Source organism: Puccinia triticina, chromosome 15A (genome assembly GCF_026914185.1).
Source record: "Puccinia triticina chromosome 15A, complete sequence".
Lineage (NCBI taxonomy): Eukaryota > Fungi > Basidiomycota > Pucciniomycetes > Pucciniales > Pucciniaceae > Puccinia > Puccinia triticina.
In genome coordinates this window covers 2,675,348-2,746,984 of record NC_070572.1, presented here as the reverse complement: position 1 = coordinate 2,746,984, position 71,637 = coordinate 2,675,348, and the positions used below count along the sequence as shown (strand labels likewise).

At 46.3% G+C, this 71,637-nt stretch overlaps 5 protein-coding genes across 5 annotated transcripts; 4 read left to right on the top strand and 1 right to left on the bottom strand.

Moving 5' to 3' along the window:
* Window positions 1–16,942: 16,942 nt before the first annotated feature.
* PtA15_15A267 (uncharacterized protein) lies at window positions 16,943–18,187 on the bottom strand (the record flags this gene model as incomplete). The annotated part of the gene is made up of 3 exons (XM_053163456.1): window positions 16,943–16,954; window positions 17,091–17,532; window positions 17,841–18,187. 3 exons carry the CDS (start codon window positions 18,185–18,187, stop codon window positions 16,943–16,945), a joined length of 801 nt encoding a protein of 266 aa, XP_053027430.1.
* Window positions 18,188–20,095: 1,908 nt separating this feature from the next.
* Window positions 20,096–20,383, top strand: PtA15_15A266 (uncharacterized protein; the record flags this gene model as incomplete). The annotated part of the gene is made up of 1 exon (XM_053163455.1): window positions 20,096–20,383. One exon carries the CDS (start codon window positions 20,096–20,098, stop codon window positions 20,381–20,383), a length of 288 nt encoding a protein of 95 aa, XP_053027429.1.
* A 1,647-nt stretch (window positions 20,384–22,030) lies between these two features.
* On the top strand, window positions 22,031–25,457 carry PtA15_15A265 (uncharacterized protein; the record flags this gene model as incomplete). Its single annotated transcript, XM_053163454.1, has 5 exons — window positions 22,031–22,309; window positions 22,409–22,421; window positions 22,646–22,713; window positions 22,813–22,933; window positions 23,095–25,457. The coding sequence occupies 5 exons, from the start codon at window positions 22,031–22,033 to the stop codon at window positions 25,455–25,457; spliced, it is 2,844 nt and encodes a 947-aa protein (XP_053027428.1).
* A 15,109-nt stretch (window positions 25,458–40,566) lies between these two features.
* PtA15_15A264 (uncharacterized protein) lies at window positions 40,567–42,770 on the top strand (the record flags this gene model as incomplete). The annotated part of the gene is made up of 12 exons (XM_053163453.1): window positions 40,567–40,725; window positions 40,831–40,961; window positions 41,047–41,063; window positions 41,124–41,140; window positions 41,227–41,271; window positions 41,348–41,554; window positions 41,628–41,861; window positions 41,937–41,960; window positions 42,052–42,128; window positions 42,228–42,407; window positions 42,483–42,568; window positions 42,694–42,770. 12 exons carry the CDS (start codon window positions 40,567–40,569, stop codon window positions 42,768–42,770), a joined length of 1,254 nt encoding a protein of 417 aa, XP_053027427.1.
* A 12,953-nt stretch (window positions 42,771–55,723) lies between these two features.
* PtA15_15A263 (uncharacterized protein) lies at window positions 55,724–60,303 on the top strand (the record flags this gene model as incomplete). Its single annotated transcript, XM_053163452.1, has 8 exons — window positions 55,724–56,011; window positions 56,084–57,321; window positions 57,392–57,473; window positions 57,623–58,150; window positions 58,231–58,342; window positions 58,416–59,134; window positions 59,213–59,282; window positions 59,366–60,303. The coding sequence occupies 8 exons, from the start codon at window positions 55,724–55,726 to the stop codon at window positions 60,301–60,303; spliced, it is 3,975 nt and encodes a 1,324-aa protein (XP_053027426.1).
* Window positions 60,304–71,637: the final 11,334 nt, after the last annotated feature.

The window sequence follows — 71,637 nt, the reverse complement described above, 5'->3', positions numbered from 1 at the left end:
GATGAGCAGGTCCAGCAAATCGACCAATTCTTACTGGGCAGTTTTCTGCTACTCCCGTGATGTCGCACCTGGCTCCGCCAACTCCTTTCATGGGTATGTCGACTTGTATCCTCTCTAGATCCAGATCGTCCGCTACTGATTGGGGCATGACATTTACCATAGACCCAGAATCAACCATAAAATTGACTTTAGCTCCCCCAACTTCGGCTGTTACATATCCCAAGGCGCAACTGTAGTAGCATGGATCCGATTGATCTTCTACTGGTGGAGTGGCCATTGCTGCTGCTACCTTTGTGGCTTCTGTTGCCATGTAAGTGGTGGTATTCTTCCCTGGCAGTTGTCCTTGTAGCTTTGCAATGACTCGCTCCGTATATGAAGGTGAGATTGCTGTGAGCTGCGCAAAAGTCGTTGGAATTTTGACGTGATCCAAGTCCTGTAGAAGGGTTTCTTCCGGTGAATCTTTTTTCAGGATAGTTGGTACTTGTTCTTGACTCCAAACTTTCCCAGGTGCTTTCCTTGGCGTTTCTTTTGGCAAGTTATTGTCTTCCTCTTCTTCATCAATATCCATGGTGTCTCTTTCTGGTTCTTGGATCCTAACTCCGCGTCTTCCTTTCTGAGCTTCTGCTCTAGTGACCGCGTGAGTTTTCATAAAATTTTCCAACCCTAAGGACGGGGGATTCCAATCCACGGTTTGTACTGAAGCCTTCATTACTGGAGTGTTACCGTTTCCGGTTTGACGGGATTTCGCCAGATTCCTGATTGATTCTTGCATCTCTGGTCTTGCAGATTCTGTGGCTATCACTGTTCGTATCGGTCTAGAAGGCACCCAGGGTATGTGCTGCCCATTTGGTAGGAACCAGTCCTTTCCTGCTCGTCTAACCATCCCTTGCTCTTCATCTTTCAAGTATTCCGGACATTTTGATGTGGAGTGGCCTTCCCGCTTGCAATAGTAGCAAACCATCGTCTCGTACAGTGGAGTGGAGGGTCGGGAGTTTCCTCTGGCAAATTCCTGTTTTTCAGACTGGCCTTGTCTGTTATAACTTGATGGTGGGTCACTCTTCATCTGTTGCTTGAGGGCTGCCAATTCTTGATGCAAATTGTTAAGTTTTTGTTCCACAGCTTTGTTGTTTGGGGCTTCTTTCAGCATTTGTTCTCGTTGTCTTCCGTCGCCTTTCTTGGTATCCAGATCTTTCTGCATTAGTCGGTTTGATTCGGAGAAATGCGAGAAACTATTATAGCCTTCATCTACCCTAACTTCAATTTCTGCAGCCTTAGTTAAGTCTTCCCATTTTGGTGCCTTGTTACTTCCGTCCTTGGCTCTTGGGAGTTGATTCTTGTTGACTAGGGTGCGCTTGATACTTCGTTGACTTTCCGCTGAGAATGCACTTAAAAATAGGATTCCGGCATCGCTTTCTTTACTGATGTGTTCATTTTTTACTAGATATTTGAGGATTGGGGTAAACTTCGCCAGGTACGCTTTGTATTCCCGGTGACTTGAAATTCCTTCTTTTGCTTGAATTTTTGCTACCTTGATTAGATCATCCACAGTATACATGACGGTGTTGTCCAAATCTCCCCAAGCTGTGACCATTTCTGCTCAAAGTTTTGCCCAGTCGTAATCATCGTATCCGTCCATTTCTTCAAGTTGGCATTTTAATTCCTCCGTCCGTATGAATCGTAAGATCTGGACTACTTTGTCATGATCTGAAGCTCCGTGTGTGTATGCTGTTCTTTCGAACCGGGTCAGGGATTTCATAAACTGGCTTCCTTCGTAATAGAGCCCTGGATCTTTTATGATGATTGGTTTGGAGGGGTGCGCCGGTTGGAATGTTGGAGTCGGGACCCGTGGTTGTGGCCTCATAGGCTCTTGTCGAGATTGAGACTGATGTTGTTTTTGTTGAAATTGAGGCTGATACATTGGTTCTCTGACATTTTCAGTGTTATGAATTCCATCCCCTGACGGCTTTTGTCGTGGTGTCGTTTGTCTGGGAGGGATATTCTGGTGTTGTGGAGTTTCATCGGAGTCGGACAGCCCTTCTTCAGCTTGATCTCTGAATTTATTTTCTGGTTCTTTCCCTTTTTCTTTTCGTGGAGGCGGCGGAGGGTTCTGGGATTCCGAAGTCCAAAACAATCCAGAGGGTCCTGCCAATGGTCTGTTCCTAAACGGGGTAGAGGGAGCGAATCCATCTTCCAAATCCGGTGTGCTGAATGGTAAATTCATGTTCATCTTGTTGATTCTTAGTTTTCTATTATGTTGATCCTTGGCTTCCTGATACTGTGCTCTGAAAACGAAACAATAATATCTGGTCTCTGGTCTCTTTACCAAGGCAAATTGGTGGTATTCTTTCAATATTTGATATAAATAACTTCACCGTGCTGGGAGTGTTCTTCAAACAGTATCCAATTATCCGAATCCTTAGGTACTACACACCGTCGTTCAGTATATAATTGGCTGCTTCCTTTGAGTGGGCTCCAGAGTTTTCTTCTAACAGTATCTAATTATCCAGATCCTTAGGTACGACAAACCGTCTTCCAGTATATGATCAGCTGCTTCCTTCGAAATACTTCTTTCAGGTCCGGTGGTTATACGTTCTCTTCAGGGGTTTGTAATTGGTTCCTTAGATGGTTCCTAATAGTTGACTAGTCTTTCAACAGAATAACTGAATATGCCGTTGAACGCTCTTGATTTGTTGATGAATTTGATTCCTTTCGTCGTTAGAAGCTAAGATCCCTTGACGAGTTCTTCTAGATATGTGGAATTTGGTTAAACCTATACGTTGTCGATCAAACAAGATTATCCTATCACGTTGGGGACTCCCTTGTAAGACTCAAAAGTGTTCCTGAGAACCTTTTTGCTGAATGGAGAAGGGGATGATGGAGGTGCAAACTCTGCCCTTCTATGCTATCAGTCAACAAGACCCACCAAGCTATGCTTGGCAAGTTTTATTCAAGTGATAGGGTAGGTTGGCTCAAGATGAGTTGTTTGATTGGCAAGGTATAGAGCTGATGATTTTATATAAGGGTTGGTTATAATTGGTAAGGGTGAATATTGGGGGTGACTGTGATTGGTGAGTGATGAACTGAGGACCTGACAACTGGGGAGGAGAGAGCTCCTTATATAGACAGAAGTGGAGCCCCAGAGGGCTTGCGGGTTAGGGTTTCAGCTGATCTGGACAACAGTGTGAGGGATTTTAGCTGGTGAGAGTAGATACAAATGATGTCATAATGTGTCAGGGGTACATAAATGATGTCATAAGCATGCAGTAGGGCTGCATAAAGGCTGCGTAAAGTGACACTAGGCTGCATTAGTTGACAGGTGGATGCAGGGGGTGCATAAATGACGTCTGAACTGCAGGATCAGTGCGGGATGACATCATAATATGGAAATAAAAGAGTACTTGATACTATGTGATGACTATAGTCTGATGGGGAGATGTATGCTTGTATCCTGTGATGTGTATAAGCATAATACTGTGATCCTTGACTTGAGGCTTGTGACAGGCTGGTGACTGGGTATGCTGAACGTGTGATGTCCAAGGGCGTGTAGGTTCCAATCCAGAGGGGCTCCAGTGACGCTTCCAGTTGTGACTAGGGGTAAAATTGGCCGTAGAATCCATTTCTGGGGTCCATTTGATGGTATCTTGAGTCCTAGTATGAGTAATTATGTGGCATAGAAAAAAAACTTTTTTATTTTTCCACTTTTCCGTCTACCACACCGCTGCAAAAGGTCTGGAGACAAGCAGTCGCGGACAACCTTTTGCAGCGCAATCATGGCCCCCGCTAACCTAACCCTCTTGGTGTCCAGCACATGCTGGACGCCGAGAGGGCATACACTCTTGATTAGCGCTGGAACTCGCGGGGTACCCGAGCCTTTTGCTCCATCCCGGGCCCCGCCTGGCGGGTATAATCAAATGCCGGGTACTCAAATCATGGCAACCGGACCCTACCGGTGGATATTTGGACAATCCCGCGGGTAACCGGCTGGCTATACGGTCCGCGGATATACCCGGCTGACTGAGGCTATACCCGACGGGACGGCGGGTATACCCGCCACCCGTTGAAAAATTCAGAGATCCGCCGCCGGTAACACAACATCCACCTCCCACCCAATATGATCTATCCCTCTACAAGTGCTGTGATCCTTTGACAAACCTCCAAGTTTCTATATTTGTCAATCCATTACATAGATTCTACTTTCTACCATAGTTACATCAAGAATTTGTTTGCAAATGATGGTGGTTGATGCTATAAATAGAGCCTTATTTTTCCAGGTTGTACCAAAATTCAAAGATTATAACCCACAACCTTCGGAAAGTCTAAGAATAAATTTCAAATCATAACCTCACAATCTATCTCCGCTGTTGTGTCTCTTAATCTTTACTTGGCTTAGTCTTAAATATTTATCATCATGAGTGAGATTGAAGTTATTGGCTCCGATGATGCTTCTCACACCCCCAGTACTGCCGCCGCATCCCCTTTGTCATCACCAACTGCGAACCTCCCAGTCCAGAGAAGCTGGGTTTGGACACACTTCAAGCTCTTGAATGACAAAGGCAAGGTTGAATGCCAGGTTCCTGAAAAGAAGAAAAATGGTGCACCGTGCAACCAACGACTAACTTGAGATGCAACCGCAAGTACCAAATCAATGAGTGAGCATTTGAAGCGCATGCATCACATCCTGCCACCGGGGCAAGAGAAGACAAACCAGTTGCTCCTGACCAATCTTTTAAAACGACAGAGGGTTGAACAGCGGGTCAGTTATCCATTTTTCCTTTTCTTTCTTTTGGAATCTTCTCTTAGCTGACTTTGTTTTTGACTGAAGCTGGTTCTGACAGCTAGTTTGCTCAAGCAGGCCATTGGTTATTTCATCGCCGAGGCCGACTTACCATACTCGATTGTGGAACGCAAATCCTTTGTTCACTTATTAGAATTGCTTAATCCCAGCACTGTCAACATGGAGTACGGCCGAAAGACCATGGCAGACGAGATCGAAAAACTGTATATTGCCCACCACAATCACATTGAGGGAATCCTCAAGGATATGAAGCATCTATCATTCACTCTTGATGCGTGGACTTCACCCAACCAGAAGGCCTTCATGGCGGTCACGGCACACGGGATTACATCGGATTGGAAGGTGTTGGATATTGTTATTGGTATGCCAACAGTCCAAGGTAAACCCATCACAACCATTTATTCAAATATGTACATGTGATTATTCTGATCAGCTTCTACAACTGAATCCACAGGTCAACATACGGGTGTAAACTTTGGAAACCTCTTCGTGGATTTGATTACTGATATGGAAATATCAGATTTCATTGTCAGCGTCACGGCCGACAATGCTTCGAATAACTCCACACTGGCTCGGCAGGTTGAGCATCGATTAGGCACTACAATTTTTGATGCTGATACACAACTCTTGGGCTGCATGGCCCATGTCATCAACCTCGCTGCCCACGATGGGCTCAAGACCTTTGGTGCCAATCTTTCTGCTGACGATATCGTTGAGAAAGAAGTATTGTTGAATCACATGGATCAGACCAATCTGCAATGCAATGAAACACGCAAAACACTTATCAATCTTCAGACAATTGTTAGTCGCATCCACGTGCTAGCAACCTTTGTTCGTGGCTCCCCTCAACGTCGAGAAGCCTTTTTTAAGGCTATGGATTTTGTTAATAGCCAGGGAGCAAATGAAGTTGCCTTCAACAGCAATAGCAAACGGAAAACCTTGATCCTCGATGTCCGCACACGATGGAACTCGACCTACTTGATGCTGAAGCGGGCGCTTGATCTCAAATTAGTCTGTACAACATTTTGTAGCTCTAATCTCTCCAAAGTCGATGCATCAAAATTTTCTCTTCTGGATGCCGAGTGGGCTAAGGTGGCTCAAATCACCACCTTCCTGGAACCACTTTACGATGTCACCAAAATCCTCTGCCGATCTAAATATCCCACTCTCAGCATGGCACTTCCAATCTATATTTCTCTCATCAGAACAATCTACCGAATTCGAGAAACATACGATGCTGACAAGCTCATCCCAGCAGCCACTGAAATGATTGAAAAACTCAAGAAATATCTCACGCTTGCTTTAGAAAAGACTGCTCCCATCTGTGCCATGATTCTTGACCCACGAATCAAGCTTAGTTACTTCGAAAAAGCTCATTCGTTCTTGGTTGAACATTCTATTTCAACTGTAAAACCGTCCGAGATATTGAAAAACTTCAAATATGAGGCCCGTTCTTTCGATCGAAGTCCCAGCAAGATGCGACAAGGTAAAGCCTCCACAAAGAAAAGCAAGGCTATCAAGAAGATGTCTATCATTGAGGCCGACATCTTTGGTCAAGGCCCTGTTACAGACGACTTGATGGGCGAGATCCAGCAATATCTATCGGAGCCAAACGAGAAACAAAACACCGATATACTCTACTTTTGGTCACGTCATCAGAATCTGTATCCATCTCTAGCAGCCATGGCGAAGTGTTACCTCGGAATTCCAGCCACAAGTGCACCATCCGAGCGTGTATTTTCTTGTTCAAAAACAATAATAGGCTCGCAGCGTCACAGCCTTGGCGCTTCTTCAATTGAACACCTCCTTTGCGTAAAGGAGTGGTACCAAAAATTCAATGAGATGATGGACTCGACCTCAGTTACACTCAAAAAAGCCAACATTGATCGCTCGGACAATGATGACTCTGATGATGATTAACCCGCTGTTCCTTCTCATCTGTTTCTATTAATATATCTATCTCTTGATTGCATCATGTATCGTCTCTTTCGAACTCTTTTTTTATATATGAATGTAAATACTTTGCTTGTTTTATAAAGCTGTTCCGGACCTTCTCACCCAAAACAGTCGGGTATCCGCAGGTACATGTGAGGTTGCCCGTGGCCCGTACCCGCTGTACCCGACCCCATAACCGAGACTCAGGAGCCATCCCGTGGCCTGTACCCGCCGGGTCGGGACCGGTTATACCCGCTGGGTCCGGGTACGAGTTCCAGCGCTACTCTTGATTTCCGGCACAGAGCGGACATTGGGAGGGTGTATGTATGCCCTCTTCTTGATGTCCTGTATGTGCTGGACACCAAGGGGGCATACATTCTTGATGTCTGGCACAGAGCGGACATTGGGAGAGTGTATGTATGCCCTCTCAATGTCCGGTATGTGCTGGACACCAAGAGGGCATCCACTCTTGATGTCCAGCCCAGAACGGACATTGAGAATTCACACGCAGACATACCCTCTTGATATCTGGCCCAGACCGGGCACCAAGAGGGTATATACACCCTTGATGACGGTCTATGCCGGCTTTGAGGGTGGTGTAAACTCTTGATGACCGGCTAAGACCGGACATTGGGAGGGTATGCACACACCCTCTCAATGTCCGGTCTGTGCCAGTCATTGAGACTGTATGCCCTTTCTGTGTCCAGCACAGACCGGACATCGAGAGGGTATACATACACCCTCTCAATACCCGGCCCAGGTCAGGCATTGAGAGGGTATATACACCCTTGATGACCCTCAAAGCCGGCATAGACCGGCTAGAGGGTTGAATCGTAGGCGGTACCCGTGATACCCGCCACGGGTACCGCCGGTACCCGCCTGGAAGGGTCCTGTGGACCCTCACTGAAGATGGCTAAGGAAGGGCGCGGAGACGGGGCGGAAAGCCTATGAACTTTCTAGTTCCAATCGTTGGGGCTTTATTTCTAGGGGTCTAGCCGGGAGAGAATGCAAAGCAGTTCTCTCTGTAAGTACAACACAAGATAGGATGAAAGGAAAGTAAGGGGGATATGACTTTGCTCACCTAGCCGAGAGAGAATGCGAAGCAGTTCTCTGCCGGACTAGGGAAGCTTGAGGCTGAGCATATGTACTTGACCGCGCCAGGGGTCCCGTGGTACCGTAAACCTTTGTGTGAAACCCCAATCCTGGGAGGGGCTTCACACCGCCCTACGGGTGCCGGCCCCCGGGTCCGAGTCCGGGTATCTAAGGAACACGGTTGAGGTGATATTAACTGAGGGGTTTGACCTTAAAAACCTCACCTTTCCGGTGAGCCTGCTCAAGAAGTATGTTGTGGATTATCACCAACCTTTGCCCCCTCCCCCGGTGGTGCCGGACTTGACGCCAGAGCACACCAATGACAAGGTGGTGTTCCGCATTCTGGACAAAAAAACTTACGCGTGTTCAGGGGCAGGACTCTTGCCTCTATCTGACTCGGTTCAAAGGTCTATCTGCTGACCATGATAAATGGCTACCAAAGGAGGCTATCCAGAAAGCTGAAGTTCTGTTGCGCAATTTTTGCACCTCTAAGCGCCACAACTCCTATCAGAGCCGTGCTTTTTTGGGGGGGCAAGTGTCAGCCATCTACTAATGCAGTCAGCACAGAGACTGACAAACTGCGGGCCACCACAGAAGATGGCAACCCTGCCACAGGCGGCTCTGTAGCTGCCGTTTAGCTTCCGGGGTTTAGGATCCGGCTGGGAACAGAAGCCGTGGAGGATGAGTCTCAGGAACATTGTACCTGAGCCAATGTCGCAAGTGAACATACCCACTGGGTAGGTTCTAAGGAACTTCTCACAAGGTTCTCTGAATGACAATCTGTCAGCCTTAGAGTCATCACAGCTGACCTAAAAGCTGCCTGTTCTACCTTTGTTACACATGAATTACTTTATATCTTTTTCATCTTAAGAGATAACCTTGTTTTGACTTCATATTCTGTTTCCTCATGCAATTTCAACCTTAGTTACAACTTATCAATTCCTTTTAACTATACTCCTTCCTTGAGTTATTGAGTTGTGGCGCGCATGCGCAGTTGTGAAGTGTCAGCGCTACCAGGCGCGCCAAACCACATGTACATATGTAAATTACATAAGCAAACTGTGAAAATTTTCGTAGTCAGGATCCCCCTTGCCTGAGGCGGATCTACAGACTTCAGCACACCAAAAAACACACCCCAGATAACCCCAGGATCACCACCAAAGAGTTTACAACACTCCCAGTATACCTACCGTCACAGGCGCCTAGGATATTGACAGTAAGTAACCTCTTTCACTGAACCTTGTTTATCTCAGAGGTACAACTCTGTGTCTTGCTTGATCTTCTCTTTTCTGCTGGCCTTTGCCTTCTTTTGATCACAGGGCTGTCCCTCCATATCTGCTGGCCTTTGCCTCATTCTTGATCACAGGGCTGTCCCTTCTTATCTGCTGGCCTTTGCCTCAAATCTAGGTTACAGGGCTGTCCCTCAGGCTTCCCTTTAAGAACCTTGACTATCCAGAAGGAAGCTAAAAAATTGTGGCTGGATTAAACTTATCTAATCCAGAGACCCTCCACATTTCTTTAGTGAGAGGAGGCTGTAGCACTTTCTAGCACAGCTTAGCAGCACTCTTCTGAAGAGTAGCATTGCCAGTGGACGTGCATTCCCACTAGAATAACCTAGTATATCTCTTTATCCTGATCCTGTCCTGTTTCTCTTTTCTCTTTCTCTATCTCTCTCTTATAGTTGTATTTTCTTTATCCAAAGAAATCCAACTATTTCCCCCCTTCTTTCTTGTGTCCTGTAGTCACTATAGAGACTCAGGCTCATAATTGGGGGCCTCATTGGGAAATTTACTCACCTTTTCATAATTCTGGACTGCTATAAAGCCAAAGGACTGATCATCCTGACTAAATCAAACAAAAAACTCTTAAAATTTGAAAAAATAACTTTAAAAATTTTTCTACATATCCTACTAACGCTAAAATTCTTCCAAAATTATCCGCAATTGCTTTTATATTGATAAATTTCCTAACTGAACCCTTGAAAAAAAAAAATTACGTCTTGTGTACTGGTGAAAGTGCAGAATTGCGACTCCTCCGCGCCGCTATTTATCCCTTCGTCGGACTTATCCTCCCCAGAACCCTCTATATCTTCGGATCAAGAAGAGATAGCGAAAAAAAGAGTGCGCTCAAAAGATTCTCCTGCTTCTTATCTACAATTACCGCAGTTGAACGTAAAAAAATTCTTGACGGCGCAGACTAGCGCAGACGTTCGAAGAAAACTACAACAACAAAATAGTAGCAAATCCGTGTAACGGCAATTTGATCAGTAGCACCGCGTGGACTCCTATTGATACCGCAAAAGCGCCAAAAACTCGTCGAAAAAGGACCGTAGCTCCTGTTAACATAGCCGAGTGGACTTCTAACTCCTCAGCAAAGCCAAGCGCAAAGGAAAACAAGAAAAAATCATCTTCTACTAGTAGGAAAAGCAAGAGGATTTCCGCTAAATCTAAATCCTCAGGTATTTAACTTTAAACAATCTTTAAATCTTTTTTCTCCTACTATATTCTCACATTTTCTTACGCGTAATTACAATGCCTCCCCACCTCAGAAATGGCAGAGACCTCTCAGCAGAACTGCGCCACCGCTACCGCCTTAGCCCAGCCGCCAAAGAACGGCTTCAAAGGGCTAGAAGCAGCCTTGCCACCTCTACAGGAGGACTTCCTCAAGCTCCCGGAAGAGGAGCCGCTCCCCCCAGATACCAGGATCCCTCCGGCTCGATACCAGCCAAGAGAGACGTCTATAGCTCTAGCGTCGAGCAGATCCACGCCGGTCCCACGGCCTATCAACAGGGAACAGATAGATTCAACGGTGAACCCTCCTCAGACGAGTCAACCGCCCTCCCAGCCTATCAACCCAGAGGGCATGAGACCCACGGCGCCGCCCAATCTAGCCCTCCTTCCGTACACTCAGAGCCCTCGACGGGAGGCGTCCTTGGGACCTATGGACCTTATCCCAGAAGAGGAGGAGCTATCCAGCCTCATCAGTATGTTCAACGAACAATTTGACCTGTTTGTCCGCGCCAGAGAAGCGCAGAACATATTAACTATGAGGCGTCTCCTCTCCCAAGCCTCAATGACCCAAGAAATGATCATAGATCTAGTTGGGAGGAACGACGGGATACGCCTGTGTCAGGATTGGATCCCCAGAGAGGAACTCAACAATCTAGAAGTCTATTTGACGCATCAGAACAACGGCAACGTGCCGCCGAACTCGACCGCGCTAAAAATCCGAACTCCTTCGCAGCTAGCAATGATACCGCACGCCAACCAACGGCCGTTGCTAGTCACGCCGACTCCAGAGCCTACGGGTTTTCAGCACAGAGCCTTGGCGCAGGAGTTCCAGGGTCCTACCCCTTCCAATCTTCCAGAATCTCGTCCACAGCCGCAACCTCAACTGGGCCCAGAGAATCAGAGCTACCAAGGAACTCCCTTGCTGCCGCCGCCACCGCCGCAGACGCTCCAAGTGAGGCCGCCACCAGCTTCTATACCGCGAGAGGTGGTTCAGTTATTCCGCCCCAGCCCGCATCATCAAACTGGCGGCTACAATCCACACCTTTATCCTCAAATGCCGCAAGAATTCGCAGGCCACAACCCCCCCCCCCCCCCCCATCCTCAAACAACTGGAGAGGATCAGGGAGGAACTGGAGACGCCCCCAGGACGACACTCAGAGAGTTCTAGAAATAAGAGAATACCTAATGAGAGCAACAAGAGGAGTGAGGAGAGGCTATGGACGCGGGAGAGCCAGGGGGAGAGGCCCTTATTAGATGAATATTTGCCTAAAAGTTCTTTAAGTAGTGATTCCTCACTAGGCCTTAGTTTAGATATTGACAATCTCTCTGATCCTTCAAATAGAGAATTTTTCCTCAATAATCTTAACACTGAAATGTCTAGAAATGGCCCTTTGTTTCTAGAAGAAAAATTACAAGTCCTGCTCTCTAAATTTCTCTCTGAATTATCTGGTACTGTTGAAACCATTCCTGGTACTCTCCTTGAATCTTGTGTCAGCAATTTTAAAGATGTCCTGAATCATTCTATTCTTGATCTGTTTAAAAATGAATTCATTCCCTTTTTGCTTGATCAAATCCTGAAAAACATAGGTGAAAGTGCCAGAGAGAAGTCCACAGTGAATAACAATGTGTTAGAACAACTGAAGAAACACATAGATTAGAAGTTTGAGACAGTTCAAGATTTAATTCTGGTAAATGAATCCCAATGTCATTCTAACATGGATACAATTGGTCAAAATCTGAAAGATTTTGAAGGGAAAGTGAGCAACAATCTTTCATCCATTGATAATCAGATCAATGACCTTCATGCCAATGAGCACAACAGATTTGAACAATCTAAGAGGAGATTCAGTGACATATCTTCTGTAGTAAACTCTGTGAGCTCAAAGCTGGATTCCTTGACAATACCAGATGACAGAGACCAACCCCCTCATCTCTTATACAATAATCCCTTTCAGAATGTCCACAATGAGCAACAACAGGAACACAGAGCCCCTCCTCCTGTTCCTACTCCTGCACCCCAGAGACCATCAAGAGATAACTTCCCCAAGCCTGCAAGCAATACTCCTGATGCAAATGCTCAAGAAGAATTCCCCTACATTGATCATGGAGCAGTAGACTTTGAAATGAGGAAGGAATTGTGGAAAGGTATCCCTAAGAATGGAGACTTGGAGAAATTCTCTGGAGAATTGCCTTACAATCATGAACTTTGGATTAAAAACACTGATATCCTGGTCAGAGACTACTTGATGCTGGATAACATGATAATCAGTAGATTAACAATCTTGTTGACTGACACTGCAAGGAATTGGTACCTAGGCATCAGAGACCAGTATGGAAACAAATCTTGGGCTTGGTGGAAGAATGCCATCAGAAACAAGTTTGGCACTGAGAACTGGAAATGGAAAATGCAACAAGAGTTTGAGAATGATCACTTTGCCTATGATGGGAGGAAAATCCATAAATGGTTTGGTAATCAGAGAGAAAGACTAAAAGCTTATCAACATGAACTCAGTCAGTATCTTATTTGTGAGAAAATCTTAAAGCAATGCCCTCCAAACCTTGAGCATGCTATCAAAAGCAGATACAAAAGAGATGCTACTGAAATGAGTTTTGAGGATATGGTTATAATTGCTGAAGAAGTCATAGACAGAGTCATGAAAAGGAACAAGCCTGTGACAAACAATTATAACACTCCTAACAGATCCCAATGGAGAAACAATCCTGCCTCTGAGAAAACTGATAAGCCAACTGACTCCTCTACCAAAAGGAATCCTGTCTCTGCCCCTGAGAAAGAAAAACTTGTATGTCATTTCTGCAAACAGACTGGCCACTTCTCCAGGGAATGCCCTAAGAAGAAGAACAGAATCAATAATGTAGGAATGGATGATGATGATGATCCCAAGAGTGACAATGGAGAAGATCAAGTTGAACCACATAAGTCTGAATCAGAACTGGATGAAGAGGAAGAGAATCATGGAACCAATCACATGATCCTTGCCATGGACAATGGAAATGGTGCCAACTATGATCCATCAGTTGATTTTGATTTTGGAGCACATGCAGTGGAGTGTGAGATAAACCAAGACTTCTCCATTGCTGAAATTCAAGCTGAAACTCATCAACCTCAGACCTGGGACAAATCCTGCCAGTCTTCCCACATAGAGGATGCTAGACTGATGAAATGTAAACCTGATAGAGGAAAAGCTCATCTTACTGGAAAAGCAAATCACACTACTGTCCTCATTGAATCCAGAGAAAACTCATGTCTTCTTGATAGTGGAGCTTCTTGCTCAATCATCAGCAACAAATTGCTGGATTCTATAATACCAGAATGGGAAAACAAGCTCATGCCAATCAACCATGCTAAATTTCACAGCTGTAGTGACCAATTACAGCCAATGGGCATAATAGAAATGGCTTTGATTTTTCCTCACACTAAAGGTTCCATTAGAATTCTAGCAGAATTTGTAGTTATGAAAAATGCAAGAATAAACTACCTTATCCTTGGAAATGATTACATGTCTCTTTATGGCTTTGATATCACAAACAGCAAAGAGAGATTCTTTACCATTGGAAATGAGAACAAGAGGAAGAAATTCAGTTTTAAGTCTCATCATCTTGAGAGAATAATTCCTTCCAATGAAATCTCTGCTGTAAAGAAGTCCCATCCTCAAATGCAGGAATTTATTGTAGAAGAACTCTGTGAAGCCAAGTTCAGTTATAAGTTAACTATTGAGCAAAAAGAGAAGCTGTTTGAAGTTGACAACTGAGAGACCCTATCCTCCTCTCCTCAGAAGACCTCCTTATCCTGCCAGCCCCAAAAGTAGAGAAGCTCTTGAGCAACATATTGAAGAGCTAGTAAACCTGAATGTTCTAAGGAAAGTCGGTCATAATGAAGTAGTTGAGATCACTACTCCTGTAATCATTGCCTGGCATAATGGAAAGTCCAGAATGGTAGGAGACTTCAGAGCTTTGAATTCCTACACTGCTTCAGACAGGTATCCCATTCCCAAGATCAGTGAGACCCTGAACAACCTGGCCAAAGCTAAGTATCTGACTAGTATGGATGTACTCAAAGGTTTTCACCAGAATGTCATTGCGGAAGATTCTAGACATCTACTCAGGATTATTATGCACAAAGGAATCTATGAATACCAGAGAATGCCCTTTGGGATCAAGAATGCCCCCTCTAATTTCCAGAGAATGATGGACATTGAGTTCAGAAAGGAAATTGATGAGAAGTGGGTCATTATCTACATTGATGATATCATCATTATGTCCAACACTTGGGAGGAACACCTCAATAGGATAGACAGGATCCTAAAAGTTGTCATTAACATGAACATGAAAATCTCCTTGAAGAATTGTAACTTTGGATTTGATCAGATCAAAGCTCTGGGCCATCTTGTCTCTGGCATTGCCATATGAATAGATCAGAATAAAGTAGCTGCTGTCCTCCAAAAGCCTGTGCCTAGTAGTAGGAAAGAAATGCAATCATTTCTTGGTTTTTCTGGTTACTACAGACAACACATTAAGAAGTTTGCAGAGATAGCAAAACCTCTAACTGAACTGACAAGGATTGATGTCATATATGAAACAATATTGCCAAGGAATTTATGGCGCGGGGAGTATCCATAATGGAAACATTTCTGGAATTTTGGGACTGTTTGGGTGTGTAACAAAAAAGCTATACAGTTAGCAGTAATATTCCTACTAAGCCTGCCGCGCACCCCTTATGTCTCATGTTATCATGACACAATATTGCCAAGGAGTTCATGGCGCGGGGAGTATCCACAATGAAAACATTTCTGAAATTTTGGGACTGTTTGGGTGTGTAACAAAAAAGCTATACAATTAGCAGTAATTTTCCTACTAAGCCTGCTGCGCACCCCCTTATATCTCTGGGAAAAATTCTGAAAATTATCAGATCAAGAATTTGCACATGTACCATGACACTGTGAAATTTTTGGGGCTACTGGGGCACAGGAAGCGATATTACAGGTCCCTGCCACATTAAAATATGATTATTTCATCTCAATTTTCTCTAGGCTCAAGGAGACCACCAAATGACTCAATTATTTGTTGGGGGGGTCATAAAAGGTTGTTCTATTGACTCATCAAAAAATATCTCCAGAAAAGTAAGCTGTTTTTTTGGGGGAATGCACAGTGTGCAAAGAGCCGTGGCGGAAGCGCGCACTGGGGGCGGGATGTTGAGACGACAACCCCCACAGTGCGCGAAGAGTTTTTCGCAGTGCGCGAAGTAAGTCTGTAGATAAATTCATTTAAATGGAAGGTTGAAGGAATGTTTAGTAGCTTTAGTAATAGGAGGGGAGTTTTACTACAGGCCATTGCTTCAAGGGAGAAAAGCAAAGGACTTAGACCTTGTGTTTGCAGCAGCGAAGCCGCCTTGGCCTCTAGTCATCAATGATCCGCTACGCTACACTGCACTATTTGAGTGTAGCGGCAATTAGTTTTGGCCAGTAGACCACAGCTGTAGCAGAATTTTATGGCACTAAAAATAAGCTGTATTGCAGCTTGTTGTTTCTGCGCTAACACTTCTGTAGCATTAGCGCAGAAAAACATTTGCTACGCTAACGGTTAACATAGCAGATTGGCTGCTAAATGATTTTTGCCCCTCTTTTTGCCCATGGCAGGAGGCATTAGCATAGACAAAAGCTATGCTAACAGTTAGTTGAGGTGTTCAAAGTTGACTTGCATAAAATCATAACACCATAAAATCATAAAATTTTAAGCAGAAAAAATATGTACCACCCAAACACTCAAAACAGAGCAATAGTTTGAAAATGGTACATAAAAAATTATCACCCAAAAGTTTTATGATTTTATGATTTTATGATTCAAAAATTTTATGATTTCAACTTTGAACACCTTAAGTGTAGCTTTATTCTATGCTAACCCTACCCATGAAAAAAGTTGGTGGCTGTAAAAAACAATTGCTAGAGCTTTCTTTGTGCTTTTTTTCTTTTTGAGCAGTGTTAGTTGGCAATTCTGGCCACAAAAATATTCACGTGGTAGCATAGAATACAAAAGCTAACATTATGCTATGCTAGCCCTCATGTTATTGTAGCTGGCCCATTGTTGATTTCATGTATTTCTGAGCAAAGGATGGCATGTCTATGTAATTCATTGAGAAATGATGTTAATTTAGATTCTAATTATGCAAGGAGATTCTTGATAAAATGCATGTAAACATCAAAGCTTGAAAAGGAATTCCTCCAATCCAATGGACATGTTTTCATCAAGTATTTTCCGATCAAAATGGCTGCCAATTGTAACAAGTCAAAGCTTTGAGGTGATGAGAAAAAATGGAGTAGAAGTCTTTGTGTTTCGTCAAAAGAGGGAGAATTTAGGTCCATGTCTTGAGGGTTATAGAACATTCCAATAAGAGGGACTTGTTTAGGAGTGCCATAAGTTGCACCATAGATGTGCATAAAGAATCCGTGAGCAGTAGAACGGAGTAAAGTAGGGTAAGGCTGTGCTAGATACTTTAAAATATTGAGGCTTGAGGAACTTAGTTGGGAGAAACACCATCTCAGTGTTTCTTTGGATTGCAACTGCCCTTCTCGCGTCAGGACGTGGTTAACTCCAATCAGGCATTTTCCTTGGAATGAATAGTGACATTCAAGCCAAAGGGGAAGAAAGTCGTATTTTTGTACATCTACTATTTTGGTTTGATACAGGGTTGGGAATGATTTCACAAGGCAATTGGTGAAGAATCGATCTGAATATCTGTAGACCTGAATACCTTCCAGCCCTAGAATTTTTTCAAGATTTTCCTCCGACTTATTGGTAGCCTTCAGCTCTTCGCTAGCCTCCGATATTTTCGCAGCCTTCAGCTTCATGGCAGGCCGCTTGAAATTTCGCCCAGTGGGCTTTAAAGTCTTCTCCATAGTCGCCTTTTTTGGAGTATGTGGTGTTGGTGCGCTAGGAGCAATTGTGGGATGCTCATTAAATGTTGGACTTGGTGTCTCAGTCTGAAAAGCAGGCTTGACTAGGGCATCTGGATCACCAGGGGCTAGTGTGGATGGGATCGATGAGTAGGTCGGAAGGATTGAAGGAGAGCTGAATCGGTCTGAGAAAATATGATTCCCGAAGGGTCCGGCATCCTCTGAGTTTGATTCATGTGGAAACTGAGTTGAGGCGGTGGGGTCGTGGTTTTCATCTAGCTGGACCGGAGACCTTGACTCAACCGGCTGAGGGATGGAGGATTGATGGTCATATTTATGGAGTCCTAGATTCTTAACAAATTCTTCTTCATTCCCATCCAAAAGCAATTTTGCATATTGAAATACATCACGAATAATACCCTCTCCTGGAGGATGATCTGAATTTTCAATCCAGATTTTAAAGGAGCAGCAAATGGGTTGGAATTAGTAAATATCAACAATACCATTAGCCATTTTTTTATGCAGAATAGAAATGGCGGGAAATGAAACGATCAAACAGAACCTTTGCGTGGATTGCAGTGTAGGAGCAAGTCTCAATACTTGCCTGATAGCGGATGGCGCAGCTCCATCTTCTTTTGCTGAGATAAATTCGGGGGCGCTTGTGTGGTTTCAATATGAATTGGGAGTACCTGTTCAGGTGCCGCTGAGCAAACCACAGTGCCCGACCGCGTTATTTGATTGGTGCTCAGAAGCAAGTTGACTAACAGTTTGAAAGAAGATACGAAGTGTAACTCACGGAGAGAACCAACCGCGCCACTCCTTTGCCTTGTCTGCCCACTTTGAGAAGTTTGGAAAGGAACATGATTAAAACGGAACTCTTCTTCCAAATGCCAATGATTCCAGTTTTCGGCTTGATCACCTGCAGCTAGGATGTTCAAATTTGACATCTCGGGGTGAGTCTGAGTAGTGGCTGGCCGCGGAGGGATGGAGAAAGTAATAGGAATGATGTTCCATATCAAGCTAGATAAAGCCACAATCCATGATTTTCTTGGAAGCATTTGGGATTATATACAGCAAGGGCCGTGAGAGCTGGCGAATATCGGTTCGTTCGTCTGAGCAGGGATGAAGTTGTGCCCTATTATTTTCAAGTTGTTTCTGCAAAATGAATCCGATTGAACAGTGTAGTGGGTTACATTAGGGAGTGTGTTTCATCCAGAAGCAATGAACTAACACCGATTGCACCAGCGGTTTCAGACATCAAATTTAGGATTGGATTTTGTGTTTCAAACTTGGTATGTATCCGAAGATGCTGGTTAAGATTTCCAGTCTTATGTTGGGAAAAGAGTACATCAGTTATTCTGATGTTCTTCAAAAAAAATGGATTGATCTGTTAGAGGGGTTGTGAGGCATGTACATACAATTTCTAAAACTGAGTCCCTCTGTAACAGGAGGCAGGACACTGTCTGGCAGGTACCCTTCAAATGAGGGGCTTATGTGATAATTCAATCCCGTGGTCCAAGATAAGTGGGAAAATGGCATTTTTCAACTCATTGTAGCATCATCATTTCTCATTGGGTGATAATGTTTTGGTGAAATAAAAGATGCAAGATTTTGGAGAATCTTTTGTCATATTTTTGAATTCTTTTGGGGGCCTTGAGTGGCACTCAACTTCCTTTTTAATGACCACCATTGATTCTGCTTCATCATATATGTATTGCACAACTTGCACAGTTCAGAATCCAAAACTTGAAATGTTAAAATAATGATTTTAGAGTATTGCAGCTCAAGTAAATGGGTTGAAGAGGCAGGCAAATAGTATAGTACAGAGATAAGGATAGGCTGTGCTGTCATGGAAATGAAAATTAGAGGGGAAAAGATTTTTGGACAAAGGAGTGAAAGGCATTGTGAAAAAAGTGCCCACCAAAATGCTCAATTATGTCAGGCTGCAGGCTCCAAATAGCCTGTAAGTCCTTCCATATTGCCAGAAAAAATGCAACAAGTGCTTGACTACTCTTGGGTACAAGGTAGGTAATTAGTTATACACTGCCAGCATAATTGGCTGGGTTGAAGCTATCCCAGTTTAACTGGGATGCATTCAACCAATTTAAAATGGGTTGATCTCAACCAATGAAATATGAACACAAGACCTGGGATTTATATTTCATCAGTTGAGATCAACCAAGTTTAAATTGGTTGGATGCATCCCAGTTTAACTGGGATAAATTCAGCCCACCCAATTATGTTGGCAGTGTTAATTTAGGTACAATATAAGGGGGGTTCACAATTGAAATTTACAAAACTTTAGGACACATTTTAAGGTGTTTAAGAGCATTTGTTTTAAATTGATAAATTGCACTGACTGTTCAGTATCACCTGCTGCTGTACTGCATTTTCCTAAAATTTTAAAATTTTGTTCATAAATGCCTTAAATTTGGCTCCAAAGTTTAGTAAAATTCAATCATGAACCCCCCTAATATGCACCATCATCTGCCCTACAAACTGTAAGCAACCCGAAGCGTACTGGCCCCGCGGTCAATCTCCATCTCTCTCATCATCATAATCAGCAGCAGCAGCAGCAGCAGCAACGGAATCAGCAGCGCGAGCGGGAGCAGCAACAACAACAACAACAACAGCGGGAGAGGGGGCGGCAGCAGAAGCAGCATTGGTAGAATCAGCATCAGCAGCAACAGCGCGAGCTACAGCACCACGGAGCAGCAGCAACGTCAACAGCAGTGGGATGTACATGATGTTGGACCAGATTGTGTACACCGCCACCCCGGAGACAGCAGCCCTTCCAAGCTCGCTGTGCTGGACATTTCCTCATCCCCCGCGCTGCTGCAGGGCCCACCCCGCCAATGCCACTGAGCCCAACATTTGAGGAGTTGTCGAGCATCCGGACCCGCAAGCCGTTAGAGGAGGAGCTTGGATTGAGTGCGGCAGATGCCGTGGCCACCAACCGGCTCAACAGCACATTCCACAACAACAACGCTGAAGCAGTCCTGCACAAATTAAGTCCCGTTGTTTTCCCTGTGAACTTTGCCAACATTCCTGTTGTTGTCCCCATCCCCACCCTCTCCTCTGTTCATCCCAATTCGCCCCAGGGAGCAGAAGCCCCGCTCCGCAACGCAAGCGGCACTTCTTGATGATCATCATTTGGAAAAAGTAATATAGAATTTGTACCTTCTAGTTGTATCATTGAAAGCAAAGCCAGACAGGACAACTTGTTTTCCAATTGTTCAAAGTTGATTTGACCATGATTCTTGAATTTCAGGTGGGAAGCCACAATTATGGTCCACAAGGAGATTTGCTTCAGGCTTTTCTTTGGTGTTTTAATTGCAATCTGGGTTTTAATTGGAAGGATTGAGAACTCCAAGGCTTTATGAGACATTGGCAAAGATAAGAAGTCAATAACTGAGATGTGCATCAATCATTGACAATTCTGCCCTGATTAATCTGGGCAGAATTGTCAATCCATGATACTTAATGGATTGAAATGACAAAGTATTGCTGGTTGTTTCACTGGGAATGAAGAAGAATTGTCCTGGTGTACATTTGTTACAAATTGTTCCCTTGATGAGAAGTTGAGATGGAGGTTCAGTGTCTATCAGAACAATCTGATTGTGGAAAAAAACAAAATTTAAATGGCCTATTACAAAAGATCCATGTATTCTGTAGATATAAGCTTGGGCTGATGAGTATACATGTAATTTAATTGGTGTTCTTGCCATCAGGGAAATCTGACCTTAGCAGAGCATGTCATTTGTGTTAGAGGGTGTGCCAATATTTATTTGCCAAGGATTCTTTTTTGGGAAAGGCAAGAGTCAACCCAAATTTTGAATTTCTTAAATGGTTGAAGATGTTATTTGAAGGCTGAGGATTTATGAAAGTGTGATCTACTACCACAAAGAAGGCCAAACCAGTAAATCTGAAGCCTGCAGCGGCGCAGCCGCTTTGGCCTCTAGTAACTGATAAGCCTCTCCCACGGAGCGGGAGAACGTGCCGGGGGGACGCGTTCGGGACCTCCGTTCAAGAGTGCAGTGAAGCTAATCTGCAGCCCGTAGGCATGTGGATTGGTCTTACAAAGCATTCAGCAGCCCTCTGCGAGTTCCAGCGAGTTCCTGTGCTGCGCAAATCTTTCATCCTTATGGCGGATGTTTCATTAGCAGACACTCGTGACAGGTAAATATTTAGATGGAATTGCAAGACTGAAGTCACAAACTTTGGATGGCCATGTGTTAATCAGAGGACACTTGCAGGGAGCGCTCTCCAGGCGAGGCCTGTCAAAGAAACACGAGACTCGGTTGATGGGGCCTTTTAAGCTTTATCGACTAGATTCATGTGGTCTCTGAGCTCATGATCATGAACCCCGGTTCATAAGGCAGCGATTGGGAGACCAGCAGCGCCATTGTAACTCTTGACGACTGCTCGGATTGACTCGGTCGTGGTCTTGCAAGTACGCGATCAGGTAACATTTCCACGCGGCACCTATACGATACTTGGTTTGTCGGGTTATCTATTTATTTACACATTTGTTTATTTTATGCACTATAGCAACATGTCTGTGGCCAATCTCATTGTAGTGCCGATGGACACAGCCACCTGAGCTAACTGGAATTTGGAGACTACCAAGCCCGTCTTTTTCCCTGAGGTATCAAGTGTGGCAAGCTGAATGAGCAAGTCTGCGGGTCGTTGCAGATGCTGATTGAGCGGTGGTGTTGGCTTGCCACCGTGTGTTGTTTCCTCTGTTGTCCTTTTCAGCCTGCTCGGCGAGGCCAACTTGATTACGTAATATGCACTATGCTGTGCCCCCCTTTGGTATGGGGTATGGGGATGGATACAGCCCCTCTGCCCGTCGAGTCGCGAGTCGTGCAGTCTCCACCTCCCTACCCCTCCTCTCTTTCGAATCCCTCCCTGCCTTCACCCACCCACCCTTGCCATCAGTTCAGACAAAGCCACTCTTCAATCAATTAATCCGTCTCGTGTGGATCAGGAAGGAAAAGAAGTATCAGTTTACATCCAGAAGCCTTCCAACTGTCCCTGTGAGAATGGACGCTACAACAATCTACAAGGTACTTTCCATTGATTCCAGCTGTTTTCGGCGCGGAAGTTGACAGTGATTTCGTCCTCTTCCTCTTCCACCTCTCCCCTTAATCGTCCTCAACTCGTAGGCTACTTATTCAGGTTAGTTTATTCGTTTTATGCCCTTGTGATTAATTACGATTCCCCCACGCTGGCGGTATGTAGTCAAACACACAATAAAAGGCATCATAAGCCGTTTTCATTGATGTTTTCTTAGAAATAATTCAACTGACGTCTTTCCTCTATATACCTTCATCACCACCATCCGCGTTCTGATTACTTTTGGCGCGGCGTGACAATTAAATGAATCCATGTGAGGTCACCAGGAGTCCCGGTTTTGGAGATGCCTTGTGAGGGTATAGCAGTAATGAGAAGGCGCAGTGACTCATGGCTAGTCAGCATTCCTCTCTTGCGCGTCAAACGATCCCGGTTCCGTTAGAAATACTCAGCCCTTTTTTTACCACCCTGGTCAATCCTTTTTGCTACTTGACAGAACGCCACTCAAATTCTCAAAGTCGCTGGGTTCGACAAGCCTCAAAGGACACGAGTTTTGGAGCGTGAAATACAGAAAGGCACGCACGAAAAGATTCAGGGTGGCTATGGGAAATATCAAGGTGAGCATCTTTTCTCATTATTCCTTCATTTTCCTTTCAAGAGAGCAAAGTGGGGATTCTAGTAGAGTCAGCGAAGCCTGCCTCATTGAGATATGCCGATTTCAAGTTTATTGACCAAATGGCTTTGCTTCTTAACAATCCCCCCTTTCCTACCCCTAAAGGCACTTGGGTTCCACTGGATAGGGGCATTGATCTCGCCAAACAATATGGGGTTGATCACCTTCTTGCTGCCCTATTCAACTTCCAGCCATCTTCGAATGAATCCCCCCCGTTGGCCCCCAAACACATCACCGCCCTCTCCACACGGGTCAAGATTACAAAAGTTTCCGCCGCCGCCGCCGCTCGTGCGGCTCGAGCTGTTGTTCCCTCTCTTCCTCCTACTAGTGGCCTCGGCGGTCGCAACACAAACAACAGCTGGTCAAATTTCGCTTCGGATAATGAGTCTGTCCCACCCCCAGCCACTTCTTCTCACGAATCCAATGGGAATTGGGCCACACAGTCCAAGCTCGCACGCTCTAGTAATTTGGCGCGTGTGCGTGCCAACATCAGTAATTCTCATCCTGAAGACCTGCCCGTCCCAGCACCGGAAAAACACCAAGTTAGCACCCTACCTTCCATGCGAAACGCCGACACCGAAAGCAGGATGAGCCTGACACCGAGCGAGCTCAGCTTATCTAGCAGAACACCCAGTCCAGTCGAAGATCTCCCACCCACCGTCAACACAGCATCTTCTCACTCAACTCGGAACAAGGGCAAATCGCGTGATGTTCCTGACGAGGAAGGCTCGAGCCGCGGGCAGAAGCGGAAATACGATATCAGTCTAGTCGAAGACACTTCCTATAGTGATGCAGGGGATGATCCCTATATCAATGGCAACCCATCCAACGCCGCCTCGGCGAAATACGCAAGAATGATCCTCGACTACTTCGTATCCGAATCAAGTCAAATCCCGAGCTTCTTGAATGACCCGCCACCTGACTTTGATCCGAATGTGGTGATTGATGATGACGGGCATACTGCGTTGCACTGGGCTTGCGCGATGGGCCGGATCAAAATCATCAAGCTTTTGTTGGCCTGCGGGGCAGACATCTTCCGTGCCAATAATGCTGGACAGACTGCATTGATGCGCGCAGTTATGTTCACTAACAACCATGATCTGAGGACGTTTCCGGAGTTATTCGAATCTTTTAGCGGCTCGGTCATCAACATCGATAGAAATGATCGCACAGTGTTCCACTATGTTATCGACATTGCATTGACTAAGGGAAAGGTTCCCGCGGCACGCTATTATCTCGAAACAATTTTAACTCGATTGTCGGATTACCCTAAAGAGCTGGTCGACATTCTCAACTTCCAAGACGAAGATGGAGAGACAGCGCTTACTCTTGCAGCCCGATGTCGTAGCAAGAAACTGGTCAAAATCTTGCTGGATCACGGCGCTAATCCCAAAACAGCAAATCGCGATGGCAAGTCTGCAGAAGATTATATATTGGAAGACGATAAGTTTCGAGCGCTTTCTCCGACGCCCTGTTCTTCAGGCCCGGTCCGACAACTAGATCAAAACTCGCCTGGGGGTACGAGTAACCGCAGTGATATTGTCGACTTAGTCGATCCAGTTCCTATAGACGCCAATTTGATTCCACGACGCAGTCCGAATTCATCTCCGCACCACTATTCAGAAACCGGACAGAGGGCAACCAAGCAATTGTTGCCTGAAGTGACTTCGATGATAGAATTACTGGCCGCTACGTTTGACACCGAGCTACAAGATAAAGAGCGAGATTTGGATCATGCAGTCGGGTTGTTGAGTAATATTGAAAAGGAGTATTTAGAGGGACAAAGGAAGATTTTGAATTATGAAAGAATGCTGTCGGATTTTGGGGAAAAGAAACTGGCTTTAGGAGAACTAGAAAAGGAATTGAATGACAAGCTTGGCAAACGGTACAGGTTCGGCTGGGAAAAGTACGTGCGAGATGAAGAAGAGCGGGCCAAACAAATCACACAGCAACGGTCGAAATATCTCCAGCAGCTTTCAATCGAAGACAAAACTGTATTGGATAGTTCTGATCTAACATTCGAGGACCCTTCAAAGCAAGACGTGTTGATGAAGCTGCAAGCCGATGAACGCGAGAACTCGGACTTGTTAAACTTGATGAAAGTCAACTCGACTGATGTGGAGAATGAATGCGATCTGTTGAGAGAAAGTGTAAGAAAGTTGAGCGAAGAGAGAGAAAAACTGTTCAAAGAATTCATCAACCTTTCGAGTGAAAATATTGGCGGAGAGAACGAAGAAGAAGGTGGAGCAAATAATATGAGCGCCAATACTAGTCGGTTGAATAATTACAGAAAGCTAATCAGTTTAGGGTGTGGTGGGATCGGTTTAGATGAAGTCGACGAAGTGATTGAAAGTTTAAACGAAGGGATCGACCTCAATGAACTCAATGATAACGGTTTCTTAGCTGAACAGGACGAAGAACTCGGGGACAATCACAACTACGACAAAAATCACACTCAAGCCATATGACATCATCAGCTTCGCATCCAATAACCATTCTAATCATTCAGATTTCAGATGTGCTCAAGCAAGCTCTCATTGATGGCTGAAAGATGTTCAATAAATCCAAAGTGTATATTTTCTTTCCTCTGGTTCATTTCGAGTAGACCAGCTATGTAGCCGTCCAAAGCGTCAAAATTAGTCATTGAGCATTTCAAATACAAGTCAATAGTTAAACATACTGGATCAATCTCAGTGAATGTCACCATCAAATAAATCAGTTCAATATAATCAACGCACTCACAAATGTTGTTCCTATTTATATGCATGTCTCCGCTTTATATATCCCTGTTAATTTATTTTTTGTTGGTCTTGAATGTTGGATATTGGATGACTTGCTGTTGAGATCTGCGGGCCTCCCAGAAGTGATCTAGAGCCCAAAATGCTAGAGTCCCTGCAAAAATCCCTGTCAATCTGGGAACTCAGATTTTTCCAGATTTTGTGGGGAAATCTGGACTCGATCGTCCCAAATCCTAGATCTGCCTAGATTTCCCTGCAAACTCTGGGAAAATATGGGTTTCCAGATTGGCAAGAAGTCCTCCATTGTCTACAAAAAAAGATAAAAATTATGGGGCATCCTAAATGCATCCCAAGATTTTGCTACATACATGTACACCAACAAAAAGGGGTACACTGGATGACTTCCCATTGGCATTTAGAGAGCTCTAGACGCCCCTCAAACTCCTAAACTAAGACACCTACCAAAACCCCAAACAGCTCACATATTGAAACCAATGAACTCCAGGCTGATGAGAACATTATCCTTTTTACTGTAAATTAAGAGTTTGGGTGTGTAAATTGAGATCTGGGGGGCTCCCAGAGTCAAGGGGAAGGCATGCACTACTGGATACACCAGTAAAGTTGGGGTACTTGTATTTACACCCCAATTCACATGGGGTACCCACCTGGCCACCCCAAAATAGTTGGTGTACCAGGATAAAATCCCATGCAGAGCCTAGGTGTTGGGGTGAAACCTCCTGTACACCAAATAAATTGGTGTGCACAGCTGGCCCACCACAAAATCTATGTAAACAGAATTTCACTCCAATTTAATAATCAATGAGTTGCATCCAAGTAGCACACCAAGATTGTGGGGTATGTTTGAAAGCAAATCACAAGTCAATTTTTTGTGCGCAGAAATCCTCTTGGCCTTTATTTCTACTTGAGACAGCTTAATACCCCCTCCTCTCAGTGACTGGCAAAGACCGGGTATTGAGAAGAGGGGGGATTCCCTTGATTCCCAGCACAGACCGGCCATCAAAGAGAGTACCACCTCCTCCTGATAACCAGCACAGATTGGTAATTAAGAGCATCTCCAATGGAGCCGCAACTGGGTGTTTGGGGGTGAACTTTGGCCGCCCAGGTTCCTTTTTTGTACTCCAACGGACCTGCAGAACAACCCTGGGAAAATTGCCAGGGGCAGTCAAACCCGCAATCACCTGCTGACTTCTGCGGGTTGCCTCCCGGCCGCAATACCACACACACCTCCATCTGCTTGTCTTCATACCTCCCAAAGATGGACAACACAGCGTAAAGCTCAAAAGTGTTCCTGAGAACCTATTGCTGAGTGCGGAAAGGGATGGATGAGGTTAACTCTGCCTTTACTAGGTCACTAGACACTAAAACAAGCCCCCCCAATCTATGATTGGAAGGTTTAATGTAGTGATAGTGGAGGTGTATCAAAAGATAGCCTACTTTGAGCAGGTGGCTTAAGGGTTCTGGTAATGTAGCTGATGTGTAAGTGTTGTAATGAGGTTGTAATTTGTATGTAAGGGTGTAAAACCACAATATAGAGTGGGGCTAATACTGTAGAGTGAGCAATTATTGTACTGTTATGGGGTAAACTGAGTGCAAGTAGTTTGCTGAGTGAAATTACAACTGGGGGGAGGAGAGCCTCCTTAAATAGAAAAGAGTGAGACATTTTAGCTCCAGGGGAACAAGAGAATAAGGGGTTTTAGCTGCCCTGAAGACTACAATGAGGTATTTTGGCTGGTGGTTGACAGGTCACATGAGGTCATGATGTCCTATGCAGGAATTTAGCAAGTGAGAAATAGGAGGTGAGATGTTTTAGCTGGCCTGGCCTGTCAACTGATGTCATCTTCAAGCTGCATGAGGGGTTTTTGCTATCTTGACACCTGCATGATGTCATCTGTCAACTGTCAGACTGCAGCCCCTATTACACTAGTCTGCATGCACCTGCATAAGACTGCATAAGCCTGCATCAAGTGTGCATAACACTGCATGACATGTGCATAGCACAATGAAATGAGTTCAGCTGATGAGGTCAAGTATATGTAAAGGTTTAGACAAGCTGTCAGGGTGGTCCATGTAACAGATTAGATGTCCTGGGTAAGTGTGGTTCATGTAACGGATTACATGACCTGAGTATGGTGTTTTGTGTGTATGTAACTGAATGATGGTGTCTTGAAGGGGCTGTAACTTGTGATCCAGAGGGGTGTAAGGTGTGTTGTCCATGGTTGTGAGCCTGAGCCTCTAAAGTGGCTACAGGACACAAGAAAATGGGGAAGACTGTTTGTATTTCTTGGGATAAAGAACAACAAACAGAGGGTGAGAGAAAGAGAGAAAGAAAGAGAAAGATACAATCTGGAGGGGGTCTATCTACTCTTTATAAGAGGATCCTCAAAGTCAACTTGAACCACCTGGAAAAGTGGTAAGGACAGCTGCGCCAGACCAGCAGGGGCTACAGCCTCCGCACGCACCAAGGAGACGGTGGGGGGACACAGAATAGTAAAACTAATCTGCTCTGCTTTTTAGACTAAGTCTAGGATTAACAGAGTAACCTTGATCTTGAGAGAGGTTGGTGTGAAGAGAAATAAAGAGAAGCAATCAAGAGACACAGAGTAGCACTCTGGATAATCAAGGTTCAGAGAAAGAGTATACTTACTATCAATAACTGAGGCGCCTGTGACAGTAGATGTACTGGGAGCGTGGTATCCTCTTTGGTGGTGATCCTGGGTTATCTGGGGCTTGGTTCTGGTTGTCTGAAGTCTGTAGATACTCCTCAGGCAAGGGAGATCCTGACTTCAAAAATTTTCACAGTTTGCTTACATAATTACACATGTACAAGTGGTTGGTGCGCCTGGTAGCGCTGCCACGTCACAACTGCGCATGCATGCCATAAATCTCATTGAGTGGCGGGACTCAATTGTAATTCATTGAGTCGCAGGACTCAATCACCTGGTAGCGCTGCCACATCACAACTGCGCATGCGCACCATAACTCTCATTGAGTCGCGGGACTCAATCGTAATTCATTGAGTTGCGGGACTCAATCGTAATTCATTGAGTCGCGAGACCCAATTGGAGGAACTTAGAGAAAGAGTAGAGTTACAAAGAAATGATAAGTTGTAACTAGGGTTAAAATTGCATGAGAAAATAGAATATGAAGTCTAAAAAAAGTTTATCTCTTAAGATGGAAAAGATATGAAGTAATTCATATGTAAAAAGATAGAAAAGGCAGCTTTTAGGTCAGCTGTGTGGACTCTAAGGCTGACAATGGTGTCCTGTGTAGTTTTGGCCGTAGAATCCAGTGGTGCCGCCATATTGGTTGATTTGAGAGTGTAAATATGAGAAAAAAAAGGAAATTTTGAAATGGGCTAGATGGGTAACCATAAAGTATACCACAACGGTATCAGCACATGCACCAAATTCTACTTGCAGCTCATCAAGCAAGAAAAAAAAAACACTTCATTAATTCAATCAACAAGCCTCCTCTTGATAATTACCACTTCAAGGATAATTAAATTTCCCAAAAAAATTACTCAAAGTTTGAGGTTGGGAAAATCATTGAAAAAAAATCACTCTGTACTGAAAAAAATGCAAACTGAGCGTGCTCAGCCAGAAAAACAAAAATGTGTCAGACTGAGTAAAAAAGAATGGGGCACATTTTTGGGGTGATTTGTTGGACAGGCCTTCACAAGGCCCGCATGGGCCCCTAACAGGCCCGTTGGGCCCCTAACAGGCCCGTTGGGCCCATTGAAAAAGTAGTATTTGTTTGGAATTCCCATGCTCTGCTAAAATATGAAATGGGTCAAACTGAATAAAATACATGGGGGTACATTTTTGGGGAGATTTTTTGGACGGGCCTGAATGAGGCCCACATGGCCCCCACAAAGCCCACTGGGCCCATTGAAAGAGTAGCCTTGGTCAAGAATGCCTATGCCCAGCTAAGAAACAAAAATGTGTCAACCTGAGTAAAAAACATGGGGCCACACTTTTGGGGAGGGCTTATTGACAGACCTGCATCAGGCCCGTCAGGGCCCACCCAAAGCTGGTTTGGCCAACCCAGAAGTAGTCTAGGTTAAGAATGCCCATATGATGTTTCAGAGCAGCACCAATTGACCACTAATCAACAGAAGATATTGAAGGGCTTCTGACATCTGTATGACATTTGTGCACTCACAGAATGTATGTCCAGGCCCTTTACTTTTCCTTGGAACCCTGTTGGCCCGTACGGGCCTGATGCAGGCTCGTCCAAAAAGCCTCCTCAACAATATGCCCCTAGGGTTTTTACTCAGTCTGACACATTTTATTTCTTAGTTGAGCATATGCTTTCTTAACCAAGGCTACTCTTTCAATGGGCCCAGTGGGCTTTGTGGGGGCCATGTGGGCCTCATTCAGGCCTGTCCAAAAAATCTCCCCAAAAATGTACCCCCATGTTTTTTATTCACTTTGACCCATTTCACATTTTAGCAGAGCATGGGAATTCCAAACAAATACTACTTTTTCAATGGGCCCAACGGGCCTGTTAGGGGCCCATGCGGGCCTTGTGCAGGCCTGTCCAACAAATCACCCCAAAAATGTGCCCCATTGTTTTTTACTCAGTCTGACACATTTTTATTTTTTTGGCTGAGCACACTCAGTTTGCATTTTTTTCAGTACAGAGTGATTTTTTTTCAATGATTTTCCCAATCTCAAACTTGAGTATTTTTTTGAGAAATTTAATTATCCTTGAAGTGTATACAGGGTCTTTTCTGGTCATCAAGAGGAGTAAACACTCCCCTCAATGACCGTTTCTCTCCGGTCATTGAGAGGAGTAAACACTCCCCTCAATGACCAGTTCTCTCCAGTCATTAAGAGGAGTAAATACTCCCCTCTATGACCGGGTCTGTTCCAGCCATTGAGAGGAGTAAAAATTCCCCTTGATGACCGGGTCTGTTCTGGTCATTGAGAGCAGTGTTTCCTCCACTTGATGACCGGGTTTGCTCCAGTCATCCAGGTACATGTGTGGTTCTCTCCAGTCTCAGGTCATCAAGAGGAGTAAAATATAAGAAACTCCTCTCAATGACTGGTCCGCTTGGGTCATCGAGAGGAGTGTTTCCTTCTCTTGATGACAGGGAATGCTTTCGTCATTGAGATACATGCATCCAGATGAACAGTTCCAGTCATTGATATGTGTGAATCCCAAGGACCGGAATAAGGATTGCAGAGGGTGGTGGGTGGTGCTGGAGGAGTGAGCTGTCATTTGGATTGCAGTTTAAACTGCCAGTCTTTAATTGGAGCTGAGCCGCAACTGTGTGAAATGTGTTCGCGGGCTGGGAAACACAGGCGAACTGCCCCCTGGACCATTGGAGATGCTCTAAGGGGAGTAGCAACTCCCCTCAATGACTGGTTTTTGTTGGGGAGTTGCTACTACCTTAAATTACTGACAGATACCAGTAATCAAGAAGATTTTCTACTTCCCTCAATAACTGACAGAGACCAGTAATCAAGATGAGTTGCTACTCCCCTCAATAACTGGCACAGACCATTCTTTGAGGGGATTTCCTACTCCTCTCAATGACCTCATTGAGGGGAATACCCCCCCCCCCCCACTTTGATGTTCTCTGCCAGGATTTGATTGGAGTAGCAAGTTTTCAGCTAGCTACTGTGGTGACATTGTCTTAGATCTCAACTGCAACACCTGTAATAGAGATGGAACCCGTTGCGGGTCCTGCTATCTGCTGGCGGGTACCCGCCAGCGGGTGCGGGTGCGGGTGCGGATGTCTGAAATTCCGGGAAAAAGTGGGCGGGTACCCGGATAATTCAACCCGCACCCGCCCACCGCTTTAACCGGAAAGCCTGATCCCTTCCGGTTGCCAAGGTTTTACAGCCTGGGCAGCCAGAAAAACCCACCTGGTCGCCGAGGACACACAACCTCATCGACCAGGAGGGATTCCTTCCGGTCACCGGGGCTATATCTAGGCGACAAGAAGGAAAAAATCCTCCCGGTCGCAGAGGTTACAAAACCTCGGCGACCAGGAGCATACTATCTTGGTCACGAAGTTTGTAAAACCTTGGCGACCAAGAGGAAATGGTCCTGGTCGCAGAGGTTAAATAACCTCAGCGCGCGACCAGCAGGTAACCTCCTGGTCGCAGAGGTTACCTCGCCGACCAGAAGCTAACCTCCTGGTCGCTGAAGCTACCTCGCCGACCAGAAGCTAACCTCCTGGTCGCTGAAGCTACCTCGGCGACCAGAAGACAACCTCCTGGTCGCTGAAGTTACCTCGGCGACCAGAAGGAAACCTCCTGGTCGTCAAAGTTACCTCGGCGACCAGAAGGAAACCTCCTGGTCGCAGAGGTCTTATTGCAACCAGAACGGCTTCCTTCTGGTCGCCGAGGTCATCCCTCTTCGACCGAAAGGGGCCCCTTCCGGTCGCCGAGATGAGTTTCAAGGAGCGGGTATCCGCGGGTATCCGCCCAGGCCGGCGGGTACCCGCCAACGAGTGCGGATGCGGGTACGGATGTCAGGATTAAAGGTGTAACCCGAACCCCGTGCCCCGGGTGTTTTCACGGGTGGTACCACCCGGGTGTTGGTTCACGGAATGAGCCTTTGGAACCACCCAAACACCTGGGTGGTTGTGCATCTTATATCGGGGGAGGAACAGGGCATGAACGAGCTCATCTCTGCTTGCTTGTGACAATTTGGAGGTTATATTCTGTATTGTGACCTATTTGCAGATTGTCATCTTGAGTTGTATTGTGCTGGGGTACTACTGGTGCTGAACCATTGAGTGAGGTAGGAGAAGAAATGAGAAAAAAAATTAAATAAGCCCATCAAAAGACTGGTACCAGTCTTTAATACAAAGCAGTTGTTCAATGGTTCCAGGGGCAAGGGACAAGCACAACCAAGAACAGACCCGCGGGCCTCACCCTCTCCAACAACGCACTTGTTGCGGGGATAGCAAGGTAACATTGAGCCATTCTGGCCAAGATCGGGAAGGATTGCTGTTGAATTCGCCAGTAAGCAAGAAGGTTCATTCCTTTAGGTTCAGGGTCTTCTTTGAGATACTGCTTGATCTCGGCATCAATTGAGTCGTCCGGTCCGGTAGGTTCATAGAACTCAGAATCAAAAAAATCAATCTTGCTTCTGTCTGGATCTTTGCTAGGCTGGCTAGTTCTGCTTGTGTTCTGCTTTCTCTTCATGCTAGCTATGTTTGGAGGGGTCGGAACATGAATGATGATGCCACCAGGCACTGGCTGGCTACGACTGAAAAAAATAAAACCTAAACAGCCGGGTGGTTTGGTGTCCACCCGGGTGAATTCGGATACAGGTGTCGGGATGGGTATGTCCACCCGTTCCAAACCCCGGGTTACACCTTTAGTCAGGATCCAGTCAAAACAGGCCGCGGGTACCCGGGTGTGACGGAGCCATCTCTAACCTGTAACAGCCTTTTGACATAGTCTATTTAGTTCTCTCTTCATTATTTGTGTGAAATCTGTCAAATCTTTGAGCTCTCCATCCAACAGCTACCTATCAGTAATGGTGAAAAAAATACAATACATGTATCTGCATCTGCCTGTATTTATATCTGTTTTGCACCCAATACTATTTATTTGTATCATATTCAAAGACCAATACTATACAAATCTATTCAAACTTTGGTATCTTGTTGCAAATACAGCCCAATACAAGATACTGTATTTTTACCTTTTTTAATAGTTTTTCTGTGTACAGTCCACAGTGGCCAAAAACAAGAAAATCAAGTTTTAATGTATCTTCAGGCAGACAGAATACATTTGTATCTACAATTTTGTATTTTTCAACAGCACAAGTATCTGAAGATACTGTATTGTATAGTATCTGTTTCACCTTTGCTATCAGGAGCTAGCTGTCACTTCAGCTAAGATATAATCAAAATTTACACTTTTTTGAATAGAAATTACATTCCTACAGAAAAAAGTGCTTAAAAACATGCTCCATTTCATCAAAATTGTTGTATAATTAAAGAAAAAATCTAAGTGTAAAATAAATATTGTGTGAAAAACATGTTTCAGTCCTATAGAATTTGGCTGAAAAAGTGTAAATATGTATAGGAAACCAACACATTGATAACACGCAAACATGGAAATCCCCAGCCGCATCAGTCATATGCTAGAATACAATATCCTTGTCCACAATGAATCCTGCACGCCAATAGTTTTGCCTCTAGATACCAGGGCTTTGGAAAGCAAAATTCAGAGAGATCTTACAGTATAAATAAAGTTCAGTAATCTATCCAAGAACCTTTTAGCCATCTTCTGAATACCAAACATACTTACACTAAATTCCTGTTATTGATTATCCCTGAACCAACCAAGCTTGTATAATGCCTGTCTGTGTTTCCAAAGTCTCAACTTCAGCTTTTTTAATCAGTGTGCCCTTCTCAAAATTTTACCATTTTCACACAAAACCAACCTCTTATCCGCCGCAAATCTCAGCCCTTGAAATAGTGAGTTGTTTCTTTTGAATCTAGGGCCTTTTGGCAAAACAAACCTGAAATCCAGGCCCTCACTATCTGTTGAGGGTAACTTGGGTGACACAAGACTAAGAGAAGTTTGACGAGATGTCAAGGACAAAAGTCCTAGCACAATGAGTCAAAGTATAATCATCATTCAGTGAGGATCACAGTGAGGGGAAACAACTAGACTATATCCATGTACAATATAGGCTAAGTTGTGGGTGTATAGATTAGAAGCATACTGCACAAGGGAATGCTAATTTACTATCTCAACACACCCCCTTGCTGATAAATCTATACAAAACAAGTCCTACTTGTCTAACCTTCACATACCCAGGTCTTGAATGGCTTGATTAGGCCAAAGGGGTTGGTCAGGACAAGCAGCTGTGAGTACAAACATCCAAACTGAGAAAAGCAAGAGAGGGTTTTAAACCAAGGTAGAGATCCATCCCTTGTAAAGAACAGGGAATGGCCATGACAGTCAATATACTCAACACAAGGGGGTAGGAATTACCTATAAGGCTAGACCGGAGTTGTCATTGCCAGAACGGGTGTTGCTGGTTTCTGATAGCCTTGAGAGTAACCATCAGAAAAACAACAACAAAAAAATTAGACCGGTCACCTAGGGAGGATGAAAGTTTAAGGAAAAAAAATAGGCAGTAAACCAGAGTGTTAGCCAAGCGGTTACATCTGCCAATAATGTTAGATAAGAAAATATGTGGTTGATCAATGTGGCCACTGAAGGCCAATTAAGCTTGCTGAAGGCCATCAAGCGTCACTGGAGGCCGCCAAGGGTCCCTAGACACCACCGAGGATTGCTAGAGGCCACCAAGGGTCGCTCGAGGCCATCAATCGTCGCTGGGCGTCACCGTGGGTTACTGGAGAGTTGATTGACGATCAAGAGCTTAGAAGATCGTCAGAGGACTTCAATGGTGGCTGCAGGCCCTTGAGAGGCTCCTGGGGATCTGTAGATGGTATACCGAGTGGATGGATGTCTCTGGCATCAACCGATAGAGCTAAGATCAGCTGATTGGCTGCTACGAGTCCTGAGAAAAAGGGAGGACCAAGTCGACAAGTCTGATGGGATTGCGTCCAGTTGGGAGAGACTGGAGACTCTTGGAATGAGCAGAAAAGCGAGATTGGTCGTTTGTTTGTTCCAAACACGTGCGACCAGAACCGGAGAAACAAGATTGTTCCATTGTTTCCAAATGTTTCCAAGAAATGACAGGTTCCAAACGATCTTTGAAGAGTCCTGACGACGGTGACGAGTCATGGGGAGCTTTGAGAAGTTCCGAAGAGTTCTTGAGGGGTCCAACCGGTTCCAACGAGTCCGACGAGTTCCGACAAGCCCGACGAGTTCCAAAAATGATCCGAGGAGGTATGGCAAGCGAAGCAGCAATTTTGATGAGACCGTTCCAGACAGACAAGTTAAAGATCTTCCTGAAAGCCGGAAAGAGGCGGGCGGGTTACAGAAAAAAATTCCGGGGGAAAGAGTGAAACCGGAGAAATAATGAGTGTGTTGAAAAAAAAATGTGAAAGGGTGCGACAGGCAGAGCACATGGGTCTCATAACCTGTTGAGGGTAACTTGGGTGACACAAGACTAAGAGAAGTTTGACGAGATGTCAAGGACAAAAGTCCTAGCACAATGAGTCAAAGTATAATCATCATTCAGTGAGGATCACAGTGAGGGGAAACAACTAGACTATATACATGTACAATATAGGCTAAGTTGTGGGTGTATAGATTAGAAGCATACTGCATAAGGGAATGCTAATGCACTATCTCAACACTATCTAGGCATTCTTACACTCCTGCTCTGCAGGCCCTGAAACCATGAAGAGGGCACCTAAACACCCATAGCTTAGATTTAAGCCGACAATATTCAGGAGTGTTAGCCCATAATAGAGAATAACAGTTTGGACCCGTTGGCGGCACCCGCCGCGCACCCGCCGGACAGCGCCGGGTGCCTGTTTATTTGTGAAGTGGTGGGGTACCCGCCCAAGTGCCTCCCCCAGATGCAGCAAGGGCTGGAGCCCGTGCCAAATACATAACACCTGGCGAGTTGGACTTTGACCAGCTTGCCAAGATATACCTCTCGGCGAGCTGGAATTTGGCCAATTGGTGTCCCCACTCCCCAGCCCCGTATGCTAAGTACGTGGGGCGGGTGCGGGTGGTACCCGCCCACGGGTGCTGGGTACCGGCCGACATTTGTGGTGTTCAAAATTGATTTTCAAACTACTTTCTACATAAAATCATAAGAGCTGCATGTTCAATGTTTTGATGGGGTGAAATTTGAGGGTTCTCTTCATTTCAAACACCTCTGAAAACTTTGATAAATCTTATGATTTTATGTAAAATGATATTCAAAAATCAATTTTGAACACCCTAATTCTCTAAATCCTCTGCTTATAATCAAAACTTTTGTTTTTTCATTTCCCTTCACAAGACCAAGGTTCTCATGAGTTCACCCAAGAATGTGAGTAATGAGTAGCAGGCCTCTAGGCTTTTTCTTCCAGTATCCACTCAAATTGAATGCTTTGACTTGATTTTATTTGAAGTCAATCACCTCCATAGAGGTGCTTCCAATGAAATTGTGACAGAAAAGATCAAAGCAACAAAAGACATCCCAGAGGAAATTGTACAACAAAAGAATCCAAGCTCTGGATTACCTGAAAAATTAATGGGTGAGCCTGACATCAAATTTTCTGTTAAGGTTTGGAATACTAACAATTTGTGATCTTTTTGAATCAGATGTTTCAAAACAGAAAAAGAAAAGAATGAGTGGTAAGCCTTTGCTGAGTCTTCCATCTAAATTTTGAAGACAGTAAAAATTTGGCTTATTTTTCCTTGGGATTCAGAACAAAGCCAAATTGTTATGGATTTTTGCAATGAGACCCTTGAAAGTATCGAAAAATTGAGATTGCATTATTTGGGACTACACTTTCCTGAAAAAATAAATAAGGAGTTTGACATGACCTTAAAGCAAACAACAGATTCATTGAGAAATATTACATACAAGAGAATTCATGAAACTGAAGATGAGTCCTACAAAGATGCGTTGCAAGCGGATCGGCGAGTTTTAGAAGACATATTCAAAAAAATAGACAAAGAATGGCCGATATGTGTACTCTCAGGCGGTGCTACCATCCAAATTGCTCACTCCAGAACACAATACAGAGGTACTCTTAACATGTTTCTGAAAAAGATTGGATTGGGATATTCGAATTCAACAAGATAGATTCAAGAAGTTAAGAGGTAAGAAAATGTATGGTAAGACTAAGAGAGAGACTGCTAAAACAATTATAACATTTAAGAAGTGTTCTTGGTTCAAAGAGGGGAAGGAGGTGTATTAGAATTTAAACAAAAGAGCTCAAAGATCATGAAAAGCGGATTGGTTGCGGAAGTAAGTTAGAAAAAGGAGCGTGTGCCTATGCTCACAAGCGAACCTGGATGGCCCGGAATTTTGGTGTGCCTGAGACCGTTGCTAAAGTGAAGAACCCAGGCCAAGCTACACGCCGCGTCGGATTGTTCGATCGCCCGCAAAGAAGACTTGACCCTTGCCGCCAGCATGAGACGGATCCTGTCGGCCTCGATATCGGCTACCCACATAGGTCGTCTACTGCCGTCGGATGGACTGTGCCGACTGGGCAGAGAACCGGCGGCGGCATTACTTGAGCGTGCAGCGTTTCGTCCAGCGCACGCACATCTTGCCCAGTCGGCCCAGTCCGTCCGACGGCAGTAGACGACCTATGTGGGTAGCCGATATCGAGGACGACAGGATCCGTCTCATGCTGGCGGCAAGGGTCGAGTCTTCTTTGCGGGCGATCGAACAATCCGACGCGGCGTGTAGCTTGGCCTGGGTTCTTCACTTTATCGACGTGCTCAGGCACACCGAATTCCGCGCCATTCAGGGCCGCTTTCGAACATTGAGGCGCACGCTCCTTTTTCTAGCTTACTTCACCAACCAATCGGCTTTTCATGATCTTTAAGCTCTTTTGTTTAAATTCCCAGACACCTCCTTCCCTTCTTTGAACCAAGAACACCTTTTAATTGTTATAAATGTTTTAGCAGTCTCTCTCTTAGTCTTACCATAGGTTTGCTTACTTCTTACCTTCTTGTATGTATCATGTTGGACTCGAATATCCTAATTGAATCATCGTGAGAAACATGTTAAGAGTACCTCTGTGTCGTGTTCTGGAGTGAGCACTGGATAAAATAGCTCGATGAGAGCATGACCTGGTCCACATGCGGGTAGTGCTACTATGTCTTCCCGATCCGCGAAATCATTCACCAACCTGATGCTTTCTTCAAGGAGTGAAGTCGGCAAGTGCAAGCTCAATGCATGCACTTACGACCACCGAGCGAGTTGGCTTTGAGGCAGGGGCAAAAAAGGTGAGTGAGTTGTATGTGCTTCCAGGACCAAGAGCCGTGTGGGAGCCGAGGAGGAAGCTCTATTGGACTAGGAGGTGGTGAGTGAGGATGCGAGGAGAAACCGCAAACGGGCAGAATAAGAGGCCCTTATATACTGATCAGAAGCAGCAGAGCTCAGCAGCTGCCGGTCAGAAGCAGCAGAGCTCAGCACCTCCATCGAGGGCAGGCTAGCAATGTGCTCAGCATCTAGGCTGCTCCCAGTTTGCTCACTCCAAATGTATCCGCAAGGTCTCCTTGGCTCAGCCTTGCTTGTTACCCAAGACAAAATAGGCGTCTCATGCTGCCCGAGGCACACCGAAGGCAGCTCCATAGGGCTCAGCTGGAGCTTTTACCCTCCATGATAAGCCTCCAATGGCAGAGGTAACCTTTCTAGTACTGCGTGATTACCGCTGGGGCGAGCTCTTGAGAGCTTTCAGCTATCCTTAGACCATTGCCTGCTTTTATCAGCGCCGAAGCGCTGCACTTGACCTCATCCAACGTCCCTCAGGTGTAATGGAAAACATCACAGAAAATTGAAAAATAGTTCTTCCTCTGCAAGTAATCATCTCAAATATTGAGGAAGGGAATGAGAGAGGTGGAACAGGAGGAAGGATGTGCTTGCATCTTGCGCAGATCCTGGGTACTACTAACTCACCAATTTTCTTTCCTGCTCTTCGAGTGGAATTGGTTTGTTCGGTCTTTTTTTTTCTTGAATTTGTCTAGAAGAAAGGAATGAGGCATTTGTACTCATCTGATCCGCATTGCGTAGTAGAGTCCAGCCACTTAACTTTTGCGCTTGCTTAGATCCTCTCTGTGAGTGCCTTGGGGCTGGGATTATCCTTGAACCTGATATTGTTACTGGAGTCTGCAACTGTATTCACTCAAGTGCTATAGTTTTTTTCAGACTCAGTGCGGGAATGCAGAAGTGGTTTGCTTGGCTTACCACTTGCCACAGCTATCTTAGATTGCAGCACCTTTCTCACTTTGTGAGATTGGTGGTGGTCACCTGGCTGGGTGGGTGTGGCACCCCAGATGTATCTGGGGTGTCAAGTGGCTCACCCCTTTCACAGTGTATCAGCTTGGAGTGCGATGTGGTAGGAGAAAGTGGTGCCCTCAAAAAATGACCAGGACCACTGCTCCCAAAGAAATATCCTGGTGAAAGTTGGGTGGTCCAGAGAGGCCCTGAATTCTTTTTGACCTGAGGCTGTGTTGAGCTTACGATGTTCACTCTTAGCAGCTCGCCCGACTATTATGTTATCCAAAACCGAATTTAGGGTCCATGCCAAATCTTCTGGCAATCGTCCGAGTTCGTTCGGGGCGGAAGGCTTCGGTATTGATGTAGGCAGCCTATAAGTTTTGGACTGGTTTCAGCCTGACCAAAATAGTCTGTACATGTGTACTGCCTTCAAAACAGGCTCAAAGGTTTGGAAGTTCGTTTTTGTTTTTTGTTAACACAATTGGTATCCGTCCAGGTCGACCGTACTACTTCCTGCACGCAAAATTTGGTGTGGCTCAACTGTGATCAGAGTGTTCAACAAACGGATAAATTCATTACATTCAAATCATGCTCGTCCCACGTGCAGGGAAACGCGCCCTACTTTCTCTTTTAATATCAACTAGGGAGTTGTCCTGTGAAAAGCAACTCGACGTAACACAGAATAGGATACGAACTTGGGGTACTCGCGGTTAGCAGATCTCATCTAAGTTCTCACCAACATTGGTTTCTACTAGTTTCCGCACATAAAAGCATAGCTGAGGTTTAATTTCAATTTTGTTTTGATTCCACCGCCAGCATTCGACATTGACAACGAGCCTTGCCATGAGATTCCTTTGACACCTGCTTTGTGGTCTCAACTTCGAATGAATGATTATTTGGACAATTACCCCGGCGGATCAAAGATAACTTTGCAGGTGAAGAAAGAAAACTCCCCTCATACACGACAAAATCTATGCAAGAACATCACTTCGTTACTCCGAAAAAGCTCACCAAATCATTAATACGACTTTCTTCTGCACTCCGATGTGGGGTAACTTCTCAGGAGTACGCCAGTCATGTGGGCGCGACAGATTTCTCAGCTGGGATTGGCGAGCATCCACATAGTGGTCAGGTCAGTTTCTGTCCAGAATTGTCGACGCAGATGAGAAAAAAAATATTTAGAAAATCACATGAGGCTGAATGAAGCTTACTTATTCGTGGGGAGAACTCCATCCAGCTGTGTGAAGCCGTGAAAGGTCGAGATTGGTATGCACTCGTCGCAGCTCAGAATTGGAACTCATTTGTCAACAGTCTGTATGATTCTGCCGGTTACGCGTTAGTGGTTTTCAGCTTCCTCAATCTGCGCGTGTATGTAAGCGGTAGCAGCTTCTCTCGATTTGCTTTCTAACATCTTCAAATATCTGTTGTTAAACTATGATTCATCATCCCTCAGCTTTGGAACAATGTCAGGTATGAGCCGTCTTCGCGGATTTTTACAAAAAGTAGGAGCTTAAATGGTTTGTGTTATAGGTATCATATCCGAGATGGTAAATCCAATTATTTGATGTCATGAATTTAAGGTATAAAACCCGCCTATAGCTTGACTTGATTATTATCTTTGAATGTGGCTTAGTTGATTGACTTCGAAAAAGATCCGACTAGGGTGTATGAGACTGCGGTAAGTTTTTTTTTTGTATCCTCTTCATTTCAACACATTTTGATTGGAAGTTCTATCATTTTTCACACTCTTCCAGGCGTCTTATGTGGGGCTTGTCACCACTTGGGTGACCAGCTTCCCGGGATGTATATTTAATTCCTGGGCTCCGATTACCAGCACAATGTTTGCCTCCTGGGGAGAAATTGCATGGGTTTCATTCGCAGGGGGGTTGTATGTCTCTACTGCGTTCGCTTTTATAAACTCGGTCATATTTGTTGGAACTGGTGAGGATCGTTTCACAAGGGTAAGTATCCAGCTCTCTGGTGTTATTTAGCATCAAAGATTTACGCTTATGTATCTTCCGCATTCTACCACAGGGAGCAAACATAGCAACAATGATGGCTCAAGCTCAACAAGCGGTCCATTCAACTATCTCCAACATCACCCAAAATGTCATAAATTCACCAATCAGTAATCTTGAGGGTCTTGCCGGGATAAATCGCGATGGAAGTTTTCTCAACGAGGTACCGTCTAATTTCCAGAACAAATTACAAAGAGAGTTGGAGCTTGCTTTGAAATTGAAATCATTGGCAAAGTTCTGGAGAGTCCAGGTGAGGAGAAATTCACCAATTTTGATGGCCATGTTTCTTAATTTGATGAATTGGGGATGCTTTTGATCTCTTCAGAATGCCTTCATTGTCCGCGGTAGTGTATGTAGTAATTCTTCTAGATAAAGGTTCTAGGAGATTAGATTGGTCATGAATTTGCTTACAAAACTTGAAATTAATTCTGCCTCATCAGGATCCTTGTATCTACTCAGGAGTCAATGGGGCCTTTGATGATGCTCACAAGCTATCATACTGCGGGGAAGATGGCATGTGAGTATGAATGTTCATTTGCACTAATTCCTGCCTCAAATCACCTAAAACAAGAGTATATATGCCATGAACTAACCCTAAAAAAATGAAATATTATAGAATGATGAACATTGTCAGGGCAGAAAAAAATGGAAATGGATATGATCTAACCATCTATCATGCTTCTTTGGTTGAATCAAAGTATGGATATTCTTCAAAGTTCTTGACAACTTTGGCCTGGGAATGCCAGTCAAAATATGGTGTATTTGAGTATGATTGGAGTTCTTACCACAACAGCAGGTATGGTTTCATGTTCAGAAAATTGCAAGTTAATGCTATTGGATGCTAAAGTTGATGATTTGTCCTATCATGAAGTGCCACCAACCAATCAGAGCTGAGGAATCTTTCCCAAGCAGGAGACTGCTATTTCAATCTTCCTGTATGTGACTTAACCCGCCCCAGTAAGCTTTTGATTACCATTTTTCTACTATTTGTACCAATCCTCTGAAAGTTTACAAGCGAGTTAATGGAACAAATACCTCCCATCAAAATATTGTTTTTTATATGTTGATCAAAAAAAATCAAGACCTCAAAATTCTAAGATCTACCACCGACAAAACTTTGACTCAGATCTGCCGGGAGGCGGGAGGATTGCCAATATGACTGCTACTGAATGCTACAATAAAAAGATTTATTATTCATTATATGGTAGCACCAAATGTAGCATAACCTTTTTTAAAAATATATCCATTGAGGAAGAATACTTCATGTGAATATTTCAAGTTGATAAAGGTGACAAGAAACTTAACTGAAACCTCACCTATTGTTTAAATTTTCTAAAACAAGAAGTCAAATCAAAGAAAGGTTTAAAGATCTTATTAAAACCGTTTTTGTCAAATATATAAAGCAGAAAATATCAAGAAAAACTGAAGAAGATGGAACCAGTTGGCCACATGCATGAGAAACCTCAGCTGAAACAATGGTTGTGTCAAGTGAAAAATTGGATGAACATTAATGAAGTTTAACTCAAGTTCAGAGTAGATTCAATAACAGAAAACCTCTAGAAGCTGCCAGCAGTTTAGATGTGGCATACTCCAGTGTAACTGCCATTTTAACTCCACATGATTACATCATACCCTTTCATGCACTGTCAATGTGCAATTTCCAAAGTAACTGTGAATTTGGGAATTTTTTTCTTAATCATTAAATCACAAGGCAGTTGATTCAGGCCTTGTAGCTACAGGGGTCAGATCATTCCCCGGTTGCATCTTTGCCACCTGGGCACCAGTCATTAGTGTTATGTTTACGTCAGTGGGCAAGATGGCATGGATTTCATTTGTTGGTGTGAGCTACGTTTTGACTGCAGTTGCATACATTGGCTCAGTAATCTTTGTTTGAACTGGGGAGGACCATTTCACAAGGTTAAGTACATATCTGCTTCTCTTGGGTGTTATTAGCATCAAAGATTTGTGCTTATCTCAAGCGGAAATAGCTGCAATCATGGCTCAAGCTCAACAAGCAGTCCAATCAACCATCTCAAACATCACTCAAGATTTCATCAATTCTCCATTGCCAAGGTCTTGCCGGAATCAATCATGATGAACGCTTCTTGAATGAAATCCCTTCTGAATTTCAAAAAAAAATTGCAGAAAGACTTAGAGCTTTCTCTCAAATTAAAATTGCTGGCCAATTTTTGGAGAATTCAGCCTGTAGGTGCATGACCCATCCAGTTGCTATTTTTCCACCCAGACTGAATTCTCTCTTCCCCCCTTTTTCCAAAACCAGAACTTATTGGTAGTCCAAGGATGTGTAAGTAACCGTCTTGTTCTACTTGATTTTGATTCACCCAACAAAGCTAAACTTTGAGCACCATCACAGGATCCGCGGATCAATTCAGGCCTTAATGGGGTGCTTGATGATGCTGGTCAAATATCATATTGCGGCAAAGTTAACATGTAAGTTTTGGCAGCAATATACCAATTCAACACTTTTTATAAGTAGACTAGGTGCACAGGGCTGACTGGTTAATGTAATAATTCAAAAAACACACTAGAATGATGAATATTGGTAGAGAGGAAAGGAATGGGCCTGGATACAATACCACAATCTATCACACCTCTCTAGTCTCATCAAAGTACAACTATTCATCTGAGTTTCTCACCACTTCAGCATGGCAATGTCAATTAAAGTATGATGTATTCAAGTAGGATTCCTGTTTGCTCCATAAAAGGTAATCAAGCCTTCCTCCATCCTTTTCATCTCACCAACCATCAACTTCAAAACTAAAAGAAACCTGTTCCATTCTTTTTAAAAAACAGCACAATCACTCAATATTTAATTAAGTACTAGAGGCCAAGGCGGCTACGCCGCTGGAGATTTGAGGGGAAGTTTTGAATTTTCCAGCTCCCCACCTTCTAGCTAAAATCACCCACAATCACATCCCACCAAATCAGAGGACATCCTGGATATTATATATCTCTCCTTGCTTCTGATTTATCATTTGTAGCCCAGGTGCTACCCCAGTGACAGACTGGCCATCAGTTCAAAATTTTGGTAAGAATGTGTTGGGATTGGACCCAACCACCATGATTTTTCCCCACTCAAATCTTCACAGAACTTGTTTATTTTGAGTTTCAATGTGGTCAAACCTATAAGGCAATCTGCAACAAATCTTGACATTGTTTGGTTTGAAGCAGATCATGCTAAGCCCCTCCCTGACCATCAGTTCTTGAAATTTGAGCAAGCCGTAGACTTTAAATTCAATCAAAAATTAATTACTCATAACATCATCATACATAAAACAAAAGGCACAAATGAAGTAGAAATAGAAGTGCCTACCATTGACCAAAGAATGTGAGTAAATAAAATTGAGTATAGATAAGACCAGATGAGGGAAGGCACATGAGAATTGGGAAGAATTTGAGTTGTACACAAAGCAGTTCTCCTTCCAGAAAGATAAGACACAATTTGATGAACTAATATTTAAAACAAGAGCAAAGGAATAGACAGCTGAGAAATCTTGAACTTGTAGTGAGGGATGGTGAAGTAAGGATGGGATCATGAGAATCAAGCCCTGGATGCTTTGAAATTGAATTGATAGATTGTGGAAGCAGGGGAGATGTTTTGCTCAGAGAAATTGATAGAGGCAGACTTGGGGCCCTTGATGACTCCTTTGAGGTACTTCTCTTGGACAAAAAACAAGGAGAGTTTATGACAAGGGAGGGACTTCTGGGCGTGGCGCATATTGAAGAAAAATGCTCAATAATATGTGGTATTATCAGGAAATCCATGGAATTCAAGTGACATACCGACATACCTTCCTTTGATTCTCCATTTTGGATCAATCAGACACCCATGCCTATTTGACAGTGGTCAACCCAGTATAAACATATTCTTTACAATTAGAAAAGAAGGAAACAGGAAACATGAGATGTGGGTGATTAGGAGAAGGAGAAGAGAGTTGGAGAAAGAAATCAAGTGAACCTAAGTAACATAAGTTTCAACAATGCAGTTAATGATCCTCCCCCTTCTTTGATCCTTGTCTCTATTTCCTGCAGAGCATCACCCGTCAACTCTGGGTAATTTAATTCACCCTAGTGAGAAAGGATAATTTTATGCTTGTTGCTTAGTGAGGTTGACCAGAGTGCAGGCTAGTTTGTGAAGCATGAATGAAACATTGAGCTGTTAGATGCAATATATCAGGGGAGATTAGCGCAGCAAGGTTGATCATTAGTTTTGCATCCCTGACTGTGCTGAAGGGGGGGTGAGTCTGCCAGCTGAATGACCGTATGATTTGAAAGTGGGGATGAAGATTGCAGGACAAAGAGGGCGGGTGGTTGGCAGCCTCTGAGAAAGGGTGAGAAGGTCGAGGAGGATGCGTAAAATAGTCGAAGAGGAAGGCCGAGAAGGTTGGAGAGGATGGGTGAGATGGTCAAAGAGGAGGGGGCGATAACATCAAAGAGGGTGGCGAGAGGAGCCGGTCGCGTTCCATGACCAGCTTCATGTAGATCCTGCTGAGCACCCCGGCGTGCTCGCCAGCCTGTCTGCGCGAGAGCTAGGTGGAGAGGGTGTGCGGTGTGCGGAGGAGTATGCCCGTGGTCCCAGCACTCGACGGGCTGCGCAGGTGTGAGCGAACCCGGAAGCCAGAAGGCCGGCGATGTACCGCCGCATCCCCAGTACAGCAGCTCTATCAGCTCCGCATCCGCTCTTGTTGACGCCGGTACCAGCCGGGGCTCATGCTGCAACGCTTTGATACGCGCCCGTCGGCCAGTTGTTCGCAGCTTCACCTTTCGCGCCAGCGGCACCAGAGTCAAGGGGGGAGACAAATTGAGTAGTTGTTTGGAAGAGGGTGCAGGACAGCAGGAGGGAGAGAGACAGAGACAGATGGTTTTTTGGCGTACCAGCTAGGATGGCTCGGGCGAGTCTTTCTGTCCGAGTTCGCTGGTGAGGAACGAGGCGAGGGCGGCCTGATTGGCGGGCGTCATTTAGATTGACGAGGGCGGTGCTGGGCAGGAACGGGCTGCTTGACGCAAATGCCGGCGGGAGGGAACGGCAGCAAAGGTATGGCTGTTGGTTAGCAGAATGATCAGGGCCCCAGTGCTTGGCAGCCGAGCCTTGCTACCTATTTCTAGTCCGAGTCGTATGCCGACTAGTTTGCATTCAAAGTTTGACGCCGTGCCCGGTGGTCCTAAAAAAGAGAGTTTGGACAGAGTACCATCCCTAGAGACGGCCGCCGCTCCCAAGCCCTCCTCAGGATGATCAGAAACCAAATCGGACACCGGGTCTAAGCTTTTAAGGAAAGATACTATTTCTTTTGTTGCCTCTTGTTTGGTGGTCTCATTGATTTCCAGTTCCATCTTCCTCCCTGATTTCCAGGGAGGGCAGTTCTTAATAAGAAGTTCACAGTCTCCAGGTCTTTTGCCGCCACGACGGCCAGTTCCTCCCGGGTGAGCGCGGAGTGGACTGGGCTAGGGAAGGGCCTCGCTGTCCACATTAATTCCGTACTGATTTGCCTTTCTATCGCCGACGACCTGTGGGTGATGCTGGTCAGTTTTGTGACAAAAAAGTTTGTTATCCTACTCGCGGCAGTCTTCTTGATGCTCCTGAGAGGCCGATACTTCTCTAAGTACTTGACCGGGGTGGATTTCATGGCCCCCAGCGCGAAACGGGCGGCTGAGCGTTTGATCAGATCCAGCATCGACGACACCTTCTGTTTGTTCTGGCTTGTGAACCAATGTTGACTGTTATGAGGATTATTATGACATATGTATACGTACATACTGCTGCTGAGGCGTGTTGCATGTAAATGAGATTGGGTGGGCGTTGAAAACGCCAAGTTGGCACGCTGGTCGGACCAACGGTAAGAGCAACGTGGCGGAGGCGGTAGTTGCCAACGCATTACAAACCAGGCACGGCATACATAGTCGACCCCAAGGGATTGAGGTGCCAATTATAAACAATTATTGAAATTTTATTGTAATATTTTTGAAACTCGTTTGAAACCAAAATCTGTTAAATTTATGTTGCCAATACAGGCCCAATTAAGTTTCAAAAAAGTCTGGATATGATTGTACAATCATAAACCTGGAGCCCACACAGGCAGAAATCCAAATCCCGAGACAAGACCGCCTGTTGCAGTGTCATCCCCCCCCTCCCCGCGCAACCAACAAACCAGGTCCACCACCACAACCACACAGCTTCACACAACAGCACAGATCCGACATTGTGCTAGGAACCCCTCAAGGGTGAGGCCCCTTGTGGTTGGGACGCTGAGCCGTTGCCAAGGATCCTTCTCTTCTACTCTGACGCCGTTGACATAATACTCGGTGGGGTGTGCGCATTGAGCAGCAGCGCAGTTTGGGCAAGTTCTCGCAGCTTGAGGAAGGGCTGGAAGCCAAGGTGGGCCCGCTCCGTGGTGTCTTCGGGCTCGAGCTGCCAGCCAAGCGCTTGGAGGTTGGGGAGCTATTGCGGCTGCAGGGGCGCCGGGTGCCTCTCCCCCAGTGGCCAGAGCTGTCTTGGACATCTGCGACTTCTGCCGCGGGAAGGTGTCCATGAGGCTGGGGGCTGGACTGTCGCCGAAACATCTGCATGCGGCTGTGTATCTCTTCATGAAGTACAAACTGTGTTGTACTGTTGGACTAGTCACCAGGGAAGAAAGTGTGGCACTCTCTAAAGAGTGCCAAACCGTGACTTTCTTCTGCAACCCTGTAGTATGTCAACTGTTGTAGCATGTGTAATTCAAGCTTAAGACAATTTTGATGTTATGTCCAACTGAGGCTGATTGTATCTGTAACTTAATATGGTGGAAAAAAAGTTTTTCACCTTGGCCAATTTGTGACCCCATTGCAAATCAAATTGAATTGTATTTGAAGGCTTAGTAGGCTCTGGGGTCTTGTCATGGGCTACAGTCACAAATTCTGGATGTGAAAATGGTGATGCTTTTGTGGGATCCCATGAGGTAAGACCCCAAATTCTAGCCGCATAAGTGAAGCAGTAGACTGAATCATAACAACAATATGTTCCAGCAAATCCATAGATTAGAATTTCAGCAATGTTGATTTGAATCTCATAGAGCCAAATATATAATAGTTTCTCTTGAATGGCATCTCAAGACCTCCCAGGTGGTTGGGTTAGGCTCAATGGGGAATCTTGCCTGGATCAAGGTTGATCTGTGTGTGAAGCCCCCCTCATCAATGGGGCTCCACACGAAGGGTCACGGGATTACGTGACCCCCGCGCATCGAATTACTTAGTCCGAGCTGCTCGCTTCCCTAGTCCGGCAGAGAGTTCCTCCTCTCTCCCGGCTAGGTAAGCTCGACCCCGTTTCTTCTCTCCTCGATTTCCTTCTTCATGATTTGCCTGTATTTAGACTAACGCAGAGAGTTCCTCCTCTCTCCCGGCTAGCCTGAAATCCAGTCCCCCACAGTTTGGACCTAGAAACCTCCCAGACGGCTTCTAGCCCGCTCCCCGCGCCCTTTCTACCCATCTCATCAGTGAGGGTCTACTGGACCCTTACACTGTGAAGTATGATGGTGGAAGATTGCAGTTGTGGAGCATGTTCAAGTAAAATTATCTCTTGAGTTCTTTCTAGAGATGGCCATTGGGCACTCATTGGCAGGTATCTGCCACCCTTCAGCAGGTACCTGTGTGCCCTGACAGGTTCATATGGGGTTCAAGGTGTTCCAATTTAGTCAAAATTCAAGGAAGGAGCTCTGCACCGGCCATGGGTACTGCAAGGGCTCACAGGCACCTTCTGAAGGGTGGTGGGTAGCTGCCCATGGGTGCCAAATTGACATCTCTAGTGACCTAGTCCTTGCTCCCTGACCAGCCCCTTTGCGACATGCTCACACAGGTGCTACATCTGATCCCAAATGATCACTCATGATCCAGGTTAGCCCTGGGCTCAGTCCGTTTTTCACTGGGGAGAAGTGCTGGGGGGTGAGTTTGCTTGGCGAAGAGGCATCACTTACCTGTCACTAGTGTGACATGTCCACTGCAATGTTCGGCCAAACGGTAGGGTGGACATATATATTTATGGTCCACTGTATGTACAATGATGCTTGGTCAAACATCAGTGGAGTATACTATATCGTTTCACTCACAGCTGGTCATGGAGGAGGAAGGGACCGACTAGATAAATCTCCATGACCAGCTCTCCCAATCAAATGATTGGTACAGCTGGTCATCGAGAGAGTAGGGAGCTCCCCTTGATGACTGGTAGAGTTGGTCATTGAGAGGAGCTGTTACACCTCTCGATGACCACCTATACTGGTCTTCAAAGGGAGTTGCAACTCATCCCAATGACCGGTACAGTTGGTCATCGAGAGGTGTAAAGGCTCCTCTCGATGAACCGTACAGACCGTTCATTGAGAGGAGCTGTCACTCCACTCAATGACCGGCACAGACGGTCATCAAGAGAAGGTGTAACTCCCCTCGATGACCGGCACAGGATGTCATCAAAGGGAGTTACAACTCCTCTCGATGACCGGTCATCGGGAAGAGTTGTAACTCCCCTCGATGACATCCTGTGCCGGTCATGGAGGGGAGTACCAGCTCCTCTTGATGACCAATTGTACCGATCATCGGAATGAGTTGTAACTCCCTTCGAAGACCGGTACAGGTGGTCATCGAGGGGAGTAACAGCTGCTCCTGATGACTGATCTGTCCCGGTCATCGGGAGGAGCTGTTACTCCCCTCCATGACCGGTACAGGCTGGTCGGCGCGAGGAGTTACAACTCCGCTCGATGACTGGTCTGTACCGGTCATCGAGGAGACTCTCCTCAATGACCGGGAAAGATCATTCATCAGGAGGAGTCAATCCCCTCGAGGACTGGTACCAGTACCTGGTCATTGAAGGGAGTAACTCCTCCATGACCAACTTATATCAGCCATTGGGAGATGTACCTCCCCTCGATGGCCGATCAGTACTGGTCATCGAGGGGAGCTACAACTACTCCCAATGACCGGTACATACCAGTCATCAGGAGGAGTCATTACTTAGTCTCCTCGATGACCACCTGTACCGGTGATCGAAGAGAGTTACTACTCCTCCGAAAGACCAGTACAGACAGGGGGAGTTGTTACTCCCCTTGATGACCACCTGTATCAGTCATCAAGGTGGTTACAGCTCCTCCCAATGGCCAGGACACCACAGATCGGTATTCCAGAGGGGGTTTTACTCCCCTCAAAACCTGGTGCAGACCAATCATTGGAAGCTGTTACTTCCCAATAACCTGGTTCCTGTGCCTCAAACTACACATGGACTTCACACCAACATTTTTGGAGGAAGCCAGCCCTGCCAGAAAAAGGGAGAGAAGACAATGGCATAAGCCTTCATATAAATGTATATACACTTCATTCCAAAACTGCTTGGATGTGTGACAGAGATGTCATATTGGCACCTGCAGCGGGTACCTGTCACCCTTCAGCAGGTTCCTGTGTATGCTTGCAGTTACCAATGGCGGCAGTTGGGGGTTCCATTTTGGTATGAGTTTAAAGAAATAGCTCCACACTGGCCATGGGTACCTGAAACAGCACACAGGTACCTGCTGAAGGGTGACACATTCCCGCCATGGGGGCCAATGGGTCATCTCTGGTGAGTGATACCCAATTGGCCTACACACATAACGAACCCCTCTGAACATACTTATCACAGATGCTCTCTGTTGACAGGAAACTTCAATGCTTATGGAGAGGGAACGGAACCTCAGACATTGGCATGTTCTGCCAAATCACCATATGAAAGATAATAAAATCTAAACTTATGAATAAGATAGAATACAGTTGAACAGCAATTCATATAATGTGACTCATGAGTTCAAAATATTTGTCACATCAAATCATTGTACTCATGGGCAATAGTTTCCAATGAGTTGTGGAGACAATCAAACAACAGTTGCACACTGACATTGAACTGACTTCAGACCAGTTGAATGATAAAATTACGGTCTGGCACTCTCTAGAGAGTGCGACAATTTCTTCCCTGGTGAGTGCAGTACAGTGTCCGCTACATGCGCTGTACACCTGTAATCTGTTTGGATAACAAAATTTTGAAAATTTTCGGCCCCAAATGACCTCCTTGAGGTCATTTGGGCTACTTTTGAAAAAGTACATAAGAAAAAGTTAGTTAGAAAAAGTTTTGAATGAGTTTGGATTTTTTTTGAATAAAATCTCAATAATCATTTATAATTGGTCCCTGAGGCTGCTGGCCATTGATGGACCGTGTTGACCGCGTGTCTATAAAATGTGGCTGTTTTGGGTTCGATAAATCCCCAGGGCATCCTCTGCCGCTGTACTTCCAGCGTGCGGTTTGTCCTCACCCCCTCCGCTGTTGCACTTGCGCAGTTTGAGGGGCTCTACTCGGTGGCCCCCCTTTGCATAATGCCTTCAATGCGGCGCGCTGGGGGTTATCCTCTCACCATTTTTTAACCCTGCTAGACAGGGATGGATGGTGGGCCACGGTGCATCAGCTTGCTGATGTTAGGTGGCTGGGTGCAGATTATTGCTCTGTTTTTGGTTGTTATAATATTGTGGTTTTTTTGTTGATTTTGGCATTTGAAGAGGGAAAACCTTTCATCTTTTTTTGTGGAGGTTGTAAAGGGGAAACCCTTGATTTTCTTTTTGTGATTTTTGAATATTTGTAGGGGAAACCCTTGAAGTTTTGTTTTATGATTCAGAGGCTTTAATAAACTTGGATTTTGCACATGCTGGAGATTTCTACTTCGACATCTCTTTATGTGACTTAAAACAACCAGGTATGTGGCACAATGCATTTTTTAACAAGAAGAAAAAAAACCCACTTCTGTCTGCTGTGATCAAAAGAGGACACCCAGATGAGCTGATTTTACTTCTTCATTGCCTTCTGTTTTACTTTTTGATGATCCAAAAAAAGATTTACATGCTCTTAGACAGCATAATAAGAAGACAATCACTGAGATCTGCCAAGAAGCTGGAAGATTACCTATCTGAATCCATAACATCTGGTTAATCATCTAATCATAAATGCATAAGAAAGGGCATGATGGCATTGGCAGTGTTCTGTACATAAACTGATGGTTCTTGGATGTTTTTGTTATTGTTGATTGTTTTTGTCAGAAACTATTACTGATTTTTGAAAGCCTCATCCTTGTACAAAGTGGCCAAGAAGTTCTAAAACTTTTGAATACTTATTTAACATGTTTCACTAAATTTTTTGGATTTTTTGGCCTGTGGGGATATGGATTCCAGGTCCCTGAATGACTGTACTTGGTTTATTTATTGGTGGGATTTTTAAAAAAACAAGGAAGCTTCAAAAAACTCCAAATGAATTCACAGATCAGTACAATAATAAGCTTGTCTATTGATTGGTCATTTTTTTTTTTTTTGGAAAAGTTGTGTCCTTCATGCGCAGTGTGCGAAGTGTTTGAAAACTTTGCCCACTGCACAGTGTGCAAACAGTTTTTTGCAGTGCGCAAAGTAAGTCTGTTTTTTTGGGGGTTGAGAAATTGACTCCCATAAATTACAAAATTGACTCCCAAATGGAGTTTACGTCGCGCGGACCACTTCGAGACGTCTACCTTGGGTCCTCATGAACAAATTTTGACCCAGGGGCGTTTTGGGAGTCGGAATTGTAATTCCGCAATCCCAAATGGGAGTCAGGATTTCAATTTTACAAAAAAAAAAAAAAAAAATAGAGAAATTTTCATATCTCCTCACTGGAGCACCCAAAAACTCCCAAAGCTTTACAGCCATCTAGATACACTTTCTAAAAAATATGTTAAAATTTAAAGCAGTAGAAACCATCAGGAAGGCCTTGTGGGACAGGGGGTTAATTTGGCAGATTTCCTTAATAGGAAATCCTCCAAAACCTTAGCTACAATGCTCCAAACACTCCAAAACATTTCCTGCAATAATAATAAGCTTTCTAGACCATATTTTTAGCTTCACGGCATTATCACACCTCAGGGACACCTGGTGTAGCCGGGGGCTGATTTGGTTGATTTCCTACTATCTACAGTGCTCCAAACGGCCCCAATTTTTTTCTGCTATAAGAATACACTTTTTAAAACATATTTTGAGCTTCACGGAATTATAATACCTCAGGGACACCTTGTGTAGGTGGGGGCTGATTTGGTGGATTTCCTACAAAGGCAATCCACCAAATCCTTAGCCATGGTGCTCCAAACACCCCCAAGTTCTTTCTGCAATATGAATACAATCTCTAGAAAAAATATCCAGTTCCAAGGAGGTATCACACATAAGGAACACCTTCTATAGGCGGGGGGCTAATTTGATTTCCTACTAAGGAACTGCACCAAATCCTCAGCTGCAGTGCTCCAAGCACCCCCAGAATTTTTCTGCCATATGAATGCACTCTCTAGAAAATATGTTGAGCTTCAAGGAGGTATTACACATCAGGAACACCTTCTGTAAAGCACCGTGGATAAGGATTTGGTGCAGTTCCTTAGTAGGAAATCAAATTAGCCCCCCGCTTATAGAAGGCATTCATGATGTGTAATCCCTCCTTGGAGCTCAAAATATTTTCTAGAGTGTATTTGTATGGCATAAAAAATCTGGGGGTTTTTGGAGCACCGTAGCTAAGGATTTGGCGGATTGGCTTTGTAGGAAATCTGCCAAATCAGCCCCCGGCTACACAAGGTGTCCCTGAGGTGGTCTAATGCCGTGAAGCTCAACATATGTTTGAAAAAGTGTATTATTATTTCAGAAAAAATTTGGGGCTGTTTGGAGCACCGTAGATAAGGTTTTGGGGGTTTGCCTTAGTAGGAAATCTGCCAAATCAGCCCCTGGCTACACAAGGTGTCCCTGAGGTGTGCTAATGCCGTGAAGCTAAAAATATGTTCTAGACAGTGTATCATTATTTCAGAAAAATGCTTTGGAGTGTTTGGAGCATTGTAGCTAAGGTTTTGGGGGATTTCCTCAAGGAGTGTTTGGAGCATTGTAGCTAAGGTGTTGGGGGATTTCCTCAATAGGAAATCCACCAAATTAACCCCCTGTTCCACAAGGTGTGCTAATGCTGTGAAGCTCAACATGTGTTTTAAAAAGTGTATTCTTATGGCAGAAAGAATTTGGGGCCATTTGGAGCACTGTAGATAAGGTTTTGGGGGATTTTCTGTTGAGGAAATCCACCTAATTGACCCCCCCCCCCCTGTTCCACAAGGCCTTCCTGATGATTTCTACTGCTGTAAGTCTCAACAAATTGTCTAGATCTAGATGGCTGTAAAATTTTGGGAGCGTTTGGGTGCTCCAGTGAGGAGATATGAAAATTTCTCTATTTTGTGGGATTTTTTTGTAAAATTCAAATCCCGACTCCCGTTTGGGATTGCCAAATTACAATTCCGACTCCCAAAATGCCCCCGGGTCAAAATTTGGTCATGAGGACCCGAGGGAGACATCTCGAAGCGGTCCGTGCAACGTAAACTCCATTTGGGAGTCAATTTTGTAATTTTTGGGAGTCAATTTCTCAACCCCCTTTTTTTTATTGTGAAGGGTTTTTTAGAATGATAGTGGCAATTCTTGGAATAACAAGATCAAGCCAATCCAAATTAATCCTTATATTCCCCTGGGCCTGAGGTTCAGAGACAATACTGACAGTTAGAATCTTTCCAACCTGTTCACTGCAACAAAAAGAAAGAAAAAAAAGAGTTGCCAAACTGGGCACAGTTGGCATCTACAATACTGTGGACTGAAAGAAGTTCTATCTGAGTAATATTGCTATCATTCATCAGAGTTTCCCTTTGAGTCAGCAGTTGAGTAGGTTTTTTTTCTTCTTGTAGTGTGCACGGTATGTGATGTATGATCCAGCAGAAGTTGCAGGATTATCCTCAAGTTAAACAAAGTGATCCTTATCCGTGGCAGAATGCATGGTTCAGCAGACTTGGCGAGTTGCTACATAGTCAATCCGAAGCGGTATGGGTTATGTGTCTGCCATCCTGAATTTGTTGACGGAGAGATGTGGATGGCAAGCTGGTGGACTGTGTTTAAGTTATGTAAATATGTTTTTGTGGTGCTACATACTCAGGAGTCTGGCTGCCTTAGGCTTGATCAGTGAGAGTGAGCAGAGGGGCTGTCGAAGCGGATCGAACGAAAAACAGAAAAACACCAAAAATTACATTATAAAGAATGCAGCCCCAGCCCGCCGCCGCCTACTTCGGCCAGCCAGAACCAGCAGCCAGCTGGCAGCAACCCCCGATGGACTACCCCAGCCGGACATTCACCAAAGCCCAGCAGGACAGCGCCACCGCCAGAGCCAAGCCGATGCCGCCCCCGCCGATCCCAGAGCTGGCCATCGCCGCACAGCAGGACTGGCCCCACCCCTACTCCCAGCTCCCCCAGGCCTTCGCCACCCCGCCCCAGCACCCCTCCGCCCTCCAGGCCTCGCTCATCCGACAGCTGGCCGAGAGCGAGCGGGCCAGCCAGCACCAGCCGGCCCTCAGCCAGCACCCGCACCCGCACCCGCACCCGCAACAACACGCCGGCCAGCAGCAACGAGCGGCACCCTCCCCCCACCAGAGCCAGCAGCCACTCGCCCACTCCCCCCAGCAAGCCCTCCCACTCAGCAGACAGCCCGCCCAGACACCCATCCCCAGCCAGTCGCCCGCCCGCACCCCCTTTGCCCGCCCGCTCTCTCAAGCCCAGAACCGCCCGCTCGCCGAGCTGCCCAGGCCGTCCTCCCAGGCCGGTCAGCAGGCCCACTCGCCCTTCCCATCCGGGCCCAGCCAGAACGGAACCCCGCAGACCGCCTTCAAGTCCCTGCCCGTCAGCAACCTCACCCCTGCCCAGCAGGCCGCCCGGCTCCCCGGACAGCACCACCAAGCGCCCACCTCGGACCCCAAGCGAGACGAGCTGAATCTGGTGGCTGCAGACCAGCGATCGATGTACCCCCTCGAAGCCCAGTCCCATCCGATCCAGCTGAGCGCAAGCCAGCAGCAATTCCTGTCACAGCAGCAGCACCAGCTCAGCCAGCTCACGCGCGAGCAGTTCATCCAGCTGCAGATCAGCCATCCCGCCCAGGCCGCAGTGCTCATGTCCCAGCATCAGGCCCTCGCCCGAGTCAAGGCTCAGGCAGAAGCCCAGAACCTTTCCGAAGCGAATACCCGGCTCTTGCTCGAACATCAGCACAACGACTTCTGGCAACATAACCAGCGCCTCTTCCTGCCCCCCGGCCAAGCCCCCGATGACCCAGCCCACCCACAAGCCTTCGCCAACCAAAACCAACAATCCTTGCACCTCCAACGTCTCCATATGGGCCAGATGCAACAACTCAAAGAGAGTAACGCCCTCCAGCAACAGGCCCTCCAGGCCGCTCAGAACCAGCGCGCCGCCAAGGGCAACCACCTCACATCCCCCTCCCCTCTCCCCTCCCAGGTCCAGCAACAACACCAACAACACCGAACTGTCTCCCTCCAACAGCAGCAACACTTCCTACGCCAACAGAATTTCCTCGCCCAACAGCAGGCTCAGCAACTGCCTCAACACCACCAGCAGCTCCCCCAGCATCCTCAGCAACTGCCTCAACACCAGCCGCAACTACCTCAACATCAACACCAGCAGCACCAGCTCCACCAACAGGCTCAACAACAAGCCCAGCAACACGCACACCAACAAGCCCAGCAAGCTCACCAACACGCCCAGCAGCACGCCCAGCAACAAGCACACCAGCACGCCCAACAACAAGCCCAACAACAACATCAACAAGCCCAGCAACAACAAGCGCAGCAGCAATATCAACAACAACAAGCCCAACAACAACAACAGCAGCAACAACAACAACAACAAGCCCAACACCAGCAAGCCCAACAACAACTGCAGCAGCAAGCGCAGCAGCAAGCGCAGCTACACCAGCAACAACAGCAGGCACAGCTACAACAACGCGAGCAACAGGCTCAACAACAGCAGCAGCAGCAACAGCTACAACAACAACAGCAACACCACCAACAGCAGCAGCAGCAGCAGCAGCAGCAGCTACAACAGCAACAACTAAAACAGAAGCAAAAACAGCAGGAAGACGAGTCGCAACAGGAAAAACGCAAGCTGGCCGAGCAACAGGAACAGCACCAGTTTGCGATCCGTCAGCGTCAACAAAAAGAGCCCCCAAACGACACGCACGCAGGCCTGGCGACCAACGAGTCTAATCTCAACCACTCGGGCTCGCCTAACGGTCGGCCATATCTTCCTGGGAACACCACGACGCCCTCGCGACCCAATGTGGACTCTTCTCACCAGACGCTGATGCCGGCCCCTGCGGCTCCCCATCCTCTTCCTTCGGCCGGCACTGTGAAGAAAGAGGGCGAGAAGAACGGGCTCCACGGGCTTCCTGCCTCTGCGGCGGACCATCTCCCGGTCCCCGCCGGCCACACCCACCACTTGCTTCCCGACCCGTCCCCCGAGCACTGGCCCCATCCTTCGGCTACCCCTGCTATCAATGGCTCGTCCGCTCTTGCCTCCAACTTCGCCGGCCACCCTCCCGCTCTTGCTGGCCACCCTGGATCCGGCGCCGGCTTGGTGCGGTTGCAGAAGTTCTTCGACTCGTTGACCCAGGTCGTTCTTGTTCGTCCCCCCCCCCATTTACAACCTTGGTCTTGTTTTGTTGATGTTGACTTTTTTTTTTTTGGAATGGACGCTTATAGCAAGACGACCCGATGGCTTTTCTGCAACATCTGGTCCATGAATTTTTCTTCGATTCTGCGATTTTCAAGCTCTCGTTATGGGACTCGAATGCAGGGAACAGCAAGCCATTTGGTTCGTGTTTTTTTTTGTCTGAGTTAAATCTTTTGAGAGGAAGAAACTGATTTGGAGAGAGATGAGATTACAGAGATACCGATCGGATCATTAGCGCGATTTCTGAATGAGTTTTTTGATGCTGGAGCGCGATCGATGACGATGAGTCATGCGAAGGCGGCGGAGATGTTACTATTGATGCCAGTGGTGCACCCGACGCTCGGGACGCGCCATGTAGGCTATGCGGTCGAGAGCGAAGCGAGCGTATGGGGCGTGGAGTATAACACGGGAGTGAAGGTCGAACTGATGGGCAAGCTGAGTGCGAATATGTTCAAGAGTGGACCGCCGTCGACGAGTGGAGGCGGCTCAGATGGAGTTGGAGGAGCGGAGTTGAAGATGGACGCGCTAGAATTCATCTGCTGTTCGCATGTCGAATGGATCAATCGAAGGGCGGTGACACGGGAGACGATCGACCGACTGTTATCGGCCCCGGCCACCAAGGCCGACCCCGCCGACCCAAACGACCCGCTTGCTCCTCCTCCAGCTGCTGCCGCTGCCACGCTTCCCGCCCCCTCCCCTCCGACTCCCGGCCAGGGTAAAACTCCCCTCCCCCCTACGAAGGGAAGACGCCAGTCCGCCGCTACCGCGCGAAAGAAAAGCGTCGCCGCTGCCGCCGCCGCTGCTGCCGCCGCCGCCGCTGCTGAAGAAGCCGATAAAATCGCTTACAGGACCGTCAAATTCGAGGCTCTCGCACTCCCGCTTAGTCCGGTCGGGCCATTCGGAATCCCCGAGAAATCGATGCGCTGTTTGGAGGTCCGCTTTCATCCACTTCTCTCTGCTTTTGCTCCGTTTTATGAGGCGTTGTTGACGTTTCGCATGTTGTTTGTTTAGTTGATCGAAGGAGTCACTCAATTAGGTCCCGTGATGGCCTTTTCGATCGAAAACAACATGCCTCCATTGGGTTAGTCTCTTTCCTCCTCTTGTCCGTTTCTAGATGAGCGCGGTGATGTGGCTGACATGGGAATGGGGATGATGATGATGTAGCGGCATTGCAAGAGTTTACGGAGAGGACGGCGATGGCGATGGGCGGATCGATAGACGGTGGGGGCGGAGCAGGTACCAGTCGCGGCGCGAAAGGGCCCACGACGAACGAGGCCACCAGTCCCTCAACCAGCCACCACCATGCGCGCAACCGCTCCTCTACGTATGGCAATGGAGCAACAGGGGAGCCGGGTGGCGAGGCAGAGCCGGACGATTCCGGCAAGCAGCCGCAGAACCACCCCCCCGCCACTAGCTCCTCCTCGACCGCCTACTTCCTCGCCGGGAGAAACAACACCGACGCCTTGCCTCCCATCGTTCCCCCTACATCAGCCACCACGGCCGCCCCGCCCGCATCCTCCTCCTCCTCGACCACTCTCGCCCAACAACAACAGAACAACAACAACAACTCCTCATCTGCCTCCCTACCTGCACCAACAACAACAGACGACCTCGACCCTCCTCCCCCTCCTCCCGCTACTACTACCTCCACCAACAACCCCCAGCCAGACCCTCCCTCGCCACTCCCCTCACACACATCCCTCCTCGAAAACATCGGCAGCAACGCCAAGAAAAACGAAGCACCCGGCCCGCCCATCGTCACCCGGCATTCCAACCTCTCCGCCCACCTCAAAAGACGAGCCAGCTCGAACGACTCGCTCGACGACCACCCCCACCACCATCTCCACAATAACCCCGCCTCTCTTCCCTACCATTACCAGAACCATCTCCATACCTCCTCCTCCCAACAACAGCCTGGCCTCCTCCTCCAAAACTCCGCCCTCTCCCACCAGCTCCCCATCCATTCGAATAACAGCACCATCAATAACAGTAACAACCGCCGCTCCAGGTCCCCGTCGCCTCACTCCGCATCCTCGAACTCGGCGCCCAATCATCCGAGGAACGTCCGTGCTAGACTCGGGAGTAAAAGTAACAGCGCTTGACGGCTCTTCCTGCTCCCCCTCTCTTTTGCCTATATCTCTTCCTTCTTCTCTTGTGTCTCTATTCGGCCGCCCCTTTTTTGACAAAAGTGAACCAAAATTTAAAAATCAAGTGACTTGAACTCCTTCGGATCCCTCTGCGGCCTCTCCTCTCTTCTCTTGCCCCTTGTTGCCTCTTCTTCGTCGGGACATTTCCTCTCTTCTATATATACATGCATCGTGTTTGTGTGTAGCTCGCCGTTTCTTCTTTTCCCGGCTCCTTCCGCTTTTTCTTCTCTCCCAGATCATGGTTGTTGTCTTTTGGTATTTATATCACACATATATAAGGTATACAGTCAAATGAAGTGGTTGATGCACTGTTCTACACGATTCTGGAGGACTGAGGTTTGCAAGAGCCCGGGCTGGAAATGAGTGTAATGAAAATGTGTGAGAACGGTTTGGCAGAGACCTGAAATGGTATCTCTACAAGAGTGTTGCCCCTGCAACACCTCCAGAGAGGCTGCTTAAGCTTGATATTTGGCTGGGTTGACATTGTCCCAGTTTGACTGGGATGCACTCAAACAATTTAAAATGGGTTGATCTCAACCAATGAAATATAAACCCAATCACAAGGGGGTTCCTTGGATTTATATTTCATCAGTTGAGATCAACCATGTTTAGATTGGAGGACTTCCCGCCGATTTAGAAAGCTGGCTTTTCAGTTTTTTCTATTTCTATTTTCTATTTTTCAGCAGAGAAACTGCTTGAGAATAGAAAATAGAAATGGAAAATCACATTTTGCCGGTCTTCTAAAACCGACGGGAAGTCCTCCATTGGTTGGGTGTATCCCAGTTTAACTGGGATAACCTCAACCCAGCCAATTAGGCTGGCAGTGTATAGGGGGGTGCATATAAAACATAAAACTTGAGAGCCAATTTTAAGGCCTTTGCACAAGGGGAGATATGTTCCCACTCCCCAGGGAGTGCCAGAGCTGAATTTTATGTGAGTTTTGGTTGGATGTGGGCCTGATGTGGATTGGTAACTCATCCCTAAATGAATTGTAAAGTGGATGGAGAAGTGATTCAAAAGTCAGCCAGAATCGATTTGGGACTCAACACAATGTTGTGTAGAATTCTCTTGTTTTCTAGGTACAACTGGAGGAAAAAATATGATGAAATAATATTTCACCCAAATCCAACTGATCATCAATCACTCCTGTTTACTGATGTTGAAGGATAGCAGAGCAAAATTGACATTCTCAAATGTAATTCCTCTGAAAAAACAGGTTTCTTGTAATTCACATTTTATGCCCTCACAAACAAAATTAAAGTAAAATTCAACTGGGTACTATTGGGTTTAGAGTTTTGGAATGTGCCGTGGTAATGTTGAAGTAAAATTAGTGAAACCCATTTTCTTGGAAATGCGGGAATTAATTTGAATTTGGCTAAAAAAATGGTGAAAACCTTTTTCAATAGGGTGAAAGTCCGAGTTAAGTCAAGGTTGGACTACGGTGCCACTCCAGGTTGGCCAGATATCCTTGCCTCCCCACAAAAATGATCTGGTGAATTTTGCTTTTCAAAATTCACATGTGCACATGCAAGTGAACTTCTTCACACTTTGCTAATAGTCACCCTGATGTACGCGTGTACATTGATGTGGAAATATCACAGGATGGGCCTTTCATGGTGTGGTGGCCCATTTGGTTGACCGCTAGTCAGAAGCATTCTTGCCGTTGCTGCCAGCAAGATCAGCAAGTCTCAGATTCATTCTCACCCTTCAAGATTTTCAAGATTCAAGACTGTTGAGATATGCTTATATCCATTATGTATTATGCTTCAATCCATAACACTAACAACTTGTATGTAGTCTATACTGAGTTGTTCTAGGAGTCTCTTCCCCTAGTGAATCAGAACTCTTATTTCTCACTCACCAAAGTGTCACTGGTTTGTCAACCGTGAAGTTTGGGTTTTCCATCCCGTGTCCCACGCAACAAAGACTTCACACCTCAAGACCCAAGATCCTCACTCATTCCTCAAGATCCTCAAAGTTTCATCTTCAAGACCCTCAAGATGTGATCAAGAACCTCAAGCTTCAAGATTCAAGAATCCACACCTCAAGCTCTCAATCATCAAGACCTCAAGATTCTCAGCCTTTCAAGCTCTCAGTTTATTCCTCCCAATCCTCCTCATCCTCTTACCCAGTTTCATTTCCCCCTCTGGTCCACTCCCTTCAAATTCTTGGTCCCAAAACAGCATGTGCTGTGGGTTTGTCTCTTGTTTTGTCTGTGGTTTTGATTCTTCTTCTCCCTTTCTTCTCTTTCCATTGGTGGTTGATTGTTTTTTGTATGTGTCTGCCTCATCTCTTTGGTTTCTCCTTTTTTTCTTGTGTTTTTGTTTTCTTTTCTTTTCTCCCTGTTGTCTGTTGTGTTGGGTGCGCGCATGGCGCGCAAGGAGATGATGAAATGTATGTGACAGGTCGCCTCCCTGAGTCCAAGTTCGTCAAACTTGGAGGATGGGAGAGGCATGGCATTCTGATCCAAGAAATAAGGCCATCACTTTTTCCAAATCATCATCAAGAGTCCCTTCCAAGAGTCCACCCCCCTCCCATCAAGAATCCCTTCCTAGATCCTTTCCCAACAAACCAAACCGCGGCTAAGGATCTGAACCCCGGCAAAACAACTCAAAACCACTTCCACAGCTATCAATTCGAATCCGTACAACTCTTTCTGGACCAATGCGTGAGGGCAGTCACCCCAACACCTTTTTCCCTCCCAGCGCTGCCGCCGGCCTAGCACCAAGCGGAGCTCCATAGCGGCATAGAATTTCTGCTCACCGCAGCCCAAGCGGGAATGCAGTGGGGCGGCTGAGCAACTGCTCAGTCTACATATCCAAACAAGAAGATAAGCATGCATGCTTATGCGTCTCATATTTAGGCTGGGTGGAACCTTGAATGTACTGCTTAGAAAGCACACAAAAATTCAGCAAACGGGGAAGCTGCGGGACCAAGGACAAGGGAACCAGGGTTCAAGACACACTCAGAACACGCAGAATTAGCCAAACGGTTGGAGTAGGACTTTGGCAGGACTCACAGACAGATTGGCAGCAGAAGAGGATGACATTGGGGCAGATGCGCCAGGTAGAGACTGGGGTTGGTGGCAAACTTAACAAAGTCCCTCAAGAATTTGGGGGTGAACTCGCTAAGCAAGCCTCTGTCAGGAGGGACTGACGGGGGGATGAATCCAGCCTAGACAATTCTCCTTTGGGTACATCCCCATGGTTATCACATTGAAAAAAAGAATATGTATGTAGATACTAGATTAACTATGTAATGTGCAGCTTCCTCTTGGGCGGGCACCTGGCACCTGCTTGCCAATATCCAGGAATCATTCCAGGCGGGCAAGCAGGTACATGTACCTATACACGCACTTGCTGGGGAGGCTTTCCAAATGGTTGCACCTTTGTACTTGGTGGAGATGAATGTTCTACAGCTCCTCTAGGCTGACCTACAACCTGCTTGAAGAGGGAGATTTCTTGGCAAGCAGGTGCAAGGTATTTGTGCCAGAGGAATCCTCCGGGCAAGTGTAGACCTTGGAGCTTCTTTGCTTTCCAGGGATGATTCTGGAATCCAAGCAAGATTCAAAACTCAAAATTCTCCTCCTTGGCGGTCTCATTTTTCATTCTTGCCAATGAGAATACTCAACCAAAATTAGGTTCTTTCTATGTACCCGGCCAGTGTGGTGCCCCCACTTGTGGTCAGCTAGTCAGGATCATTTTCATCGCCAGGATTGTCATCAAGATTGCAGTTTCACTTTCATTCCTCAAGCCTCAAGAATTCATCCTCAAGAAGCATCCAGATCCTCAAGAGTCATCCTGCTCATTTTCACGCCCCCCCCCCCCCCCTCTCTCTTACTGCCCTTTTCCTCTCCTCTCCTCAGTTCCACTTCTCTTAACCCAAACTCTGTTTCCCACTCCTCTTCTCTATCAGTTCCCTAACCTTTTCACCTTTCTTGGTCCTAACACAGCATCTTCTGTGGGTTTATTCTAGAGATGGCCCCTGTGAACCCGGGTACCTGTTTGGATGCGGGTACCCGCCAGCTTTTTTGCCAAAAGTTTGACACCCGCACCCGCACCCGCACCGCCTGGGGCAGTCAGAGCGGGTACCTGCCCCTCAAAATCAACAGGAAGGATTCCTTCCAGTCAAAGAGGTTACAAAACCTCTTTGACCGGAGTCCATTCTGCTGTGCTGGGAATTCCTTAGTGCTGCAGGCGGTTGTGTACCGCCTGGACAACCATCAGTTCCTAGTTACTTTCATTATGTGGGATTATCTCCCACTTGGGCTGACCCAGGTGCTACTCCTGTAGCCCTCAAGTCATCCCGGTACGGGCTGAGTGGAGCTAGTTCCCTTTCTCTCTTTTCCTCCTCTCCCTGGATAGGGTTTGGATTTCTTGAGGGTTCTCCTTCAAGAAAGAGAGTAGGGGCTACTTGTAGGAGAAACTTTGTTGTTCCTCCTTCAAGAGCATCACTCCTGGCTAGTGTTAAACCCCAAAAGCTGGAGCCCGCACCCATAACTCAGGTGAAGCCTTAGCATGGCTCTGCGCCTAACAATATCCCTCAGCGTGGGTTTTTACATTGCATTGCAATCTAAGGTCAAAACTCTACTTAGGTTATCAGTTCTTCCAAGTCTCTTGGTACCGTGATCACCAATTGGTCTCGGCCCCTGTGTCTGTCTCGCATCCCTCTTGACAGGGAGTCTGCTCTGTTCTCTTTTGACGTGACACGCTTAGCCCCCAAGTCTATCTGGTGTTCAATCAGCATCTTCTGTATGATTTTCCAATCGGCGTTTACAAATCTGTTGCCCAATTTCCTCTTGTGGATTACTGACTCCGTTGTTGAGTTATCCGTCCAAACAATGAAGGTCTTGTTTTTCTTTGCCCCAATCCTGATCAGCGTCAGTAGGCCAAGTCGTACAGCAATAGTTTCTAGGCAGGAAATTCTCTCTTTCTCTGTTTTTTCTAGTAGTCCCTCCTCAAGTTTCTCAATTGATCTTAGGCAGAATTGGGCCCACTTGCAGCCTATCAGCACACCTATCCCAAAGCTGGTGGACGCGTCGCCTACCCACCCAATTTCTGTTGGGTCCGGGTTAGAAATCAGTCTAGTTGATTAGAACCTGAGTAAGGTCAAGAGCCACTTGTGGAGGTCTTTGTTAACGTCTAGCAGGACCTGGCGGATTGATTTCCGGTCAACCCATTCCATCAGCCACTTGTAGAGGCTGCATAGATAGCAGCGGAGCTGAGGCAGGACGTAAGAGATGTGGTTTAGCCGTCCAACTAGTATCTCAACCTCTCTGTATTTGAAGCGCGCGCCAAGTTTGAGGAAGACCTCGATTTGTCCAATACGCTTCTTGAGTTTGGCTTCTGGGAGGCGTACCGTTTTGAGGAGACCGTTTCATGCAAAGCCCAGGTATTTCTGCTCTGCAAGGAATGGCACAAATTTCTCTTTGTTGGTCTTAACGCCTAGCTGATCTGATTGCAATACCACGTCCTTCATCTCAACATGTGACCGGGCATCTTTTACAAATAGGTTGTCGTTGACCCACCGGAAGATAGTGATGAGGTCAAATTCCTTCATCATAATCTGCTTCCACACGTCAGCCGGTCTCCCAAACAAGCCACATCCCGCTACGCCACCAAAAGTTATGCGTGTGTTGAGTAGGATCTTATTGTTGAAGTTCCTCACCATTAGGTAGGGCCACTGGTTTGGTGCCGTTGGTATTTGCCGGTAAGCTTTTTCCCAGTCGAAAATGGCCAGTAAAACCGGGCTTTTCAGCTCCCTGATAAACTTCCCGACAGTGTTGAAGTCGTCTCAGGTAGAGATCGCCAAGTGGAACCGGGTACCCGCCGCGTGTCCGGGTACCCGCGGTGTTTTTCGTGATATTCAGACACCCGTACCCGTACACGGCACCCGCGGGCGGGTACCGGCGGTACTTTTTGCGGGTACCGCGGGTACTTGTGCCTTTTTTTCCACCAACATCCTCACTTGATGACAGCTACAGACTGTTCATTGGGAGTGATGGTTCCTCCCAATGACCGGGCTCTGTCCCAGTCATCGGGAGGGTTGTTTCCTCTCAATGACTGGGACAGATCCTGGTCATCGGGAGTGATGGTTCCTCTCGATGACCGGGATAGACCCCGCTCATCGAGAGGCTTGTTTCCTCTCGATGACCGGGATAGACCCCGCTCATCGAGAGGCTTGTTTCCTCTTGATGAGCGGGGTCTGTCCCAGTCATCGAGAGGGTTGTTTCATCTCGATGACCGGGTCCTGTCCCGGTCATCGAGAGTGTTGTTTTCTCTTGATGACCGGGTTCTGTCCCTGTCATCGAGAGGGTTGTTTCTGTTGTGGTTTGAGACGACGTTGATTGCGGAGAAACAAATCACACACATGGGAACCAAGTCCTCGTGTCTAGTGAGTCTGAGCTAGGCCCCAAAAAGGGGCTCCAACACCCCCCCCCTCACCTAGACACGAGACCTGGTCTAACCTAAGTAGAAGATGCCAGATCGCCACAAAATGAAAGGAAAAGAAAGATATGGAAACAAAAATCTCAGTCACCCAGCAGGTGTCTCCGCAGACGCTCAAATGGCTCTCTTGTCAATGATTTAGTCAGTATGTCGGCCAACTGATCACCTGTAGGAACCCACGTGATCTCTGTTTTCTTCTGATATAAAGCCTGGTTAGTTATGTGAAACTCCCTATCAGTATGTCTTGCTCTCTTATTGGAAGAATCATCCGTGCTTATTTTCACAGCGGATTGGTTGTCGCAAAAAAGTTGCCCAAGGAAATCCTTACCCACAATATCCTTGAGGAGATGTCGAACCCAAAGTACTTGCCTAGTTGCGATTCCTAGCGCCATGTATTCAGCCTCACAAGTTGAGGCCGCTACAGTAGCCAACCTGCGCGAGGCCCAGATGATAGGGCATCCCATGAAAGTAAGAAAGAGACCATACATTGACTTGGAGTGCTCTCCACCCCAGGAAGCATCACAATAGCATTTCAACGCCTGTCCTTGTTTCGTTGGCCGGAGCGTAAGAACCTCATCTCTCGAGTGAGCAAGATAGTTCACCAGATGGCGCACGCCTTTCCAATGCGTCGGTCCAGGTGCCGCAGAGAACCTTGCAAGGAAATTCACCGCAAACGAAATATCCGGCCGTGTTCTGACTGCTACATAACTGAGGGACATCACTACCGACAAGAAGGCTTTGGAAGAAGAAGGATCACCCTCTTGCTCTGAGGTAATATCCAGGTTAGCCGGCAACGGTGTTTTAGCCATAGACACTCCGTCCCAATGATTCTGAAGGATATCATTGACTAGTTTCTTTTGACTCAAAACAAAGGAATCTTGAGTACGTACTATTTCCACCCCCACTATGGATGATAGTTCAGATTCCCATTTGATCTCAAGTTTCCCTGCCAACGCGCGTTCGAGACCTTGCAGTGCCACCACTGAGTCGCCGGTAACAATGCCATCATCGACGTGTACCCATATCACCCCTGTGTGCAATGGATCTTGAAGCACATAAAGACTGGTATCATAGTGGCTGGCCGTGTAGCCTAAACCTTTGAGCACATCGCGCAGGTGTAGCCACCAGCACCTTGCCGCTTGCCTGGTACCGTAAAGTGCCTTCCTGAGCCGGAGTCCTTCGCCCGGATTCACCTTCATTCCCTCCGGAGGTTTTATCCAAATCTCCTCATTGATCTCGGAGTTCAGGTACGCCGCTACAAAATCAAACGAGTGCACAGGCCAGTTGTGAGCGGCTGCTAGCGTCAGTACCAGTCGCATGGATGCAAAAGTCTCTTTAAAATCTTTCCCCGGAACTTGGGCAAAACCGCGCGCCACATATCTCGCCTTATGCCGCGTGACTGTACCATCAGGCGCCTTCTTGATTGCAAAAACCCAGCGTCCATCGAGCTCGCGCTTAGGAGTTTCCATCACACATACCTCCCATACCTGTTTCCTATCCAGGTTACTGAGTTCTTCTTCAAAGGCCTTCTTCCAGTGTTCCCAGTCGGTTGACTTCTGTGCCTGCTTAAAAGTTCTCGGAATTCCCGCCATGTAGAAACCGCATGTCTCTATAACTTCATCGACCAATCTCTCTTCCCTTTCAAAAGCTAATTCATGGGAGAAATCACCTAGAGAAACATGATTAGTAGTCGGATTGATAGTCAGATTAGTTTTTAACTTGGGTTCAATGTGAGACGGTTGAATCATCGTAGGACCAATGATGTCTTCAAAAGTTGCCCAAGCTGACGAGACCAATTTGTCAGTCTCAGGCACCCAGAACATCCAGCCCTTACTATTGCCAAGGTGCGTGATAACATGGGCTCTGAATGCCCGGTCAGCTAATTTGTGCCTCTTCTCTGGGGGGGTCAATACGTACGCCACACTCCCAAAACTCCGTGCCCTGTCCAATTGCGGCTTCTCCCCAAAAAGCACCTCGTATGGAGTCTTCTGACCGCTTGCCTTGTTGGGCAATCGGTTCAAAACCCACGAGGACCATTCAAAAGCAAACCCCCAAAAACGTTGCAGGAGTTTGCTATCGCCCAGGACACTGCGTCCCATTTCCAAGACTGTCTGATTAAACCGTTCCACTACCCCGTTCTGATGATGATGGTATGGGAGACTCCTCTTGGCCCGTATTCCCTTGGATCTAAGAAATTCAACTAGCACCTTGTTGGCAAATTCACCCCCGTTGTCACTGCGAAAAACTTTCACTTTTTTGTCAGTCTGTCTCTCTAAACGGTTAATAGTGTCAATGATTAACTGGTTAGCCTCAGATTTGTTAGCCAAGATTTTTATCTCATTGTATCCCGATCCCAGATCCTTTATGCAAAGAACATACTTCCCTTTATTGTACGTCTCAATTGGGAAAGGTCCCATCAGATCCGCATTCAGGATCTCCAGAGGCGCAACCAAACGGTTTGATTGACCCAAATTGTTCGTCCTGTTCCCCTTGTGAGTGGCGCAAACCGGACATCTGATCTGACTGGAGGGCATTTTTTCCGGTAGACCAAAAGCCGCCTTCTCTCACACCAAACGTCTGATTACCCTTAGACTGGCGTGTCCAAAAACACGATGCCAGAGCAAAAGAACCGACTCATCCTTTGTGAGATCCTCGGGCCGCCAAGTAAAAGAAGGTGAAACTTCCAGGGGCGACTCAAACACATCGCCTGGCACAAACTTGGCCGCCAGACTTGATGTCTCAGAGGGCAACTTAAGGTGTTCAAGGTTAGTCTCTTTATTGCAAACATCCGGGCGCATGAGTGATTGATTAGAAGGAATCAAAGATGAGGGAGCAACACAAGAAACAGATGAATAAGACAGAGGGAAAACTGAAGAAGACTGAAGGGAGATTGGAGAGTTTTCAAGATGAGAACCGGGATCCATTGAAGACATCGGTAATGGTCGTGGGAAACACCGCTTATTTGCTTCGCTCTGAAAAGGGCAGCTGAAAAGCAATTGCCAGTCGGACGAAAATATATCGAAGGCATCTTTCACATGATTATATAGAAATTGTGAGTTAGACTTTCGCAGGGCAGCCAAAGATATCAGGGTAGAATTTGCGTGCTCACAGAACAGCACTCCCTTAAGAGTTGTGATTTCTCCACTCAGGGTCCGAAATAAGAGGTCCCCAGCCCCTGTGATGAAGGAACCACCACCCTTAGTGGCTACTCGGAGAGGAATAGGGGAAGAAAACTTTTGGAAAGAATTCAGCACATACCGGTTACCTGTCAGATGGTGTGTGGCACCACTGTCAATGACAGGATCATCCCCGGGACCTATTGCCAGCTGGCTGAAACGAGGTTCCAGGCCTTGCTCCAGCTCCTGGTCCAAACAGCCTATTTCAAGCACGCGTGCCACCGACTGTGGTTGCGTCCCTTCTTCCGTGGGTGGAAAGTTCGACTGATGTTGAGGGGACGGTTGCGGAGGGCTGTACTGCGAGAACTGGCCAGGGAATTGTTGGACCGGCTCCCTCCCTGGAACAGGGCCACTCGCCGAGTCCGTCAAGTTGGCCGTTGGCCGTGGCAAAGGTCGTTGTTGGTAGGCCGGCGATTGTCGTGGGCGATTTTCTGGACGGTAAGAGTCGGCTCGTCTGGGTTGTCCGCCGGCGATGTATTGGACTCTGGAGGCTGGCTGATGACTGCCTACCGGTTGATACCCCTGAGGCGTAAAACCTGGAGGTGTGACAATGGGGTACCACACCTGAAAATTTCCGGGAGCAACGAACGGACGCGGGACACCAAAGGATTGCAATCGAGGAGGGAAACGTGGATTGACAGGTGGGCGTTCGAAATTCAAGCGTCTTGGTACCGGGCATTTGCTCAGTAGATGATCCGGGGAACAACAATTCCAACATTGTAAGCCGTGAATCGCCAAACCTTCAACGTGTTGAGGGAGGCCGGGCCAGAAATCAGGGTGATAGAATTCCATCGCCTGGGCGTAAGGATTTATGGACTGGGGTGAAGGTACTTCTGGGATATTGGCGGCAAAGTTGTTGTTGACTGATTATTCATGTCCATCTGCGTCTTCACCACATCGATATGCTTGAGAATGTGATCTGCCGTCACCGCTTTCTTGGCCAATGTTCGACTAGAACCGCACAGATCCTGCTCCACTCGACGATCCACCTCCCAACAATGCTCCAAACCCGCCTTGAGTGATGACTGAATCGCAAGGCCTCCCACATTCTCTCAAGTTATTTCGAGCTGTAGCATCGAGAAATTATCAAGCAACTCCAACAAGAAACTCATTGCCTCCGAGCTACTCGCGTGATCGGCTAATTTGAAATTCTTCAACTTCTCCCAGCACAGAAGTTGTTCCGCCCGCGTGATATTATTGAAACGTGAGCGAAGATGGTCGTACATTTCACAGGCCGTGTTTTTCTTCAACAGAAGCCGAATCAGGCCTGAGTCGACTGTCGCCAGAAGCAGTGACCTTCCCAATTGTTTGTCAGCCAAATGCGAATTCGGCTTTGTGAACCAGAGATGATCAACAAAGAACTCCCTCGCCCGTTCACAGAGAAACAGATCCCAGATGGTGAAGTTGGATCCGTTCGGCATCCGTCAGTCTCGCACTCGCATCACAAACATTTTGTCCAACTGTCCTGCCCGTATGCTGCGCCTGTTGAAGAAACCTAGCTACGTCAGCCTCGGTATATATAGCAGGGCCTTCATTTCCAGGTGCTTGGTTTTCACCGTCTCCAAGTCCGGGCATGATGGGTCCATTGTTCCGTGGAGTGGAGTCGGGTCTGCTGCTGGATTGGCGATCGTTCGCCGAGGGTGGTCGATTGTGGGTCGCGAAAGCCG